We start from the raw sequence: 72,089 nt of genomic DNA, 5'->3' as shown, positions 1-72,089 counted from the left end.
ATCAGTATGAAAACAAAATTGCAGCATGCACCAACTTATGGAGCAGACTAGATCATGTCAATAACCGACAGTTCCTATTATTGTTTGCTATGCAGACGACCACAAGGGGTTGAACATGGAGCATGTCATGTCCACAAGTTTTTATACCGCCATCTGAACCTGACAAGCACTGCCTGTGAGCCCCTCGATGAAATTCTGGAATATTAAGAGACCTTTTTTTTCTGCATCTAGCATTCTACTCTTGCATTGGGCAAGTTGGCAGAAGCTTGAAATCTTCTCCATTTGTTGATGATCTCCTGGACGCTGGAATGATTGATGTCCTTTTCCATTATTTTTTCTAAATGCCCTACCAGCCTCATGGGCATCCATATCCTTTTTTCTGAAGTCTGTGCATCTAGCAATTTAGATTCTATGTATGCTTTATGTATTTGAAAAGTGGGCAAAGTAAATGCAGCACTAATACAACAAAATACATTTGTTAGGACCAACCAATATTCCTATAAACAAAAGTATCTGGCTGAATAAGAGAGATGCACCTAAGTATCACAAGATAAACTAAAAGAAAGATGGTGCTACAATATATTTCACAAATATATCAACTTTATTAAATATAAAATATCATAACAGATTTTGTTAAACAACAGAGTAGCTAAATGGAGGGCTAACAACAAACCTCCCAAGGCTATAAATAGTGTATAAATAGAATGCCCAAATATCTATTGCAATACATTCCCTAATGGAGAACATATATACCAAATAGGAGAGTATGGGATGCAGACTTACGTAGTAATAAAGCGGAGCCCTGTTAGATGTGTAGCCCTTGGGCCCAAAGTGTGTTTCACACAGCTTCATCAGGGGTTTGTTCTATCTCAGTAATGTAACAATCTGTCTTTACTGATTACAAATGTTACCCATTGAGAATTTTGAGAATGAAATATTAGTCCTGAAGGAGAAAGAAGCAGATTTATCTGATTAGATATAGTACAGTTTCTATTTTCATGTGTACTATTGATTTATGAAATAAAAAATAAAACGATGGTTGCTCTTTAATTATTTCTGGCTGGCTCACTGTAAGCGTAGAGAAAATATTCTTCCCGCAGTGGCTAGTTTCCAATAATTGGGGTGGTACGAGGGGCTGATACAGTCACTGCTCAGTACACAGTGAGCACACTGTAATCACTCCTGGGCACATTGATTAATCAGTCAAGGAGCAAGAGGAAGAGGAGTGAGGAGTATGCCCAACAGTGAGTGACCAGGTGGGCACAGGCAGATTGTGCTGCAGCTATAAACAAATTTATTTCTCATCAGTGCTGGATTCACAGCTGCACAGGTCAGTACTATTGTGTAATGCCCTCAATGATTCTACTGCTGTATGTATGGAAGCCATCTCTCTGTATACTATGCATGGAATAAATCATATGAGCTAGTCTCCAACTAGGTCGCAGACAGCTGAAAATTGGAGACAAAGCCTGGAGAGAGGAAAATTGATGAAAAATGCTGGATACAAGTAATATAATGAAGAAAAATTGTGCTAGTGGTCATGTACACACATTACAACTTATTCTGAAAACTTACCTGAAATGACAGGTATGTTTACTTAGATGACATAAGGCTAGGGTCCCATGTACTTCTTGGCATGTCTGTAGAAGGCATCCAAGTTGCAGCTTCTAAGAAGCCACTTTATAAAGAAATTATTATTTATTATAGCGTCATTTATTCCATGGCGCTTTACATGTGAAAAGGGGTATACATAATAAAAACAAGTACAATAATCTTAGACAATAAAAGTTGCTGACTGGTACAGGAAGAAAGAGGACTCTGCCCACGAGGGCTCACAATCTACAAGGGATGGGTGAGGATACAGTATGTGGGGGCAGAGATGGCCGTGCTGTGGTATTTTGGAGCGGTGGTTACTGTAGGTTGTAGACTTGTCTAAATGAATTGCAAACAGCTTGCCTATTCTTAATTAATGACAGCATGATTTTGCAGAAACCTTGCACCTATAATATATAATACAGGAGAAAGCTTCTGTGACTTCTTAAAAGCCACACCTTGGATGTGAGATATACATGTGCCAAATGTCTTGGCTTTACTAATCTGTAAGATAAGACCACCACCTGTGAGATAGAATTAAAGTATTGGTGAGCATGGTTTCTGTATTTCAGAACATCATGATGAAAAACTAAGGCTTTAGCTCCATCCTCAGGCATTTACTAAACATGACTTCAAATTGGTCAGCCTGTACACTGCTCGAATTCTCCTCCAGCAGTTCTGGGCCATCTGTTAGTCACTGTGCTGAGGTGTCAGCTCTGTGGAGCACCCTATATAGGGTATTCTTTACAAAGGATGCAATGTTTATGGGATGCATGCAGGAGTGGGGCTCAGTGGATGAAGGGAATAGAATTTGTTTAGATCTGTGAGGCTGCAGTCTAGAATTTATCCTTCTATCCACAGGGCTGCTACCAGGAATTTCAGGGTCCCATACTGGCAAAAATGTTTTGCCTCCATCCCTCGAACCTTCCACAGTCCCACCAGCCACTCTTTGAAAAACTCCACTTCTGCACCACAACTCCTCACCAATTACACATTAACAGTTTTCCATTGAATCATATCACATGTATAGCCAGCATCTTTTGTTTTGGCCAAAAGATTTTTTAAGCCGCCACTTCGAAAAGGTAGACTCTTCTGGCCGGGCCCTACTCTACTCTATCCTATTAAACATTTCTTAGAATACCCATTACTCTTTTTATATATATTTTTCTTAAAGGGAATGTGTCACATACATTTTTTAAAAATGACCAATAATATCACATACAAGGGACAAATATCATCACACCATGACCTCTGCTCACCATGCCCCATACGCCAGTAAGGGCAGTAATGCCCTGATGGTGGCTCTATCTATCCATCCTTAAAGGGGTTGGTAAATGTTCAGGATTTAAATACAAAAATTACTCAAAGCAGGGAATGCTATAAAATGACTAAACTATTCCTGCAGTCTGGATGGTGTTTGTGAACCATCCTGCAATGATGATGTGTTGACCGTGCGCTAGTGACCACTGCAGCCAATCACTGTCCTTTGTGATCTTGTACAATACATGAATGCAGTAATTAGCTGAAGAGTGTGCATGTCCAGTTCATAAGGACGAGTGGGACCAGCCGGAACAGTTGTGTTGAAGTGTGTTACGCCCGCGCCCGGACTGACTGGCGTGAGCGTGATTAGTGATCCCACTGTACCATGAACCGAGGAGTGCCTGGAGGGGCGGAACTAAGTATCAACCCGATCCGACCAAGGTCGCACGGCGGCTCAGTCGACTCTGTGAACCAAGGAGGAATCGAGCAGAGGGACCAGGTGCTACTCCAGGTCAGACCCCGGTCACAGCTGTTGACCCACACCGGGGAATGCAGGAACAGGCAGGTTAGACTAGCATACAGACAGGTGGGTATTGGCAGGCACGGCTGGTATGCAGACAGGTGGATACTGGTAAGCACGGCTGGTATGCAGACAGGTGGGTACTGGCAAACACGGCTGGTATGCAGACAGGTGGGCACTGGCAAGCACGGTTGGTATGCAGACAGGTGGGCACTGGCAAGCACAGCTGGTATGCAGACAGGTGGGCACTGCAAGCACGGCTGGTATGCAGACAGGGAGGTACTAGCAGGTTGGAGCGTAGGCTGGATAGGGTCCAGTACAGACTGGGAGACAGGAACAGAGCCGCAGATGCGGTAGAGAAGCAGAGTAAAGCGAAACCGCCGGAGCGGAGGACAAGGCAGAGCAGAGAGGAACCGCCGGTGCGGTGAGCAAGCAGAGCAGAGCGAAACCGCAGGTGCGGTGGACAAGGCAGAGCAGAGCGAAACTGCCAGAGCGGTGAACAAGGCAGAGCCGAGAGGAACCGATGGTGCAGTGAGCAAGACAGAGCAGAGGGAAACCACTGACGCGGTGAGCAAGAAGAGCGGAGTGAAACCGCAGGTGCGGAGGACAAGGCAGAGCAGAGAGGAACCGCCGGAGCGGTGGGCAAGACAGAGCAGAGGGAAACCGCTGACGTGGTAAGCAAGCAGAACGGGGCAAAACCGCAGGTGCGGTGGACAAGGCAGAGCAGAACAGGGCTGAAAGTGCAGGCAGAGAGGACAGGGCTCTGTTCACATGGACCAGACTGGAAAATGCAGGAAGATGGCTAGAACACAGGAAGTAGATACGGAGGAAGGGAAAAGGGACAAGCAGAACCAGATACACACAAGGTACTTACTATGAAGTAGCGAGTGGACACAAAACACACAAACAGAAGTACAGAGACGAGTAGGAGTTAGGTGCAGGTTCAGATACCGCAGGAAAAGGGAAGGTACGGACATAGAGACAAACAGGTAGCAGGCTAGGATACAGTTCAGACAGGAACTGCTACTACAACGAGATACAAGAACGAGCTTTGGTATACAGCCCCCAGAGTGGCGGAAACAGACTAGAAGACAGAGATAACAGGCCTGGGTATACAGCCCCCAGAGTGGCGGAAACAGACTTGAAGTCAGAGATAACAGGCCTGGGTATACAGCCCCCAGAGTGGCGGAAACAGACTAGAAGACAGAGATAACAGGCCTGGGTATGCAGCCCCCAGGGTGGCAGAAATGACGCGCCCCTGGGCCTGAGTCGCGCAGCGTTGTGCACGCGGGAGCCTACCCGGAGCCGGATCTGATAGGGGTAGTAGTCTCGTGGCGGTGACCCGGTCCGTGCCCAGGGAGTCAAGCTGAGTGGCAGAGTTTAGCAGAAGATGGTACGGTGTTCGACTACACCACCCGTTGAATGCGGCTATGAGGCCGCCGCTGCAGGGCAGACCGCTGAGGCCGGTGGTACGATTGTGCAGCGTAGATGGTATAACCCCCAACGGGAGGGGTATGGCCTCAGGGCAGCCGACGTGTTTGAAGGGGGTAGCAGAATAGCATGCAGGTAGCAGGAACCACTCAGAGACGGTGCGGTGTAGTTCAGGGTCTTTACTGATGACAAAGGTAGACCCTCCCGGAGTACTGGCTAGCGATCGGGGCCTGGTCAGTCCATGAGCAGATGGGATCTCCCCTAGCCAGGCGGAGTTGTAGGCCTCCCCAACTAATTGTACTCTTCTGGCTACCTTGCTAGAGGCGGGTAAAAGTAGCCCACGTCCCTGAGTGTACCGTGTGGTGCTCACCCGTATGGCCGGTGACTCGGGGCCTTCTGGTAGCTTCCGCTCCACGACGGCGGTGCTGGTCCCTTGCGTGTGACCGTGCCTTCGGGTTTCTTGGCCAGAGGACCTGAAATCCCCTGCCGGTCGGTTTCTGCTGCTGGGTAAGGATTAGTCCCCACAGCCTCGGACTCCGGGTCCGGTGAGAACTCTTCAATCAGGGCGAGCTCTACAGCTTCCAGCCCCTGACTCCTTTTAGCACTGCTCCCACTGAGCTCCTGATCTTTCTTTCCTATAGCTGCTCCTCTCCAGACCAGACTATGTCTCTGTCTGGGACTCTTCTTCTTCTCTTTCTCTCCTCTCTAACCCTGCCTCAGCCCCAGTTTATATAGGGGAAGTTCTTCCCCTCCCAGGACTGGGCAGGAGGTGTGGCATGCTTAGGATTCCTGACCAGGAGACCTCCCACCTGCTCTCAGACGTAATATTGCTATTACTGTGGAAACCAGACCCCTGGGGTGCCACAGAAACATACAAGATAACAGGCCTGGGTATGTGGCCCCCAGGGTGGCAGAAACAGACAAGATACAAGACAAGACCTGGCAACTCAGAGGCAAGTAGCACACTGAAAGATAGTGTTGCTCAGCCACCTCCTTCTGGGTGGAGGGGGTTTAAATATCCAGTGACTCACAGCAATAGGCTGGGGACGCATTAGGAGTGCGCCCACAGCAGCTATAAGAATCAGGAAGTAACCGGGCCGCCACCCTAAGCAGTCAGACAAGAGACATGCACACATCATGAACTGGAGCAAGGTTTCCAGGCTGGACTGACAGGTAAGATTGTGGTCTTGCATAGTGGGAGGTGGTGCACTATGAAAGTACGCTGCCAGGGATGTTGCAAAGTATTAGTGGATTAACCAAGTATGAAGAAATATTAGAAACCCTCTATATCTATAATTCTTTAGAAATGGTGACTGACTGATAACTGCCAGTGGATTGCAAACCTCTAACAATTTAGAAATGTTGCTATCAGTGCACTAGTTTAGTATAGGACTCCTCAAACAGGTTGTCAACCCCTATTTTCCTTCTAACATAGGACCCAGCTGATCATATATAGTAAAAAAAAATACTCTACCAAACCTCCATTACTCTCTGCCAGCCCCCAAACTTCCTCTCCAAGCCATGATGTACATGTGACTGCTGCAGCCAATATCTGGCCACAGTTGTGCGAAACGCTTCCTTGCTGCAGCCAGTGATGAATTGCATTTGTCATAAGACCATAAGAGGATGGACATAGCCTGTCTGCCCAGCCCTGATTTAGAGGGAAAAACAGAGGTGGTTAATTCCTTAAAGGAAATCTGTCAGCAGGTTTTTGCTATGTAATGTGAATGTAGCATGAATTAGGGGCTGAGGCACTGATTTCAGTTATGTGTCATTTATTAGGCTGTGTGCTGTTTTTTCAATACAATGAGTGTTTTTATCAGCAGGAGATTAGCACTGCTTGGACTAGGTCTTGTGTACCTGCTAGAACAACCACATCCCCAGCACTGAATAGCAGCTTTCTCTATACAATGTACATACAGAGGCTGGTGGGGGTGGGCAGCTTTCTGATCTCTGCTACATGCTAAATCTGAAAGCTCTGATTGTATCACAACGGACCCTTTCCAGCTATAATGTCCTGCATTCGGGGCCCTTCCAGTAATAATGTGCTCCGTTCTGCTGCTCTTCTATTGTACATTAAAAAAAATGTTGCGTCCTATTCCATAATAGGCCCAGAGGCCAGCCGTTGACTTCTTTGTGCCCGGCACAGGCACCGCATATCGTCGCCGTCCATGACAGGCACGCTGACTTCAGCTGCTGGCCTCTGATTGGCTGGGGGCATGTATTGCAGTGCAGGGAGACGGTGGGTCTCTGTGCCACAATACATTTCTCTCGGACGTACATCCAGCTGAGATAGGCGCTGGTGTCGGCGGGCCCCCTCCCGCACAGGCCCAGGTGCGGTCACACACCCTGCCCCTGCTTAAAGTACGGTATGTTTACAGAGGCAGAAATGTTCTTACTTTTAGGCTATGTGCCCACGATGCAGATTTGAAGCCGAAATTTCCTGAGCATTTCTGAATCTCCTTGGCAGAAAAAAACGCATGCAGATTTTACATGCGTTTTTTCAGAGTTTTTTCAGCGATTTTACATGCGTTTATGCAAGGGTTTATTCCAAGCGTTTTTCCAAGCGATTTTAAGCATCACTTGGAAAAGGGCTTGAGACAAGTTGGTCACACAATATAAATCCATGCAACTGGCATGGATTTATATTGTGTGACCAAGTTAGAGGAAATTTCCACTAATGCTGCATCTAAAGTAAAAATAAAAGAATTAAAAAGTAAAAAGACATAAAAAACCTTATATTCACCTCTCCGGCGACTCCGGTCTCCTCCCAGCAGTGTCCTCTCTCCTCAGCGGCCCGCCGTGTTCTGGAAGGACCTGCGGTGACGTCATTTAGTTAGCTGATGGTCACGTGACCATCACCTGACCTCTGACGTTAGCAGTTGCATGACCATCAGCTGGCTAAATGACGTCACCGCAGGTCCTGCAAGTACACAGCGGGACGCCGAGGAGAGAGGACGCGGCCGAGAGGAGACCGGGGGCCACCGGAGAGGCGACTATGAATATTTTTTTTTATTTTTACTTTATAATTCTTTTTTAACTTGCAGGTACGATGGTACCCGGGTTGGAGGAGAGTCTCCTCTTCTCCAGACCCGAGTACCATCCGCGCATTGAACACTGCGCGACGCCGAGGAGAAAGGACGCGGCCGAGAGGAGACCGGGGGCCGCCGGAGAGGTGACTATCAATATTTATTTTTATTTTTACTTTATAATTATTTTTTAACTTGCAGGTACGATGGTACCCGGGTTGGAGGAGAGTCTCCTCTTCTCCAGACCCGGGTACCATCCGCGTATTGAACCGCATAACATCCGCATGCATACATGCGTATATTATGCGGTTCAAGGCAAGTCAATGGGCGCGATTTCATTTTCAAATTGGTAGTGCTGCAGATTTTTCCGCAATGATAATCCGCAGCAGAAACTTCCGCAGCATGTGCACAGCACATGCAGATTATCATTGGGATACATCCCAGACCTCTAACCAAGCGATTTTAATGCGTTTCCTTGGCGGAAATGCCGTCGCGGAAACGCATTAAATCCGCATCGTGGCCACACAGCCTAAGGGTACAGTATGATGAAAAGACCAGGGGATTACTGTAGTGGGCGCAATGGTTGCAATTGCACCTGTGTCCTGCAGCCCAGAGGGGCTAAAAGGGTGTTCTTGGCCTATATGGGAAGACTGTGCTTTGTGTACACGTTGAGTATTTGCAACAGATTTTTTTTGCCCCATCAAACGTGAGCGTTTTGATGCGTTTTTACATTTTGGTTCAAATCTGCAAGGAAAAAAATATGCAGCATGTGCATGAGATTTCAGAAGTCTTATTCACTTTGCTGATGCTATAAAGTGTAGCGTTATTTTACAAAAAAAAACCACATTGAAAAAATGTTGAAAATATGCAGAGTGTGAAAAAGCCCTTAGCGACCAGAGTGGAGATTTAGCATTGGGCCATTGTCATTAAAGTACAATATTGAACAAGAGACAATTTTGTTGCAGATATTTCTGCAACTCAATGAAAAATGTGTTCTGTACATATACTGTCATGGCCAAAAGTTTTGAGAATGACACCAAAATTATATTTTCACATGATCTGCTGGCCTCTGGTTTTTATTAGTGTTTGTCTGATGTTTATATCACATACAGAAATATAATTGCAGTCATATTATGAGTACCAACAGGTTATATTGACAGTTAGAATGAGTTAATGCAGCAAGTCAATATTTGCAGTGTTGCCCCTTCTTCTTCAAGACCTCTGTAATTCTCCCTGGCATGCTCTCAATTTTTGGACCAAATCCTGACTGATAGCAGTCCATTCTTGCATAATCAATGCTTGCATTTTGCCAGAATTTGTTGTTTTTTGTTTGTCCACCCGTCTCTTGATGATTGACCACAAGTTCTCATTGGGATTAAGATCTGGGGAGTTTCCAGGCCATGGACCCAAAATCTCTATATTTTGTTCCATGAGCCATTTAGTTATTACCTTTGCTTTATGGCAAGGTGCTCCATCATGCTGGAAAAGGCATTGTTGGGCGCCAAACTGCTCTTGACGGTGGGGAGAAGTTGCTCTTGGAGGACATTCTGGTACCATTCTTTATTCATGGCTGTGTTTTTAGGCAAGACTGTGAGTGAGCCGATTCCCTTGGCTGAGAAGCAACCCCACACATGAATGGTTTCAGGATGCTTTACAGTTGGCATGAGACAAGACTGGTGGTAGTGTAGCACCCTGAGGATTCGGCTGCTACAGGGGTATTGCACCTCAGCCAGAGGTGTGATATTCCACTCCCGGGTAAGGATGGAGTGTGGAACTGAGCTCAGTTAGCTGCATGCACTACACACATCCCATTTCCGAGGAACAGACCGATGGTACTCCCACTAGAGAAATGTGCAGGTACGACAGTGTCTGTTCCTGGCTGGAGTGGGAGGGGGGTGGAACATCCCAGTAGTGTAGGGGCAGATAGGGGGAGCAGTCTGGGTAAAGCTAGGAGCTCATTGGGTGCTGGTCACCTGAGCTCACACATAGAGGGAGTATATAAGGTGGGCACCATCTTAGGACAGGGTCTTTGTAGAGGAAGAGAGCAGAGGAAAAGAGCAGCTCCAAGGCCACGAGAGAGAGAGAGGAGAAAGAAAGACCCAGAGGGGGAGAAAGAAGGAACTCCAAGAGCCCAAATTAGACCAGAGGGTGAAGAGTTGGCAACAGGGTACCGGATCCCAAGCTGGCAGAGGCTACAGCACACCTTAGCCAGGAACCGGAGGTCGTGGGCAGGATCTGCCACGATCACCCACTAAATCCACCCGGAAGGCAGACCACGAATAGGGTCAGGGAACCCAGAGACAAGGGTTTACCACCAAGAGGCCCGAGGGAGCCGGACATAGGTGGATCCCTGGTGGGGAAGGCCAGAGAAGAGGACAGGACAGAAAGGGAGCTCAGGACCACGCTCCAGAATCACCTGGGGGTTGGCCGAGTCCAGGACCTGGTGGACGCAGCACGGCTCGGGTGGTCACTTAAGGCCGGAGTGACCAGAACAACTGCAGTAAGTAAACAAACCCTGAACTGCACAGCCCGACTCTGAGTCTCATTTCCATCCCCGCTGCACCACCACAACCCCCATCCTCTGCAACTGACCCCCTGAGGCTATACCCCTCCCGTTGGGGGTTATACTACCTGAGCTGCACATACATCACCAGCCTCAGTGGACCCTGCTGCAGCGGCGGCCGTATTGACCGCAATTCAACGGGTGGCGTAGTCGACACAAAAGAACATCTAGTAACATCATAAGGACTGCCACACACTGAGCTTGACACCCTGGGCACGGACCGGGTCACAGCCACTCGGAGACTACAACCCCCATCTGATCCGGCTCCGGGTATCCCCAACAACACTGGCCCAGGGGGCGCGTCAACTTTGGCGTAGTCGGCAGGATAACGTGCCCGCAACAACCGGGTACTGCGTGCCTGAAGAAAAGTTCACCGTTACCTTAAAAAGAAGTCTCCTGCCGGTTCCGGAGGGTCCCCGCCATCGGGCCCCATCACAGGTCGTTTCCCGCCGGTTGTCCGCCATTTGCAGCTTTTTCCCGCCATCCATGGAGTTTCCCGCCACTGGGAGACGATTCCCGCCATTTCCGAAGATTTCCCGCCTTGGAAAAGCGGACGCCATTATGGGCGTGCCAGAGGGTGGCAAGAGGCCACCTCCCATCGTGGGCCAGGTCGAAGAATGGCGCCAAAAGCGGAAACCGCACCCACCAACAGAGACTGTGATGCTGGAAGTGTCCATCAGCGTAAGAGAACTGCCCCTGGAACTGACAATCACAAAGTTGCCCCGGGACCACCCTCAATGTGGGCGGAGACAGAAGAAGAGAACAAAGATGGGTGTCGCCTGGAGTAGTCTGGAGAGAGCGCACCCGGAGACGTCTGGAAGAGAGTCCAGAGAGAGCCTACCCGGAGATGGAGGGAGAGCCAGGCAGCACCGACCCAGCGGTCAGGAGCCTGATGCGGGCCGCCACTCCAGGCAGCACCGACCCAGTGGTCAGGAGCCTGTTGCAGGTCGCCACTCCAGAAGGCCTGCTGGAGATCCTAGCACAGCTCCCCCGAGACCGGGAGTGTGCACAGACCGCGCTGGAGGGCCTCGCACAGAGGATGGCCCGGGGACAGCGAGAGACGTTGGCGGAGTGGAGCCGAGAGATGGCCCAGCAGACCGAGACCCGTCAGCGGAGCACGCCACCCGAGACGAGGAGACAGACCGCCTCTGAGGATGGCGCAGGAGGACTGAAGGCCGGAGACGGCGCCGAGAAGGGAGCCGAACGAATGGAGGCAGGTAAAGGGGACGTCACTACCCCGAGCCGGGAAACCGCGTGCCTGCCCCAGCTCCCCGTCGCAGAGCCCGAAGTACCCCCTGCCGTGCCCGTCGCTGCAACGTCACCGCCGCAGACTAGGCCTCAAACGGAAGCCGCGACCCCTGTGACGTCACACGCCTCGACCCCGAGCGTGGCCAAGCAGGAAGTACCATCGGCCTGGTCGCAAGGCCTAGTACCCCCGGGCGCCGCAATTCCAACGGCGCCCCCTACCTCTGCGGAGCCCCCGGCCTGGTCGCAGGGCCGAGTAACCACGGGCGCCGCCGTTCTTACGGTGCCCTTTTCCTTTCGCGTGCCCCAAGCCTGGTCGCAAGGCCTGGTCAACCCGGGCGCCGCTACCACCACGGCGCCCATAACACCTAAAGTACCGCACCTGGGTGAGGACCTGTTCGCCCAGCATACGTGCCCGGATGGGCAGCCCTTCGTATGGCCCCAGGAATACATCCAGCTGGAGCTGCAAAAAGCAAGGGCCATGTGCGAACCCCTGATCCCGGCTCCAAAGCCCATAAAGAGGATCTCGCCCCCGCTAGAAGAGACCCAGTTTGAGTGGGATCCCACCGGAGAAGACCTCATGGGGTTCACCCAGGAGACTCGGGCGGCCGCAGCGGAGCGTGCAGAGTGCTGCCGGCAGCAGCTCGAGGTCTTCGAGAGGGAGCGGAGAGAGAGGCGGGTCCGGGAACAACAAGCCCAAATAAGGAGCGCGGAGCAGAAGAGCCGGACCAGGAGAAACCCCCGTGCAGCGCATGGTCCCCGTACCATCGGGACTGTGATAAAGTTCAATCTGCAGCATGGGTGGGGTTTCATCAGGGATCACCGCACCCCAGGCGACGTCTTCGTGACCAGGAGAGACGTTGAGTCCCACCTACCGGAGGGACACAGAGGTCGTGACCTGTATTTAGGGGACGAGGTCACCTTCACCCGGCACAAGTGTGCCAAAGGACCCTACGCCCTCCATGTGCATCGCCTGACGGAGGAGGAGCTGCGGTGTGAGGAGGAGCAGGAGGACCCGGACGGGTCTGAAACTGAAACCAACCAACAAGAAAGAGCAGGAGGACGCCGTCGTTGAAGTACGGTAGAGAGAGACTGTATAAAGTTGCCCGTCAGGGTATAAGAACTGTTCTAGTTAAAATATAGTCCCCGTTGGGACCAGCCAAGAGTGAACTGTTAATCCCGTGTGTCCCTATTCCCACTGACCGAGGACTGAGAGCGGTCAATCCTCCCTAATACCTGGCCGAGGACTGAGAGCGGCCATATCCCCTTGTATATAGTTGCGCTTCCTAAAGCGCCCCCTACCGGTTTTATAGGAAACTGTTGTTTTTACTACAAGAGACTGTCGCACTTTACCCGGTCACAAGTTGCATCGTGACCGGAGGAACCAGAAACAAGAATGTTTATATGAAAAGTTTATTGCTGCTGATGATGTTTTATATGTTTTATATGTTTATGTTTATGAAAAAATTGTATGTTTGTGGATGTTTATATCTTACAGCCCGAGGACGTGCTGTGATTTACCAGGGGGGAATGTAGCACCCTGAGGATTCGGCTGCTACAGGGGTATTGCACCTCAGCCAGAGGTGTGATATTCCACTCCCGGGTAAGGATGGAGTGTGGAACTGAGCTCAGTTAGCTGCATGCACTACACACATCCCATTTCCGAGGAACAGACCGATGGTACTCCCACTAGAGAAATGTGCAGGTACGACAGTGTCTGTTCCTGGCTGGAGTGGGAGGGGGGTGGAACATCCCAGTAGTGTAGGGGCAGATAGGGGGAGCAGTCTGGGTAAAGCTAGGAGCTCATTGGGTGCTGGTCACCTGAGCTCACACATAGAGGGAGTATATAAGGTGGGCACCATCTTAGGACAGGGTCTTTGTAGAGGAAGAGAGCAGAGGAAAAGAGCAGCTCCAAGGCCACGAGAGAGAGAGAGGAGAAAGAAAGACCCAGAGGGGGAGAAAGAAGGAACTCCAAGAGCCCAAATTAGACCAGAGGGTGAAGAGTTGGCAACAGGGTACCGGATCCCAAGCTGGCAGAGGCTACAGCACACCTTAGCCAGGAACCGGAGGTCGTGGGCAGGATCTGCCACGATCACCCACTAAATCCACCCGGAAGGCAGACCACGAATAGGGTCAGGGAACCCAGAGACAAGGGTTTACCACCAAGAGGCCCGAGGGAGCCGGACATAGGTGGATCCCTGGTGGGGAAGGCCAGAGAAGAGGACAGGACAGAAAGGGAGCTCAGGACCACGCTCCAGAATCACCTGGGGGTTGGCCGAGTCCAGGACCTGGTGGACGCAGCACGGCTCGGGTGGTCACTTAAGGCCGGAGTGACCAGAACAACTGCAGTAAGTAAACAAACCCTGAACTGCACAGCCCGACTCTGAGTCTCATTTCCATCCCCGCTGCACCACCACAACCCCCATCCTCTGCAACTGACCCCCTGAGGCTATACCCCTCCCGTTGGGGGTTATACTACCTGAGCTGCACATACATCACCAGCCTCAGTGGACCCTGCTGCAGCGGTGGCCGTATTGACCGCAATTCAACGGGTGGCGTAGTCGACACAAAAGAACATCTAGTAACATCATAAGGACTGCCACACACTGAGCTTGACACCCTGGGCACGGACCGGGTCACAGCCACTCGGAGACTACAACCCCCATCTGATCCGGCTCCGGGTATCCCCAACAACACTGGCCCAGGGGGCGCGTCAGTAGCGCTCACCTCTTCTTCTCCGAATAAGCTGTTTTCCAGATGTCCCAAACAATCGAAAAGGGGATTCATCAGAGAAAATGACTTTGCCCCAGTCCTCAGCAGTCCACTCCCTGTACCTTTTGCAGAATATCAGTCGGTCCCTGATGTTTTTTCTGGAGAGAAGTGGCTTCTTTGCTGCCCTCCTTGAAACCAGCCCTTGCTCAAAGAGTCTCCGCCTCACAGTGCGTGCAGAAGCACTCACACCAGCCTGCTGCCATTCCTGAGCAAGCTCGGCACTGCTGGTAGTCCGATCCCGCAGCTGAAACAGTTTTAAGATACGGTCCTGGCGCTTGCTGGTCTTTCTTGGGTGCCCTGGAGCCTTTTTGACAACAATGGAAGCTCTCTCCTTGAAGTTCTTGATGACGCGATAGATTGTTGACTGAGGTGCAATCTTTGTAGCTGCGATACTCTTCCCTGTTAGGCCTTTTTTGTGCAGTGCAATGATGGCTGCACGTGTTTCTTTAGAGATAACCATGGTTAACTGAAGAGAAACAATGATACCAAGAACCAGCCTCCTTTTAAAGTGTCCAGTGATGTCATTCTTACTTAATCATGACTGATTGATCGCCAGCCCTGTCCTTATCAACACCCACACCTGTGTTAATGGATCAATCACTAAAACGATGTTAGCTGCTCCTTTTAAGGCAGGACTGCAATGATGTTGAAATGTGTTTTGGGGGTTAAAGTTCATTTTCTGGGCAAATATTGACTTTGCAAGTACAGTAATTGCTGTTAAGCTGATCACTCTTTGACATTCAGGAGTATATGCAAATTGCCATTACAAAAAATGAAGCAGTAAACTTTGGAAAAATTACTATTTGTCTCATTCTCAATACTTTTGGCCATGACTGTAAATGGTAATGTTTCTGCAGCATGTGCATACATTTCTGAAAGCCCCATTAAGATGAATGGCACAGTCACAGCCATAAATCTGCCTCATATAAAAATACTCTTACAGTTTATGTTTATAATCTTTAAATAAGACATATATAGTTCTCTAAACTGTACTGTTAACGTGTCCAGATATTACTTTAATCTCTTCCTAGAGACAAGCTCATTTCACACTGCATGACTATGTCAGCCCACCTAATAGTGGGTGACAGGCAACATCGCCCTTCCAAGAGGATTTGTCTGAATGCATTATTCAATAACCTGCCTTAAGAATTTAATCTGTAGATCAGTGACGCCTCGGCGGCACAGCAGGTGGTCTTCCTCTTTGCTGGTATGTTGGTTTACAGATTAAAAACCAGGCCATTTGCCTGTTCTGCTGTCCATGGTAAAATATTACAAGGAACACCACACTATAATTATTTATCTGAGAGTAGTAATTACCAGTGCAGACTTTTTGATAGAAGCTTGGAAAATCTCCAACAGATTGTTCTGCATATTAGAGAAATGGATGACTGGCGGATGGTAGAAAACGGAAACAAGGACCAAAAACAGAAAAAGGACCAAAAAAAGTTGGATCTAGAACACAGATGAAAAATGGTGCGTTAAAAAACCTTGACATATGAATGAGGGCTTATTAAAGTGAACCAGTCATCACATTCATGCTGTTCGAACCACAGGTAGCATGAATCAGACACCTGGTGCTCGACTACATCCGGGTATGTTTTACTATAAAATTTCAAAAAGCCGGACAGGGTCTATGAGGTTGGTTCATTAAGGTGTTTTCTTCTGAATTCTAGATTAAAACACCTCTATAAGTCGCAATATTTTTGCCCAACTTGAAAGTTGCATTACAATATTGCGATTTTTGATGTTTCACTCCAGTTGCTGCCAGCTATGCCAATATGGGAGTAGCATCAGGGGGAAGAAGCATGCCTACACCTGCCTGTAAAATTCAAGAAAAACTTGCTCCAGAAATGTGTACATTTCTCGAGGCGTACTTCATAGCTTCCAACTGTCTTGAATTTGGCAGGACTTTCCTGCGTCCTGTCACATCACAGCTTTTGTCTCATCTTCTATACTCATCTCTCTGATGCGTCTTCATCGCACCATAGCTCTTCCTCCTTGGGGGTGGGGCCACTTCTCTCTGTTCAGTGCATAAATTCAATTATATATTCACTTTTTCTCCCTCAAGGGATCAGCGCTCCCAGGACTCAAACTCACATCACCGTGTTCCCAAGCTGTTGCTCTACCTATGAGCCACAGCTCACAATGATGTAGATAGGAGAATTTGGTTATCTTCTTGACCTCTATTGCAGGCAATGAACCCAGAAGCAGACTATACATGTCCATAGAGGTACATTATGTATAACAATGTATTTTTATGGTCCTGTATATTGAGGTGCAGAAAAATATTTTTTTGTTCCTATAAAAGTATTAAAAATAATAAGCAATTACAAAAATGTATTCTTTATTTTTTTCTATGAATCTCCCAGTCTCAAACCCACATTAATGTTACAGACAGGCGCTTAAGCTGCTGAGCCACAAAGTCTAGTGATGTCATAGGGAGAATTTTGTGTACTTGATCTGTACTGCAGGATCTGACTACAGGCAGATTATACTGATATAAACACACTGCTGCGTACAATGTATGTATTTGTATTCTAGAGGGAGAATAAGAAATTTTTTCATCCTATAAAATTGCTAAAAAATAAAATAAATAATGAAAAACACTTCCTAATGAAAAAACATTGTAATTTTTAATGCGTTTTTAAAAATAAATAAATAAACATCACAAATCAGCAAATAATACGGGGACATATTTGGTAACAACCCACACAACACAGTGATCAGATGATTTACGGGGATCAGTAAACAACGTAAAAAATGGCATGATTGATATATTTTCTCTATTAAACCCATAAAAATATAATAAAACTGTAATGCTGAGGCCGTGTTCACATGTAGCATAAATGCTGCGTTCTTTCAGCTGCTTTTTTTCTGCCGGTGTCCTCACCACACAATGCAATAACAATCGTCTCTGATTATTGCGTGTTTGCTGCTTTTCTTTTATTTGTTTTCCCGATTATTTGATGCGATTTTGGGGCAGATATGAAGCCAAGTTTTTGTAAAAGTAGTTTTTATTAAATGCTTTTTTACATAAATGGGGTAAAAGAAAAAGGGGGAGACATATTATAAATACACAGTAATATAGAAGCAAACAAAAACAAAATAAAAGCAAAAAAAGCTAAATTTAAAGGGATGAAAGACAGGCAAAATAAAGGGTGGAAAGGGTTAAGGATGAGAAGGGGGAAGGAAAAATATAGTTTATTAAGGAAAATGCAAAAAAAGGAAAAGGAATAATGAAAGGGATAGAAGGAAAATGAAAAAGATTGTTGTGTACAGGATAGGCAAGGGTAAGGGGTAACAATACACATAAAAGATACTTTATCTGTAAAACATTTAAGGGAGAGGAGGGGGAAGAAAAGGGAAGGGAAAGGCAAGGAAAGAAAAGGGAAAGGAAGAACACCTGTAAAAACAGTTGGTGAGACAATCATATAGATAAATATTGACCTTTAAATATTGTAAAATACTGTTTGCTGAGTTCTAATAAAAACGTTATAATAGTCTGCATTGTAGAAAAAGAAGTGGTTAATAAGATGAAGCAGAGTTTTAACGCTTTTTTAATACTACAGAAAAGCTTTGATTCTGCGCTTAAAAATGCAATGGCGTTTTTTTTCATGCGTTTTTTTCAGAAGAAGCCTATAGAGAAAAAATGTACCAAAACAGAGTTCAGCAGGTAGGCAAGCAGGTTCATGTAGCATAAATGCTGCGTTTTTTTCTGCTGCATTTTTGCTCAAAAATCCTGCTGTGTTTAACTGTTCAAACAAAGTGGATATGATTTCATGAAAACTGTGCCCACTGTGTGGCTGAACTGTGCGGTTTTGGTGCTTTTTTTTCTTCTCTACTATGTGGAGCCAAAAAAAATGCATGCAAAAAACTGCAGATACTTTATTAAGTGCAGAATCAAAGCTTTTCTGTACTATAAAAAACACATTAAAAACGCATCTTCACATCTGCACCAAAAACGCATCAAATAAGGGGGATAAGATTGTTATTGTGTAGTTTGGTGAGGACATCTGCAGAAAACAAAAAAAACAGTATTTCTGTGTAGAGAGATGGACAACAGAGACTAAGTAACTGTAAGCAAACATCACCCTCTGCTGGAACAAACTGAAAGTGAAACAAAGAATTGTGTTAGCAGGAACCAAATGTTCTGTAACAGATTTGCAGGGAGTGAGACTTTTGTGTGATGGACCTGATCATGTGACCCAGAGGGTTTCCTGTGTATAAAGGCCCTGTGTGCCAGATTGCAGGGGCTTTTGGCGCCAAGAGAGTGCAGGGTGCGGATGTGCATCAGAGGAGACGCTGCAGCCAGAGATTTGGCGCCAAGCTGCAGAGTGGAACAGACGTGCTCCAGAGGGACAGCAGAGCCCAGAGCGACAGGCCTCAGCTAGAGGGCTGCGCTGCACCAGAGTTGGACATAGCCTGAGAGGCTCCGCACTCCTCACAGAAGCCCCCCTGAGTCATGCGCATGTTGGGCAGAGTAAGGAACTGCGCCCCACAATGAGTAAGTTCCTGGGATCCGTCACCGCCTGTCAAGAGCCGAGGTCGGAATTCCCTTCCCCCAAGCGTGAGAGACTACCGTCGACGGTCAAGCTGAGAAGACCTGAAAGAAGACCGCGACAGGAAAGACGCCCCAGCAACGGCGGAAGAACCGCGCAAGTGAACAGAGCCGTCACTTACAACTCTCACTTACGGTACAGGGGACACTTGGGATTAGAATTTCAGGTTGTGAGGGGGCAGTTTGGTGCGTGGAAGTCTAAACGAGATCTGACAGACTTTATCTAGAAGAGACTTGTGGCCTAGCGGGAAGAACCGGTGACCCCCTCTAGGGCCATACAAAGAGAAAGAATACTCACGTGGTGGCCCCCACGACGGGGTGCATCGCACTGTTGCAAAGGACTGCACTGTTATTCACTGAAATATTTCTCATTGCTATTCCAAGTTGCTGTTTATTACCCTTGCTACTAACCCCTTTTGTAGAATAGTTGTTACACATATAAAGTGGTTATATCAACCCCTGACTGTTCTCGTCTTGTGTCTCTGTGCGTTGCATTGCGGCACCTGTGTTACATCTGCAACGAGTGAACACGGCCTTACATACACAAAAAAGCCACATGTAATAAAGTGAAGCTACATAAAGATGAGAAAGTTCTGGAGGCTCCGACTCTGAATGAAGGAACAAATATAAAGTCCACAGGTCCCAACTAGAGATGAGCAGGACGCACAGATGACATCGGCTAATGAAAAGCCCCGCCGGGGACGCTGGAAGTTTAGAGATTCGCGGCCTCCCATCCAGCCGCCAGGTACCATTGATCTGGATGCTGGACCAGAGACCCCGTGAATCCATCCGCTCATCTCTAGGCCCAAGTGTTCTGAATACAGAGGAGAGTTACGGAATTGGGTCTACGCCCTGTAGTCTCGGGTATCTGCTGAATGTCCCCTCACAGCCAGCGCCCCTCTGACAAATCCTCCTGCCAGGGCAGAAAGAAATGGTAGATGGGCATGTATTGAGGTGTGGCCAAAATTTGCCACGGCAACTTCAATAGTTGGGAGGTATGTGTACACCACTTAAGAGATGTGCCTAATTCATTAAGTAGCATGCACTTAAAGAAGCACTCCTCCTCCTATCAAAGTTTTTATCCTATTAATATATTGCAGTCATCATATTATATTGCACTGTGTACTCACAATTGCTCATTTTGCCTTTCTACCTAGCTAAAATTTCAGTTTTCTCTGCTCTATGTAGAAACAGGAAGTCTCTTCTCCCTGGGTGACTCAACTCCTGACTCAGCTGCCCCCACCCCATATCTGCCAGGGACTTTTGCACTATTAACTCATGACATACAGGGAAAATTGACTTCCTGTTTCTTCATGGAGCTTAGAAGGATTCAGCTAGTAAATTTTAATCAAGTGATGTCATAGACCGCATGGAAAAGAGAAGAATTAACTGGGAAGAAAGGCAAAATGAGCAATTGTAAGTACATGGAACTTTTTAAGCTGTACTAATAAATTGGTGGAGTTTTACACTTTCGTTTGCTTGACGCACCACTCCAGCGTTTTTTTTATTGCACCGCTGGAGTGGTGCTTTAAATGTAATTCCCCTGCCCCTGTCTGATACTCACCTGCTGCTGCCTTCATCCTTTTCCAGCGTCGCTCCAGAAAAAGTGACCTGCAAGCAGCACCAATGTTTCATGGAGCGTGCCGGAGGTCACTTTTCAGTACATCTCTATGAGATCCTGGTTCTGGCTCTTGTGACGTAACTTCTGACTTCTGGCCAGTTCGAAGTTAGCAGTGCCACAGTGTGACATGCAGAAGCAGTGCTGTTGCTTCAAAAGCATCCAGCAACTATTAGAAGTAACACAAGCACAGGAGACAGGAAGTGTTGTGCTCCAGAAGCATCCAGCAACTAGAGGGGGTTAACACAGTCACAGAAGACAGGGAGTGTTTTAGCAAAGCCCCAGTGGGATTGTGGGGAAGTTGTTTACTGCCTGGCTAGAGCCAAAGAGAAAGGTGGTGTATGATCTGGATCTCACAGAATGCAAGGGAACAGAATTCAGGTCAGAAGGGAAGCTAAACACAGGTCAGATAGACTCCCTGAGCTAACAATGTGGAGTATTATTGGGCAGAAAGATAAGGACTGGAAGGAATCCTGTCATAGGGATCATCTCCCTCATCAAACCCTTCCCCCCTCCATCTCCATGCAGGATAAAGAATGCTGTGTACTACTGTATCCTTGTGAAGGAAAAGCCTGTGGTTGTGTATGCATTAAAACTGTGCTGTACTGTGCTACTGGATAGACTGTGTACTACTGTGCTACGAAGGAGATTGTACTGTTGTTACTGGAGCCTGTTGTTCAAAGAGACACTTAAATTGCACTGGCCGTGCCTCATTAAATGTTACTGTTCTACCGTTTCCGAGGACTCTTGTCAAATGTGTTTGGCCAGCAAGTGAATCTATCCTGTGCCTGAGAGAAGCTGCAGCCTATGGTCGTCCTGAGTAACTGTTCCCCCAGGATTCCATCAAATTCATGTAACTGGTCTCACTCCTATCTGAACTTAGGCGGCGTACGTGCAACAACAGGCCTCCATACCATGCAGCATTGATGCAGTAATTGATGCAAAAGGAGCCCCGACCAAGTATTGAGTGCATTTACTGAACATACATTTCAGTAGGCCAACATTTGGGATTTTTAAAACATTTTTCAAGCTGTTGTTATAAAGTATTCTAATTTACTAAGATAATGACTTTTGTGTTTTCACTGGCTGTAAGCCATAATCATCAACATTAACAGAAATAAACACTTGAAATAGATCACTCTGTTTGTAATGACTCTATATAATATAGGAGTTTCACTTTTTGTATTGAAGAACTGAAATAAATCAACTTTTCGATGATATTCTAATTTAGTGAGAAGCACTTGTATGTGCCTGCATTATACTCTATGGGGGCTACATTATACTATATGGGGGCCTGCATTATACTCTATGGGGGCCTGCATTATAATATATGGGGCCCTACATTATACTCTATGGGGGCCTGCATTATACTCTATGGGGGCTGAATTATACTATATGGAGGCCTGCATTATACTCTATGGGGGCTACAATATATTATATGGGGGCTGCATTATACTGTATGGATCTGCATTATACTGTATGGGTCTGCATTATACTATATGGGGGCTACATTATATTATATGGGCCTGCATTATACTATATGGGGGCTACATTATATTATATGGGGGCTGCATTATACTATATGGTGCTTCATTATACTGTACGGGGCTGCATTATACTGTATGGGGGCAGCATTATGCTCTATGGGGGCTGCATTATACGTTCTGTAGATGGCACTATACTCTGTGGGATGGCATTGTACTCAGTGGGGGCGGCATTATACTCTATCAAGGACTATAGGCTGTGTATTATACTATATGTACTATATGGGGGCTGCATTATACTGTATGGAAGACTATGGGGAGTGCATTATACTGTATGGAGGACTATTGGGTGCAATATACTGTGTGGAGTGCATTGTACTATATGGAAGACTATGGGGAGTGTATTATACTATATAGAGGACTATAGGGCACATTATACTATATGGAGGACTATGGAGCATGCATTGTACTGTATGAAGGACTATGGGGGTGCATTATACTATATGGAGGACTTTAGGGCGCATTATACTATATGGAGGACTATGGGGTGTGCATTATACTATATGCAGGACTATGGGAAGTGTATTATACTATATAGAGGACTATAGGGCACATTATACTATATGGAGGACTATGGAGCATGCATTGTACTGTATGGAGGACTATGGGGGTGCATTATACTATATGGAGGACTTTACGGCGCATTATACTATATGGAGGACTATGGGGTGTGCATTATACTATATGCAGGACTATGGGAAGTGCAGTATACTATATGAAGGACTATGGAGAGTGCATTATACTATATGGAGGACTATGGAGAGTGGATTGTACTATATGGAGGACTATGGGGGTGCAGTATACTATATGGAGGACTTTAGGGCGCATTATACTATATGGAGGACTATGGGGTGTGCATTATACTATATGCAGGGATATGGGGTGTGCATTATACTATATGCAGGACTATGGGGGTGCATTATACTATATGGAGAACTATGGGGTGCATTATACTAAACGAGCAAAATGCGTCCTATTCATCGAGTGATTGGATTGTTTATACCGGAACAAAAATCATTGCTCTCAGCAGCACATCGCCGGGTGAAAACTGCAGCTATACTGCTGATAACATGATATATATGGAGACAGATTGATCAACTAGTGATTGTTCTGTGTCCATCGTTCTTCCTCAGGCAGTGTAAAGAAGCAGGAAAACAAGCTCCGAACAACTTCAATATTGTCGATCTTGCTTGTTTAACGGTCTGAACTGTAAATGCAACCAAAATGTTTCTGTGTGATGGTGCAATATGTTAGCATTTGGGGCCCCGCTTTAAAATTTTGCATAGGGTACCACTTTGTCTAAAACTGGCCCTGTGGACTAGTTAGCAAAGATGCTGAGTCCTCAGAAGGCTTTTCCAAGTATGCTTACACTGAGATAATGCAGTGTTTCGTAATAAGACCTACCAGGCTGCAATCATGTAGCCCGTGTCTTATTTATGCTGCCTGTGGTTTGGGCAGCATGAATTTGATGACAGGTTTCCTGTAAAGGGTTTTGATCAACACTAAAGGGAACCTGTCACCAGGTTTTTCCCATATATCCCATGACACCACCTTTCAGCTCCATATGACAGCATTCTATAATGCTGTATATACAACTCCAATTTGCCCTGTTAGCCCAAAAAAATCTTGCCCTACCGGGCAGTCCAGCACGATGGGCGTCGCTGGTCTTCATCCTCCTCTGTTTTTGCGATGCCGTCCTCCTTCTCAACTTCGTGTGGGTGACGCGTCCTACATCATCCACACAGTGTTCCCCTTCTTGCTCCTGTGCAGGCGCACTTCTCTCCGTCTTGACGAGGGAAGCGCAAAGTATTGCAACGCGCAGGCCCGGTGTCAGCACCCAGCGCACCCGGGCAAGTGCCGGGGCCCTGAGCAGGCGGGGGGCCCACTCACCATCAGGCTCCCCGGCGTGCTATGGGACCCGTGAGCGGAGGAGAGCGGTGCCAGCGCCCGCCCCCCTCCCCCGCTTGCTGGGGGCCCCAGCACAATACTTACCTCTCCCTGTGCCTCCGCAGCAGGTCTTGTATCTTCCGCGGCTGCTGCACTGTGACGTCTCAGGTCAGAGGGCGCGATGACATCTTTCCACCGCGCCCTCTCCTGAGCAGTCACAGCACAGAGCGGGAAGACGGTGACGCGGCTGAGGTGTCCGGAGCAGCAGGAGAGGTGAGGTGAGTATTTGCTTTTTTTATGTATGGAGGCATGGGGCATTATATGGGGCACCTACATGGGGCATTATATGGGGGCCCAGGAGGCATGGGGCATTATATGGGGCACCTGCATAGGGCACTATATGGGGCACCTGCATGGGGCATTATATGGGGGCCCAGGAGGCATAAGGCATTAGATGGGGCACCTCCATGGGGCATTAGATGGGGCACCTGCATGGGGCATTATATGGGGCACCTGCATGGGGCATTAGATGGGGCATCAGCATGAGGCATTAGATGGGGGCCCAGCCTGCATGGGGCATTATATGGTGGCCCAGGAGGCATGGGGCATTATATGGGGGCCCAGCGTGCAAAGGGCATTATATGGGGGCCCAGCCTGCATGGGGCATTATATGGGGGCCAGTATTCTGTATGGAGCGTTAGATGGGGACCAGTGTTCTGTATGGAGCGTTAGCTGGGGGCCAGTATCCTGTATGAAGCATTATAAGGGGGCCAGTATTCTGTATGGAGCATTATATACGGGCCAGTAATCTGTATGGAGCATTATATGGGGGCCAGTATTCTGTATGGAGCGTTACAGTGGCATGTAAAAGTTTGGGCACCCCTGGTCAAAATCACTGTTATTGTGAACAGTTAAGCTGTTGAAGATGAAATGATCTCTAAAAGGCATATTGTTAAAGATGACATATTTCAGTTGTATTTTAGGCAAATAAATATATATATATTGTCTTTTTTTTTTCATTTAAAAAAATTACAATAAGGGAAATGGGCCTATGCAAAAGTTTGGGCACCCTTGGAGATTTGTGTGCTTTGATAATTTTGACCAAGGTTTCTGACCTTAATTAGCCTGTTAGGGTTATGGCTTGTTCACGATCATCGTTAGGAAATGCCAGGTGATGAAAATTTCCCAGCTTTATAAAAACCAAGCCTCCTCTAACTTTATGCCAAAAAAACAGCAGCCATGGGTTATTGTAAGCAGCTGCCTAGCACTATGAAAATGAAAATGGTGGAGGCCCATAAAGCAGGAGAAGGCTAAAAGAAGATAGCAAAGTGTTTTCAAGTTGCCCTTTCCTCAGTTTGAAATGTAATTAAGAAATGGCAGTTAACAGGAACAGTGAAGGTCAAGATAAGGTCTGGAAGACCAAGCAAAATTTCAGTGAGAGCTGTTCGTACGATTGCTAGAGAGGCAAATCAGAACCCACCACAAAAGACCTACAGAAAGATTTAGCAGACTCTAGCTTTGTGGTTCATTGTTCTACTGTTCAGAGACACCTGCACAAATATGACCTTCATGGAAGAGTCATCAGAAGAAAACCTCTCCTGCAGCCTCACCATAAAATTCAGCATCAGAAGTATGCAAAAGAACATCTAAACAAGCCTGATACATTTTGGAAACAAGTTCTGTCGACCGAAAAGGTTAAAATAGAAGTCTTTGGCCACAATGATCAAAGGTATGTGTGGAGAAAAAAGGCCACCAAATTTCAGGAAAATAACATCTCGCCAACTATTAAGCATGGGGGTGGATCAATCATGCTTTGGGGTTGTGTTGCAGCCGATGGTACAGGGGACATTTCACGGGTAGAGGGAACAATGGATTCAATGAAATTTCAACAAATTCTTGATGCAAACATAACACCATCTGTTAAAAAGCTGAAGTTGAAAAGAGGATGGCTTCTACAAATGGTTAATGATCCTAAACAAACATCAAAATCCACAATAGGCTACCTCAAAAGGTGCAATCTGAAGGTTTTACAATGGCCCTCACAGTCCCCTCTTCTGAACATCAATGAAAATCTGTGGCTAGACCTCAAAATAGCAGTGCATGCAAGATGACCAAGGAATCTCACAGAACTGGAAGGATTTTCCAAGGAAGAATGGATGAAAATCCCTCAAACAAGAATTGAAAGAATCTTGTCTTGCTACAAAAAGCTTTTACAAGCTGTGATACTTTCAAAAGGGGGTGCTACTAGGTACTAACCATGCAGGATGCCCAAACTTTTGCATTGGTCCATTTTCCTTTTTTGTCTTTTTTAAAATGTAAAAGATTAAAAAATATATATTTTTTGCCTAAAATACAAAGGAAATCTGTTATCTTTAACTTCAGGCCTTTTAGAGATCATTTCATCTTCAACTTGCTTAATTGTTCACAATAACACTAACTTTGACCAGGGGTGCCCAAACTTTTACATGCCACTGTATATGGGGGCCAGTATTCTGTATAGAGCGTTATATGGGGGCCAGTATTCTGTATGGAGTGTTATATGGGGGCCAGTATTCTGCATGGAGCATTTTATGGGGGCCAGTATCCTGTATGGAGCATTATATGGGGGCCAGTATTCTGTATGGAGCGTTCTATGGGGACCAGTATAATGTATGGAGCGTTTGATGGGGTCCATTATTCTGTATGGAGCATTATATGGGGTCCATTATTCTGTATGGAGCAATATATGGGGCTCATAATACTGTATGGAGGACTTAGTGGTGCCCATAATACTGTATGGAGGACTATGTAGTGCCCATAATACTGTATGGAGGACTATGTGGTGCCCATAATACTGTATGGAGGACTATGTGGTGCCCATAATACTGTATGGAAGACTATGTGGTGCCCATAATACTGTATGGAGGACTATATTGTCCGGTCTGTACTGTGCGCTATGAGGATTCGCCGGTTTCTGAGCTTTTGTAGAATTTACAATAGATATCACTCATGTAATGTAAGAAGTGAAATCTTTGGCACTGTACTATATAGATATTTCTCTGCGGTATCTGTGCATCATGAATTGTGGTATGTGTTAAAGAGGCCCACTGAGACTTCTTTGCCCAGGGCCCACGAAAACCTGGAGCTGGCCCTGGCAACGCGCATGCGTTGGCACTCCTTGGCCTTTCCTGCAAATGCGCAGAACAGTACTTCGCAACAGGATGGCATCCCAAGAAGAGAGGAGACACCGGACCAAGACCAGTAATGCCCATTTTAAATGACAGCACCGTAGGTGAGTAATAAAAGGTGTTTTTTTTTTTCTTACAGGGCGAATTGGTGTCATATATACAGAATTATAGAATAGTGTCACATGGGGCTGAAAGGTGTAAGTTATATTAGAAAATCCTGGTGACAGGTTCCCTTTAAACCATTTTAATAAAAACTGACCCAAAAACTTACATCTTTTATTATATTTGTGAAAAAAATCCCTTTGAAGGCGACATAAGGGATAGTACACATGCAGATTATATTCTCAGCAAAAAATCTGCAGCAGCTCAAATCATTGCTGATTTTCTTGTAAAAAGAAGCACATGTTATATTTTGCATTGCAAAGAGTAAAATCCACGGCAAAATCTGCAGCATAAATTGAAAAAGTTCACATTTTCTCTGCAGCGCGTAGATGAGATTTCGTAAAATATAAACACAATGTTGGCTGTATATGACAGAAAATCTGCGTATACAACCTATGTGCACTTATCCTTAGGGCTAATTCACACGACCGTATTTTCGGCTTACTCGGACCAATAGTATTAACCCTGCTGTACTGTTCGGGTTTGTGAAGCTGCAGATTATTTATTATGAGGCTCTGTAAATCGTTGTTAGGCAAGTTGTTTATGGATAAATATTGTTATTATGAGTGTTTTTTTTTTATTTTATCTCTTTCTGTATGAAATAATAATTGTTACACATGTACTGTTCGGGTCAATATGACCCGATAGTGTTTAATACAGATCTCCTGCCATATTTTCAGTCACATAAACGATTTGTAGTATTATTGTGGATTATTTATTGCATCTACTATTGTTTATCAATTTTTCCAGTTCCTGCAGGTCCATGTGCTCGATATATTTACAAATTGCTGCAGAGGCTTTGAGTACAGGTCTGTTTCGCTGTGTTATATATGCTCTTATTGTTACTACACTGGTTAGTGTTTCTTGCGATTTTATTATAATTGGTGTTATTTATTTATATAGTGCTATTTTATTCCACAACACTGATTTATCCCCGAGAAAGTCCATTATTTGGATGGTTGGATAAAAATGTGGCGAAGATGTCCATTGAATGAAACTGAATTGTAGAAGCTTGCCAATGCCTCAGATTCTGTCCTGAAGAAGATCTCCAACTGGAGAAAGTGTCCGAAGATGAGGACCACATAAGTGGCGGGGAAAGTGATTACAATAATTCTGAAGTTGGATCTGATGAGGCAATATACCCAGACAACTAGTCCGATGCAAGCAATGCAGTCTAAAAACAAAAGTGTAATTTTGAACTTGCAGCCTTCTGCCCAGGCAGGAAAATTGTCCTCTGCTAACATCAGATAATTCTCTAATAACTAGCAGCTACTAGAGAAGTTTGGGATAAATGGATAGAGATTCTTCCAAAATTATACAATACTAGTGAAAATGTCACTGTGGATGAACAACTTGTGGCATTCCAAGGTACGTGACTGTTCAGACAATATATACAGAGTAAGCCAGCAAAGTACGGTATGAAGATATGGACACTTTGTGACAGCAGCAGTTTATACGATCTAAATGCTCAGGTATATACAGGAAAAAAGCTTGGAGAAAAACCTGAAAAGAATCAGGGTATACGAGTCGTTTCAGATTTGACGCATGGACTAAGAGGACAAAATGTTCCAACTTTTTATATCGCACCAACTGGGGCAGCTGTTGCTAAAACGAAAACATACAATGGTGTGCACCGTAAGAAAAAGCCAGCCTGAACTGCTACAAGGTATCCTTGGTAAAAGAGATGTTCATAGTTCAACGTTTTACTTTACTGGAGATACGACAGTGGTTTTTTACATTCCCAAAAAAACAAACAAGTTATTCTGATGAGCACAATGCATCATGACAATGCAGTAAGTAGTCGAGATGACAAAAAGCCGCAGATGATATTCGATTATAATGCCACAAAAGGGCCATTTGATACACTAGATCGACTAATAGCTACGTACACAAGCAGACGCAAAACCAATCGGTGGCCAATGATTTTATTTTATAACATTCTTGATGTATATACTTACAATGCGTGAAATAATCCCCGATTGGAACGCCAATAAACTGCAGAAACAAAGACTCTTTCTGGAATAATTAGGAAAGTCACTTGTTTTGCCATTTTAGGAAGAAAAGTAAAACCCCAAAGTGAAGGAGCAGCAGCCTTAGTAAACCGTATCCAGCAGCATGCTCAACAAAGCGAACCCACGGCCTGAAAAAAGCCTAAAATAGAAAAGATTCAACATTTGTCCATCTTCATGTGAGAACAAAACAAATATTGCATGTTCTAGTCGTAGTAAATATTTATATAAAGCACATGTGAGTTATTTCTGTGTAGAATGTAAGAATGCCCAAATATAGCAATAAGTGAACCTGTATAACCCTTTGCTTTATTTTCTGTAGAAAACTGATATTTTGATTTTTATTTTTCATTTGTCTTTGACCAACCATATTCACATACAGTTGAATAATGCAACTGGTATTCAAATAATCCGCTTAAAGTAGCTACATTTCAAAATTAACAGACTTTAATAAGTCGGGTCATATTGACCCGAACAGTATAAGTGTATAGTCAACATGAACAGAACAGCAGGGTTAAATGGGGAAGTGCAGAGGAGCGATTTTTTTTCACTAACCAAATTTGTTTGTGAAAAATATCGCAGCATGCACTAGTTTCTTCTGTAAATTGGATGAGACTCACCCATTCAAGTCTGTGGGTACATGAAAAAAACGGATGCCATACGGAGCCACATCTTAATTTTATGGATACAATGCAATTCTGTAACATAAAAAACTGTAAATGGTCCTGTAAATGACTAACAGCTGCTGCTGTAAAAACAGACTGCACACGAAAGACAAGTGAGCAAAAAAATCATCCCATTTCTCGGCATGAAACGCTGAATTATTTTTTATACACTCGTGTATACCCACAGAATGAGTTTACACAAGATCTGAAAATCTGCTATAGATTTTTCACAAAACGTGAATGGGATTTTTAAGGGTGTGTACAGACAGGGGAAAAAACTCCAAAATTTCCCATCAAGATTTGTAGAAGGAAGTTGCATGAAAATAGATGCCATTTGCTAAAAACACACTACACGACATTTGTATGCATGTATTTTAGGCTAAAAAGGATGCCTTTGGGTTTTATTAAAAATTTGCACCATATGACTTTTAATCCCTTCCCAACATGACTATTCTATTTGGGGGTTTTTGTCTTTTCCTCTTCTTCTTCCAAGAGCCATAACTTTTTTTATTTTTCCATCAACATAGCTGTATGAGGGCTTGTTGTTTGCGGGACGAGTTGTACTTTTGAATGACACTATTTATTTTATCATGTGATGTACTTGAAATAAATTCCAAATGCGACAAAATTGCAAAAAGAGCGCAATTCCACTATTTTTTTTAAAATTTATCATGTTCACTAAACAGTAAAACTGATCTGGCAATATGATTCCTCAGGTCAGTGTCATACAGCCCCCATACAGCATAATGCACCCCCTCAGCCCACCGGTAGCTACACTACTGCCTTAAATATTTCTTTGCATTTTCACTGCATATTTCACCCTTTGCAATACATAAGGTAAAATCTGTAACAAATCCAGGTCAAAATCTGTGATGTTTCTTTAGGGTATGTGCACTCAATTAAGAACATGGCCATTTTTTTCTACAATTTTCCCAAATTTTGGTGTAATCATCAAGATTTTTTTTTCTTAAAGAAGCTGGTTAAAATTTGTGGTAAAAACAATGTTTGTCCAGCGATTTTGGAAAATTGTAACAACAACTGCAACAAAATCACATCGTGTGAACATATCCTTAAGATGAATTTACGTGATGTATATTTTTTATCGCAGAAAGTTTTGTACCTGTCTCGTTTTTTCTGAAATAGTCACACTCCGATAAATAGAACTAATTTTCAGTTGCAGAAATTTCTGCAGCAAAATTGGCAGAGTAAGAATTCAGCCTTAGGGTATGTTCACACGTTGCGTTTTTGCAGTGTTTTCTACAGCGTTTTTTTATGAAAATTTTCAGCTGCGTTTTACCGTACTAGCAAAGTGTATGAGATTTCAGAAATCTCATGCACACACATTGTTTTTTTTTTTACTGACTGTTCTGTCAAAGAGCTGTGTTTTTGGGAAATGCAGCATATGGCTGCGTGCCCATGAAGCATTTTCCAAGCGTTTATGCTGCGGAATTTACGCAGTGTAAACGCTTGGGAAACGCTTGGTAATCCGTGCCCTATGGTCCCCAATGACAAGCCGCAATGTCAATGTCCATGCTGCGGATTTTTCCGCAGAATTTATGTTGCGCTCAAAAATCCGCAGCATGTCCATTAATTTTGTGGACACGCAGCGTAATCGTCGCCATTGACTTGCATTGGACCGCGTGACATCCGCATCACTACATGTGCACAAGCAGATGTCACACGGTTCAATGTGCGGATGGTACCCAGGCCTGGAGGAGAGGAGACTCTGATCCAGACCCGGGTACCATAGAAACTGTAAAAAAAGAATTTAAAATAAAAAATAAAGATTATACTTACCTTCCGATGTCCTCTCGGTGTTTTCTCCCCTTCGTCTGGTCTGCTGTATGGGTCGCGGTGTTGTGAAGGACCTCCCATGATGTCATTGAGTCATGTGACCTGTCACATGAATCAATGACGTCACCACAGGTCCTTCACACCACCGCGAGCAGTGCAAGAGACCGGATGCAGCAGAGAAAACACCGGGAGGACATCAGAAGGTGAGTATAATCTTTTACCATTCTTATTCTTTTTTTTTTAACTAACTTTGTCACACTACTATAAATCCATGCCGGTTGCATGGATTTATATAGTGTGAACAAGTTGTCAAGCACTTTCCAAGTGATGCTAAAATTGCTTGGAAAAGCGCTTGATAACCCGCATACAGAAATGCATGCAAAAACGCTGCTACCTGGCGGGAAAAACGCATGTAAAAACCGCATGCGTTTTTCTTGCCAGGGAGAAGCGGAAAAAATATGCAGCATTTCTGCATCGTGGGCACATAGCCTATCACTTTTTCCAGAGTTTTTGCAGCGTTTTTCACCCAAGAAAACCAATGAACAGTGCAAAAATGCTTCAAAAACGTCAAAACCTCAGGAAGTTGAATCAGGTTATTTTTTTCCTGCATTAAATGTTATCAGTATGCACGAGAGACAAATGAACACTGACAAAACTGTAGTAAAAAATATGCAGCAAAAACTTAGCAAAATCTGCTTTTTTGACGTTCTTTAAAAAAATTTTTGCCTGCGGAAAAAAACGCATCGAAAACACAACGTGTGAACATAGCCTTACTATTTTCACACACTGCTGATTTGTGTGCAGGAAAACACAACATAATAAAAAAAAATTCAACAAATCTCATATACATCTTGTGGAAATTTTCTATGCGGAAAATCTGCAGCACGTTTGCAGTAATCCTTTGGAGGAATTCATTGAGAATTTCATCCCTGATACACCCAGACTGGCATTGTTCACGGTGGTCCTGCTGAAGGAGCGTGTTGGAGGAAGACTTGCCTGAATCATTAAGAGGTGCGTCTCGCCACAATTCTTACTCCAGTCAAATTTGCAACTTTTAGGATACGTTTTTTTTGAGGCTGCGTATTTTTGCTGCATCAAAAAAGCATCTTACAGTTCCAGCAAAATGGCTGGGATTTATAGAAATCTCCTGCCCGCTGTGCTTTTTTAACTCAGCATAAACTGATCTGTGGTGCGTGTTTCAAATCTGAAACATGTCACTTTCTCTTGCAGGTACACTGAGTTTTATGTGTGGAATTTCGCCATAGACTTGTATCAGATGTGGAAAATCCACAAGTAAAAAATGCACATGTTATTAGCGCATTTTCTGCAGCGGAAACTCATCAAAAACGCATGTAATCCGCACCTGAGTATATCAATAAGTTTTGTCAAAGCCAAATACCAGGAACGGTCAAAAACAAACCAGCTTTATTTAAAGCATGACACAACAAACAAGGGATAAAAAACAGCAGCATCAACAACGTGATAAAAATGCATATTAAAAAGCGCACACAAAAACGCAATAAAAAAACGCAAATAACCTAATTTAAATAATAGGTGCAGAAATGGTGCAGTGTTAAAAACTCATCAAAAGCTCAATGTGGGAACGGAGCCTTAGACCATGTTCACATGTGGAGTATTTGGTCTGTATTTTACATCAGTATTTATAAGCCAAAACCAGGAGAGGAACAATCAGAGGAAAACTATAATAGAAACACGTCACCTCTTCTGTATTTATCACCCACTCCTGATTATGGCTTACAAATACTGAGGTAAAAAACTCACCAAATACTGAACGTGTGAACGGAGCCTTAGACGTAAGGCAGGCCACAGCTCGTCATGAATTTGATGAGCGGTGCTGGCCGAAATGCTAAAAAACGCATTTTTTTGCTCAACTACCTGTTGTGCATAAATTTTGCAACTTTTCAATACAGGATAAATATAGATCTTTATACCGTGTTAGACGGTATCAACCACTGAGGACTCTCAAATCATAACTTTTCAAAGTATTTTACGCTCGTCCCCTTTTGCAATAAGACATAGTTTTGGGGCTGATCTCTCTGTATCGCTGTTGCTACTGAACAAAAACAGTTTGGCTATGTTCACACATCATGTTTTTTTAGCGTTTTTTTTATGCTTTTTGCTGCAAATTTTCAGCTGCGTTTCACAGTACCAGCAAAGTGAAATCTCATGCCCACAGCTTTGTTTTTTTTTGGTTCAGGAGGATTTTGTGCTTTGCATGTTTTTTTTTTGGCAAAATAGAGCATGTCATTTCTTTCAGCTTTTTTTTCACCCATTGGAAGTAATGGGTGGTGAAAAAAATGCACCAGAAAACGCAGGTGTCAGGTTTTTCAGTGTTTTATGTGCCAAAACCAGAATGAGATTTTTTTTTTCACTGAACTTTATGTACTTGCATAAAAGAGACAAAAGGACAGTGAAAAAAAAACGCTGAAAAAAACGCACCAAAAAAACAAGCAAGAAAAATCCTGAACAACCTCCTGGCAAGAGACTGGGTTTTGCTGCAGAAAAAAAAAACGCTGAAAAAAACATAATGTGTGAACATAGCCTTAATAAGTGACAGAAATGCCATCACTTAGCAGCAGGGCAGTGTGCTATCCCCAGCTGTAATGATAACTGTCTGACACCAGGTGGCGTCAAAATCTCATTTACCTCCAGAAATTGTGAACTGAGCAGAGAGAAGGAAATATCAGCGACCTCTCCACCGGAAGGGAAGCAGTCATTCAGACATGTGAGATACTATACGGTCTGTATGGGTGAGGAGGGACAGCACGTGTCATGGCATCCTAGTATGACTGCAGTGATACAGCACCGAGCACACTGTGACCTGTCATCACGTGACCTAAGCCTGCTCCCTGCGCCCTTGTGCTGTGACCTGTCATCACGTGACCTAAGCCTGCTCACTGAGCTTTGTGCTGTGACCAGCTGTGGATGTGTTGGTGTAATATGGTGTAGTACATTCTGTTTGGGTTCTCTGTACTTGCTTATATTTAGTACAGTAGACTTTGTGTCATGCGGACAGGGAACTTTTCCCTAAAGCCAAGTTCAGACTTTGCGGCCCAGACTGCGGACATGCCTGGCTGTGCGCTGCGCCGTCTGCTTGTCTATGTACCAGACGTGCAGGACCTGCCTGTTATTTACCTGCACTAGTCTGGTGTGTAAATTGAGCCGCACTAGTGCATGCCATGTGGTTTTTCTCGTGCAGACCTGAGGAAATTCGCCCATGCCCATAAGCTAAAGTCGGTCTGTGTTCAGTCCACTGACGGAAAATATACTCGTGTGAACTTAGCCTAAGGCCACGTTCAATTTTCAGTAGTATGTTACCTCAGTATTTGGTGAGGGTTTTTTTTTCCCTTCAGTATTTGTAATCCAAAACTAGGAGTGTGTGATAGAAATACGTCACCACTTCTGTATTTATTATACTTTTCCTCTGACTGTTCCACTCCTGGTTATGGCTTACAAATACTGATATGAAATACTGAACGTGGGCTAAGAAATCCAGAAAAATCACAAATTCCTCCAAATAGTACACACATTTATCATGTAATTCTAGTATGTCATAGGTCAGTGATGGCGAACCTTTTAGAGACCAAGTGCCCAACCTGCCACCCCCCCAAACCCACTTATTTATTGCAAGGTGCCAACACTGCAATTTAACCTGAATACTGAGGTTTTAGTTTAGAACAAACAATTTATACAGAACAGGAAGGGGCAACAGAGCAGGCAGGGGCAATTAAGTGCAGCCAGACAGGAGCAGGGGTACCAGACTGCAGGTATAAACAGCAGTAAAGTGAAGGCAGAGGAGAGACAGTAGTAAATTGCAGAATTGAGAAAGAACAGAGATAGCAGAAAGCAAGGTAGAGCGTGGTGGAGAGGAAATAGAGAGCGGAGGTGGAGAAGAGCAGAGGGGTAATAGGCAGAACCCAGTGCCAGGCAGGGAGAGGGGCTGTAGTGGGATCCCCAGTGCTGAACAGGTCCGGTTGCTGCCAGGCAGTTGACTCTGTGCGTGCTGCAGAATATACAGTGGGTACAGAAAGTATTCAGACCCCTTTTAAATTTTTTACTCTTTGTTTCATTGCAGCCATTTGTTAAATTCTAAAAAGTTCATTTTTTTTTTTTTTCTCATTAACCCTTTCACAACCCTGGGATTTTCCGTTTTTACATTTTCATTTTTTGCTCCCCTTGTTCCCAGAGCCATAGCGTTTTTATTTTTTGGTCAGTATGGCCGTGTGAGGGCTTATTTTTTGCGGGATGAGTTGTACTTTTCAACGCCATTACTAGTTTTACCATATCGTGTACGGGGAAAAAATTCCAAGTGCAGTGGAATAGCAAAAAAAGTACAATACCACAGATGTTTTTTTTTTTTTTACCACGTTCACTGAATGCTAAATCTGACCTGCCATTATTATTCTCCAGGTCATTACGAGTTCGTAGACACCAAACATGTATACAGTGCCTACAAGTAGTATTCAACCCCCTGCAGATTTAGCTGCTTTGATAAGATGCAAATAAGTTAGAGCCTTCAAACTGCAAACGAGAGTAGGTTTTATGAACAGAAGCATAAATCTTACAAACCAAAAAGTTATGTTGCTCAGTTGAATTTTATTAAATTTTAAACATAAGAGTGTGGGTCAATTATTATACAACCCCTATGTTTAATATTTTGTGGAATAACCCTTGTTTGCAATTACAGCTAATAATCGTCTTTTATAAGACCTGATCAGGCCGGCACAGGTCTGTGGAGTTATCTTGGCCCACTCCTCCATGCAGATCTTCTCCAAGTTATCTAGGTTCTTTGGGTGTCTCATGTGGACTTTATTCTTGAGCTCCTTCCACAAGTTTTCAATTGGGTTAAGGTCAGGAGACTGACTAGGCCACTCCAACACCTTGACTTTTTCCCTCTTGAACCAGGCCTTGGTTTTCTTGGCTGTGTGCTTTGGGTCGTTGTCTTGTTGGAAGATGAAATTACGACCCATCTTAAGATCCTTGATGGAGGAGCGGAGGTTCTTGGCCAAAATCTCCAGGTAGGCCGTGCTATCCATCTTCCCATGGATGCGGACCAGATGGCCAGGCCCCTTGGCTGAGAAACAGCCCCACAGCATGATGCTGCCACCACCATGCTTGACTGTAGGGATGGTATTCTTGGGGTCGTATGCAGTGCCATCCAGTCTCCAAACGTCACTTGTGTGGTTGGCACCAAAGATCTCGATCTTGGTCTCATCAGACCATAGAACCTTGAACCAGTCTGTCTCAGAGTCCTCCAAGTGATCATCAGCAAACTGTAGACGAGCCTTGACATGACACTTTGAAAGTAAAGGTACCTTACGGGCTCGTCTGGAACGGTGACCATTGCGGTGGAGTACGTTACTTATGGTATTGACTGAAACCAATGTCCCCACTGCCATGAGATCTTCCCGGAGCTCCTTCCTTGTTGTCCTTGGGTTAGCCTTGACTCTTCGGACAAGCCTGGCCTCGGCACGGGAGGACACTTTCAAAGGCTGTCCAGGCCGTGGAAGGCTAACAGTAGTTCCATAAGCCTTCCACTTACGGATGATGCTCCCAACAGTGGAGACAGGTTGGCCCAACTCCTTGGAAAGGGTTTTGTACCCCTTGCCAGCCTTGTGACCCTCCACGATCTTGTCTCTGATGGCCTTGGAATGCTCCTTTGTCTTTCCCATGTTGACCATGTCTGAGTGCTGTTCACAAGTTTGGGGAGGGTCTGAAATAGTCAGAAAAGGCTGGCAAAAGAGATCTTTAATCCACACATGTGAAGCTCATTATTCTTGGTGCCTGAACTACTTCTTAATACTTTAGGGGGACCAAACAGAATTCTTGTGGTTTGAGGGGTTGAATAATAAATGACACTCTGAATTAACTTTTAACGTTTTAAAAAATAAAAAATAAATAAATAAACAAAAAAAAAATTTGCTGCAGTGCATTTCCCACTTCCAGGCTGATCTACAGTACAAATGTCACAATGCCAAGTTAATGCTAAGTTCCGCATGTGTCAACCAGCTAAATCTGCAGGGGGTTGAATACTACTTGTAGGCATTGTAGGTTCTTTTTTATTTAAGTGGTGAAAAAAAATTCCGAAGTTTGCTTTAAAGAAAAAAACGCCATTTTTCGGTATCTGGGGCCGGGTGAGGGCTTATTTTTTGTGCGCCGAGCTGAAGTTTTTATTGATACCATTTTGGGGTAGATCCGATGTTTTGATCGCCTGTTATTGCATTTTATTGCAATGTTGCGGCGACCAAAAAACGTAATTCTGCCGTTTAGAATTTTTTTCTCGTTACGCCGTTTACCAATCGGATTAATTCTTCTTTTATATTGATAGATTGGGCGATTCTGAACACGGCGATACCAAATATGTGTATGTGGTTTTTTTTTTTTGTTTTTTTTTATTATTTTATTTTGAATGGGGCGAAAGGGGGTGATTTAAACTTTTACATTTTTTTTTAATTTTTCTTAATATTTTTAAAAACATTCTTTGTTTTTCACTTTTTGCTTGCTTCTATAGTCTCCATAGGAGACTAGAAGCTGCACTTGTCTGATCGCCTCTGCTACATAGAGATGATCAGCAGATCCACCTCTATGCAGCAGAAATGGTCCTGTGCTATGAGCGCCGACCACTAGGTGGCGCTCATAGCGACCAGCTCATGACAACCACTGGAGTCTGCTGCAGACCCAGGGTTGTCATGCCAACCCGTTGGTGACCCGCGATCATGTGAAGGGGTCAACGATGGGCGGGGTAAGTGACGCGCTTCCGGCGCGGCGCTGTTAAATGCCGCTGTCAGAGATTGACAGCGGCATTTAACATGTTAATACCTGCAGGTGGATCGCGATTACGCCCACGGCTGTTGCGGGCACATGTCAGCTGTAATAATCAGATGACGTGTCCGGTTCAGTGCGGGCTCACCGCCGGAGCCCTCACTGACCCGGGGGTTACGGCCTTGTGCGTACAAATACGGCACAGGCTGTAAAGGGGTTAAAGTACACTCTGCATCCCATCTTGACTGAAAAAAAACAGAAATGTAGAAATTTTTGCAAATTTATTTAAAAAAAAAATATATATATATATATATCACATGATCATAAGTATTCAGACCCTTTGCTCAGTATTGAGTAGAAGCACCCTTTTGAGCTAGTACAGCCATGAGTCTTCTTGGGAATGATGCAACAAGTTTTTCACACCTGGATTTGGGGATCCTCTGTCATTCTTCCTTGCAGAAACTCTCCAGCACCGTCAGGTTGGATGGTGAACGTTGGTGGACAGCCTTTTTCAGGTCTCTCCAGAGATGCTCAATTGGGTTTAGGCCAGGGCTCTGGCTGGGCCAGTCAAGAATGGTCACAGAGTTGTTCTGAAGCCACTCCTTTGTTATTTTAGCTGTGTGCTTACGGTCATTGTCTTGTTGGAAGGTGAACCTTCAGCCAAGTCTGAGGTCCAGAGCACTCTGGAAGAGGTTTTCATCCAGGATATCTCTGTACTTGGCCGCATTCATGTTTCCTTCAATTGCAACCAGTTGTCCTGCCCCTGCAGCTGAAAAACACCCCCATAGCATGATTCTGCCACCACCATGTTTCACTGTTGGGATTGTATTGGGCAGGTGATGAGCAGTGCCTGGTTTTCTCCACACATACCGCTTAGAATTATCACCAAAAAGTTCTCTCTTTGTCTCATCAGACCAGAGAATCTTATTTCTCATAGTCTGGGAGTCCTTCATGTGTTTCTGAGCAAACTCTATACGGGCTTTCATATGTCTTGCACTGAGGAGAGGCTTCCGTCTGGCCACTCTGCCATAAAGGTCCGACTGGTGAAGGGCTGCAGTGATAGTTGACTTTGTGGACCTTTCTCCCATCTCTCTACTGCATCTCTGGAGATCAGCCACAGAGATCTTGGGGTTCTTTTTTACCTCTCTCACCAAGTCTCTTCTCCCACGATTGCTCAGTTTGGCTGGACAACCAGGTCTAGGAAGACTTCTGGTGGTTCCAGACTTCTTCCATTTAAGGATTATGGAGGCCACTGTGGTCTTAGGAACCTTGAGTAATGCAGAAATTATTTTATAACCTTAGGGTATGTGCCCACACTGCGGAAATGAAGCAGAAATTTTCTGCTTCATTTCTGCATGTCCTCTCCCGGATAAACGCATGCGGAATTCCGCACGCGTTTATCGTGTGTTTATCGCGCTATTTCCACATGCGGAATTGCCTTGCGTTTTTTATTGCATTGCAAAGGCAATTCCGCTTGCGGAAACGCAAAATTAAATTACATGCTCCGGATTTTTTCACACATCAAAAGCGCTGCGGAAAAATCCGCAGCATGGGCATTGAACTTGCGGAATCCCCTTGGGGACTATGGGGGGCGGATTACATAGCGTTTCACAAGCGTTTACGCTGCGGAAATCCCGCAGCATATACGCTTGAAAAAACGTTACGTGGGCACATACCCTTAGCCAGATTTGTGCCTTGCCACAATTCTGTCTCTGAGCTCCTTGGGCAGTTCCTTTTGAGCTCATGATTCTCATTTGGTCTGACATGCTGTATGAGCTGTGAGGTCTTGTATAGACAGGTGTGTGCCTTTCCAAATCAAGTCCTATCAGTTTAATTAAACACAGATGGACTCCAATGAAGGAGTAGAAACATCTCAAGGAGAATCACAAGGAAATGGACAGTGTCTGAGCAAAGGGTCTGAATACTTATGATCATGTGATATTTCACTTTTTCTTTTTTAATAAATTTGCAAAAATTTCTACATTTGTTTTTTTTTCACTCAAGATGGGGTGCAGAGTGTACATTAATGAGAAAAAAATGAACTTTTTAGAATTTACCAAATGGCTGCAATGAAACAAAGAGTGAAAAATTTAAAGGCGTGTGAATACTTTCCGTACCCACTGTATCTCCCCGAGCACTTGCTGCTCTTCCTGTCCTCTGAGGTCCTGTCCAACTGCCCGCAGTGCACCCCGGAGCACCTGGGCGCCTGCACCGCAGCCTCCTCCCGCCCCGCCTGTGTGGAGCTGGTGCAGGCTCCGGCTCCATGTGCTCCCGACTGGAGGGAAAATCGTGTGGATTGTACACTGCACGCTGCACCGCCGAACTGCGCTGCTACCCAAACCCCGGCGCTGAGGCGATGGCACGTGTGCCCAAAGGGAGGGCTCTGTGTCCCCCAGCTTCGCCACCACTGCCATAGGTATTTGAAAAGGAAATAACCTTTCCATTTTTATTGTGGCCCTTTGGAGTGGTCTTATATGACAGTGTGGTTCTCAGAACAGAAATGGTTGTGCACCGCTCATGTAAATGGATCTTGCCGGGTTAGTCCCACTTTAGCAAGTTATCATTTATGTATGGGATAGGGATTATACTTACTATTATTATTAGCATATTTTACTGCTGGAGGTTCTACTACTGGACCCCCCACTGAGTCTGAGTTCACACGAGCGTATTTCATGGTCCAGACATGAGGCTGTAAGTTCAGACTGGGAGACCTGAGACCAGACCAGGCATTGCAGTCGGTATATGGACTGTCAAATATGCTCGTATGAACCTGGACCAAGGGCTCGTGCAGACAAGTGTATTTTCGGTCCGAGTTCGATCCGACAAAACATAAGATTGTACTTGGACAAATGCATGCCGGAGTTTGATCCGCTATTCAGATCGTACTCGGCCATGCCAGTCAGTGAGTCTGTGGAAAACATCAGATTGCACTCAGATGGCATCTAAGTGCACTCCAATTTTCATGGACTGCAGAATGGAAAAGATTCATTTTTTTTTTTTTTTTTTTTTTTTTTTCTCCATCTTCCCTTCATCCAAGAAAATCACACTATGATCAGAGTGTGATTTGCATAACTGACCAGATTCTCTCAGATGAAAGAATATACATTGGTGTGACCCTACGCTAATCCTGAGAATAGGGCTCTGAAGAGCCTGGTATGAATGGTGCCGTGTATGTGCACCACTCTATTCATTGTTTCTAGGACTTATGGAGATAATCCATTTGAGCGTGGCACTTCACAGCTTCCCTTTGGGAATTAATGTTTAAATAGTTACCACCCTTCTCGCCCCAAAATACCAGCCAGGCTTTAGGTATATCTACTTGTGGCAGTTATCTATTTCTATACTATACTTACCTGTGTTGTACTGCTCCTTCCTCCTTAGCCCTATGGACAGCACTTTGCTAAATGCTCTGCTATTCTGTAAGGATCTTTTTACATAACATTTAGGTATATCATTTTACCAGCATTAAAAAGTATACACACCCCTGATTTTGTCACGTAAAAAAAAATCATACCTAGAAGAATAATTTAAAAAATGTTTCCACCTTTTATTTGACCTAGAATCTTTTGATAGAAAAGCAAACTGAAATAATTTCAGGTAGAAAAATATGCAAATTGCCTCTTCGGAGAAAAAGAGGATTTGTACTCTATAGCGCCACCTATTGGAAGTAACGATCCTACAAGTCACAATCAACCCTTTAACGAGTTGTGCAAAATGACTTAGGATAAAAGCCAAATCAGAATATCAATTTGCAGACACTGTGTTTCGGGCTGTTGGCCCTCGTCAGTGCAAAGTATGAGAACTGATTTGGCTAGGTGAGAGGCTCTGGACTGAGGTCTAAGGGGTAGCGTTTCTCCTTATGGAGAGTGCTTCACACAAAAAAAGAAAACCAAATGTTCTCAGTTGTAGGCATGTTCTTCACATGAACTGATGCAAACCCACGAAAAAAAAAAACCCTGAAATTCCAGGTTGTCAGGTAGCAAAACACAAAAAATGCCACTTTACCAGTGCACTGCTATGTAAAGCACAAAAGATCAGACGATTGCCGATTCAAGTCCCCTAAGGGGACAAGTACAGTGGGAAGTGAGAAATTTTTATTTTTAAAAAACACATCACCCCCTTTGCCACATTAAAAAATACACATATTTGGTATTGCTGCATTTGTAAAAGTCTGATCTATCAAAATATAAAGTAAATGAATCCGTGAATTAATTAAACGGCGTGACAAGAAAAAAGATCAAAACGACAAAATTACGGTATGTTTTTTTATTTTTGTGCGCTGCAGCATTGCAATAAAATGCAATCAAATCTATCCCAAAATGCTATCAGTAAAAACATCAGCTCAAGGCGCAAAAAATAAGCCCTCAAACAGACCTATTTCCCAAAAATTTGAAGCGTTACGATTGTCGGAAAATGGCGACACATTTATTTATTTTTTTACAAATTACCAATATTTTTTTTTTTTTTTATTTTTTTTTTTTAAAACTCTTATACATTTTTGGTATTTAGTGTGTGGTGTTTTTAGATAGATAGATATGTCTATATATCTATCTATCTCTGCATACTTTCAATACATTTGGAATTTTTTTTTTTTACGGTTTTCGAGAATACTCTGTGGTAGAATGAATGGTGTCATTCAAAGGTACAACTCGTCCTGCAAAAACACAAGCCCTCATAATGCTATATTGACTGAAAAATAAAAAAAAGTTGTGGCTCTTAGAATTGGGGAGGGAAAAACGAACATGAAAAAAACAGAAACTCGCCATGTCATGAAAGGGGTTGAAGTATATTTTTCTCCAAAACTCCGCAGCATAACCATACATAGCTGAAATTATACAGACAGTGCCTGATGCATGCTGCCACTGGTTTAGGCCATTTGTATCCACTGTCAGATTCCCTTTAATGGTTGTCTAAAAAATCTACTGCCATTCGGAATAAACTTGGACACGCAAATCATCAAAATCCGCTGATGGCAACTGTCAACCAATTACATCTCAGATGTGCTTAATAGGAGACAACTCCAGAAACTGCAGGCCATGGTAGCACATTTGGGCCACCTATGCTGCTCACAGTAGAAGGAATACAATCAGCCTGGTGTTCTTATGTTGAAAAAATGGCTGCTGGGACACTATGGAGAAATGGCCCTACAACTGGCTCCACTATAGCTCCATATAGTACTACAAGTTAAATTGGACATCACTTGCCAAGCTTAAGGTATCAAACAGTGTCTATTCAAACCTTCAGAAAGCATTTGCATGACATTGGGCTACGAGGAAGACGTTCAGCTATAGGTGCTCCATTGATCTCACAGAGCAATTCTTAAAGACTGTTAGTGCAGAGGAAGATGGCAATGGAGGATTGAATGAAGGTCTATCCTATTTAGTGATGAGTTATGCTTTTTACTTTGATGAAGTGGTAGTTGGAGATTGGTCTGAAGACCACATGGGCAACACTATGAAGCAACCTTCATGAGGGAACGTCACATCAGTTCTACTCTGGGGATTATGGTGTGGAGTGGCATATTGTACGGTTGCCGGACATCTCTATGCTTCATTACCGGTGCACTAACAGCTCTGCATTACATTGATTTGTTTATGGAACCAGTGGTACAGCCATTTCTCCAAAGTGTCTTAGGTGCCATTTTTCAACATGACCGCACCAGACTGTATGGCTCGTGCTTCTGTGAGCAGCTTTCAGGTTTAGAAGTCCATTTAGAATGCTTGTTCCCAATTACTGCCCCATGCAAACATGCCGGCAATTACCCAATAAACAAGCAAAACTCTTGCTTTTTGGGTAATTGGTGTGTTAATTCTGGCATAAAACTAATCTTTAGCAGATTATCACCCTGTGTGAAAAGCATATATACTGCCAATAACATGATTCTGTAAACAAGGACAAAACAGTGGCCTAAATGTGCTACGTTGACCTGCAGTGTCTCCGGACTCGTCTCCCCACTACGCACATCTGGGACTTCATTGGTCGACAATTGCAAAAGGAGCTGCCAGAAGCAGATCTTGATGATTTGCCCAAGTGCATTCAGTGTGGCAGAACATTTCTCAGACAACCATTAATAACTTCATTGATAACATGCCAAGGATTGTAAGTTCATGAATTTCTGTGTGATAATGAATAAATTGAGTTGTTTTCAAAAGTTTCTTTCCATTTTTTTTTCATCATTTACGTATTGTCATGATCCATGAGTGTTTGTTCTTGGTTTTGCAATTTCAATGTTGTGGAGTGTATTTTAATGTATTCATCCACCATCCTCTTTACTGCTCTCATTATTCTGTTTTTGGATGTGATTGTTATAGATGTGTCATTGTTTTACATTTTACAGCTCCAGGTACTTACAGCAGATAATGGTACCTTTACCCGGTGCAGAATTGGTACATAAACCTTTACAGCTGTATCGATATCTTCTTCGTTGCTGCAAGCAACTTCCAAATGAGAATCTTCAACATTATTATAAGCATGCCATACGACAGGTGAGTTGGGTTGGACAATTATGAGAACTGGATTTTTTTTCCTAAATTATTAGGCATATAAACCTGGCATTTTGATGTGCATTTGTGTGTGTACATGTATATAAATATATATTATAGGTCAGCCTGGTTCATCAGATTTGTTTTCAAGGTTTCTTAATGTATTCTATCATCACTTTCATGGCTCTTGTGAGTGCAGGGCATTATACTGGGATCAAAAGGACCCTTTGATCCTAGTGCTTTGGATAGAAGAGCCCAATGTTTTGTTTTTTTTCTCCACTTGCTTGGGCACATGCTCCATCTTCTTGTTGATTAAGAATGCAGTTCCTCAGGAGATTCCTGCAAAGATTCTGCAATGGAAATGCACAAACTATGGCTAGGTCCTTTCTTTTCAGAGGCCTCAGCAGTTGAATGGTCCCCCTTTATGGCAGGTACACGTCTTGTCACATATGTGTCCAGCTATATTCGTCTATAATGGTGTGTTTTTTTTCAAAGAGCTTTCGGGTTCACGCTGATGAAGATGACTCGGAGAGGATTCAACAGATTGTTAAAAGGGCCATAGAAGATGCTGACTGGGTGATGAATAAGGCAAGTATGACAAAAAAGAAAATTCACTTTTAGCGTTTACTTGATAGCTTCTCTAGATAAGTCAATATTTTTTTTATTCAGTAATTAATTATGGAAAGTTTTTTTTTATTTTTTCTGATATTTAATGTTGGGAACATTTAGGGGGTGCACCTTACCAGTGTTTTTTAACTTCTGAATTGCATGATTGAATAAACAACTATATGACACTGAAAAACAATCTCTCCTACAAAGATTCTATGTAGAAGAAGTTTTTCTTGATTGTCAAAGCAACTTGACCGCCCACTTGCTTTTCGTGTCACCCCTAGTGATGAGCGCAAGTGCTCGTTACTGGAGTTTGTCTAGGGTGCTCTGGTTTGCACAGAGTATCGCAGGCGCTCGAGTGACCTGTTCGAGTCCCCGCGCCCACATGTTTCGTGGATGTTACAGAGCCACAAAACATGCGGTGATTGTGTATGTCAGCAATCCCCGAATGTTTTGTGGCTGTCCAACAGCAGTGAAACGTGGGCACAGGGTCTCGAACATGTCACTCAAACACCCACGATACTCTGTGCAAACCAGAGCACCCTAGACAAACTCCAGTAATGAGCACTTGCGCTCATTACCAGCTATCACTTATACATTTTTGTGGGGGGCACAGTCGGCATCATCATTGTATCCTTAAATCACAGACTAGGCACATGGAGATGTAATTTTGCCATTAGTTTAGTTTATTTCTAACAACATTAGTAATATTATTATTATTTAACCAATGACTTAAGCCAATAGTTTATATTTAATCTAAGATAGCTCAAGTGTATTTCCTTAATCATTATGTTCTTTTGCTTATGTACATATAGTGACTCATTAGCTGGGAAGATGCTGAAATTTAATAAACACATTCTGTAGTTTTAATGTTACAGTTAATATTTCATAAACCAGGAAATTCCCACAGGTTCATGATCACAGTTATGTTGATGATGGTATTTTTCCCATTGCCACATATTGTATGTTCTTCTTCCTTCTGACGATTGGAATCAACAAAAATTGTCTCACCAATGATCTAAGTATATGGATGCCTGGTATACTTTCAAATAGTTGGGATACATTGATGCTTGAAAGGAAAATAATGCTTGTTTGTTTCCATCATAGGGATGGTTGCGTGAGTGGGTGTACATTAAATTCCCATCTCAAGTTCCAGCAGCAATAAATGTGTAACTCCCCAATTTGCTTTTCCGCTGCAGTCGTCGCCTCCAGTACTTAAAGGGATTGTGTTTTGGGGGCATTTTTTTTCTTAAATGCATGTATTTGTGGCTAAAAATCATTTTTGAAATTGGGTGTCATTAAAAAAAATTAATTTTGCACCATTATTTATTTTACAGGCTCTTTGTTTACCTGCACATTAAACTGTGGTGTGCTCTGTGGAGGAGCTCAGAAAAGAGTTGCAAACAAAACTCCTTGTCATGTCACCATAGCAGGCTCTACGTTAACTCATTCTGCAGCCAGCAAAAATTGTAATAAAACTCAATTGCAAGAATACTTTTTAGCCCCAATTACATACATTAAAGTTAAAAAAAATGTCCAAAAAGTGAACAACCCCTTTAAAGGTCCATTTAGAATGCTCTCTCCCAATTATTTGTGTGCAAACATGCTGGCGATTACCAATGAATGAGCAAAATGCTTGGGTGATTGTTTGTTTATTCTTGATTAAAAGTCATTATTTGCAGCTCATCACCCTTTTTTTTTTTTTTTTTTAAAAAGTACTGCCGATAACAGGATACTGTAAATGGTCGACAAAACAATTGTATTGACAATTCTGTTAACGTCAGTTGCTGCGTCCTGTGTAAATAGGCCAGTTACATGAAAGCTTGTATTTGTATGTCCAATGGAGTGAAAAAGTGTTCTCCCCTTCCTGATTTCTTATTCTTTTGAATGTTTGTCACACTTGTTTCAATGTCACACTTTCACACAATGTTTCAGACCACAAAACAAATTTAAATATTAGACAAAGATAACAAGTAAACACAAAATGCAGTTTTTAAATGAAGATCTTTATTAAGGGAAAAATAAATCCAAACCTACAGGGCCCTGTGTGAAAAAGTGATTGCCCACTAAACCAAATAACTGTTTGGGCCACCCTTAGCAGCAACAACTGTAATCAAGCGTTTGCGATAACTGGCAATGAGTCTTTTACAACGCTCTGGAGAAATTTTGGCCCACTTATCTTTCCAAATTTTCGTAATTCAGAAGGGTTTCCAAGCATGAACCACATTTTTAAGGTCATGCCAACAGCATCTAAATCAGATTAAGGTCAGGACTTTGACTAGGCCACTCCAAAGTCTTAAATTTAGTTTTTCTTTAGCCATTAAGAGGGAGAGAGAGACTTCTTAGTGTGTTTTGGATCATTGTCCTGCTGCATAACCCAAGTGCGCTTCAGCTTGAGGTTGAACAGATGGCCAGACATTCTCCTTCAGGATTTTTTGGTAGACCGCAGAATTCATGGTTCCATTTACCACAGCAAGTCTTCCAGGTCTTGAAGCAGCAAAACAGCCCCTATACACAGGGCCCTATAGGTTTGGTTTTCTTTTTCCCTTAATAATAAAGACCTTCATTTAAAAACTGCATTTTCTGTTTACATCATAGAATGTTAGATTTGGAGGGGACATCCAGGGTCATTGTGTCCAACCCCCTGCTCAATGCAGGATTCACTAAACCATCTCAGACAGATGTCTGTCCAGCCTCTGTTTGAAGACTTCCATTGAAGGAGAACTCGCCACCTCTCGTGGCAGCCTGTTCCACTCGTTAATCACCCTCTCTGTCTAAACGTTTGTAATCTGTATCTTCTTCTATTCAGTTTCATCCCATTTCTTCTAGTCTTTCCTTGTGCAAATGAGAATAAGGATGATCCTTCTACAATGTGACAGCCCATGAGATATTTGTAGACAGCTATTAAGTCTACTTTCAGTTTTCTCTTTTTCAAGCTAAGAATTCCCAAATCCTCTAACTGTTCCTCATAGGACATTGTTTGCAGACCGGTCCCCATTTTGGTCGCTCTTCTCTGAACTCGCTCCAGTTTTTCAATGTCTTTTTTAAGATGTGGTGCCCAGAACTGGACATAGTATTCTAGATGAGGTCTGAACAAAGAGGAGTAGAGGGGGATAATTACTTCACGTGATCTAGACTTTGTCTAATATTTAAATTTGTTTTGTGATCTGAAACATTTAATTGTGACAAACATGCAAAAGAATAAGAAATCAGGAAGGGGGCAAACACTTTTTCACACCACTGTATTTGATCGGCACTCGATAACAGGCTAATATTGGCCCGCAATAAAACAAAGGAAAAAAGAATCCGAGATCAGGTCATACCAATGTATAAAATGTAAATTTTATTATGAAACAAGTATTGACAACAGTGGATATGAAAGCAAAACTAAAAGAGGCGCATATCCTGTAACATAAAAATAGATGAATGCAATGAAGAGATTGGCAACACAGTAATGAGAAAAAATGTGAGAGAACGATGGGAGAAGACCTGCTGTTGAGTGGTATATCTGTGTATCAAGTTAGTATTACAGGACTATTATATATGTAACTCAAAGGGTGGTATATTTGTGTAACAGGTTGATATGCATGTGACTCATATGGTATACCTGTGTATAAGGTTGGTATAACAGGGCTACTCTGCATACGAGTCCATAGGAAAATAAATTAATAAGTAGATATATACGAGTTCCCAATTAAAGATCAGTGCAAAAAGTCACATATAAGTTTCTATGTCCACATATAATCATAGCACATTATTATATATACCAAAGTGCAAATATCAGATAAAGTACAAGGAAGTACCATGTAATTTAGTCTTCATGTCCACATCTAACATATATTTTAAATGTACCAAAGTGCAAATGTAAATAGATTGCGATGCATTGTGCAACAATAACCCCTATATGGGAAAGCACTAATCTGATCAGGCAATAACAACAATCTGATGAAACACATTAATCCCATATAAATACAAAGAGACTAGTAAGAAATGATAGATATTAGAGTTCTGCCCACATATTATCATGACATATATGTAGTAAACTGTAAGTGCCAATGAATCATGAATGATATATTCTGTGTGTGTATATATATATATATATATATATATGTATCTCAAAAAAATAAAGGGAACACTCAAATAACACATCCTAGATCTGAATGAATGAAATATTCTCATTGAATATTTTGTTCTGTACAAAGTTGAATGTGCTGACAACAAAATCACACAAAAATCATCAATGGAAATCAAATTTATTAACCAATGGAGGCCTGGATTTGGAGTCACCCCCAAAATTAAAGTGGAAAAACACACTAAAGGCTGATCCAACTTTGATGTAATGTCCTTAAAACAAGTCAAAATGAGGCTCAATATTGTGTGGCCTCCACGTGCCGGTATGAAATCCCTACAACGCCTGGGCATGCTCCTGATGAGGTTGCTGATGGTCTCCTGTGGGATCTCTTCTCAGACCTGGACGCAAGCTTTCGTCAACTCCTGGACAGTCTATGGTGTTGGTGGATGGAGCGAGACATGTCCTAGATGTGCTCAATCGGATTCAGGTCTGAGGAACGGACAGGCCAGTCCATAGCTGCAATGCCTTCATTTTGCAGGAACTGCTGACACTCCAGCCATGTGAGGTCTGGAATTGTCCTGCATTAGGAGGAACCCAGGGCCAAAATCACCAGCATATGGTCTCACAAGGGGTCTGAGGATCTCATCTCGGTACCTAATGGCAGTCAGGCTAATGGACTCGGTTTCTAAACGTTTGTGCAGACACATGCACATTTGTGGCCTGCTGGAGGTCATTTTCAGGGCTCTGGCAGTGCTCCTCCTGTTCCTCCTTGCACAAAGGCGGAGATAGCGGTCCTGCTGCTGGGTTGTTGCGTTCCTATGGCCCCCTCCACTGCTCCTGGTGTCCTGGCCTGTCTCCTGGTAGCGCCGCCAGCCTCTGGACACTACGCTGACAGAGACAGCAAGCCTTCTTGCCACAGCTCGCATTGATGTGCCATCCTGGATGACTTGCACTACCTGAGCAACTTCTGTGGGTTGTAGAGTCCGTCTTATGCTACCACGAGTGTAAAAGCGCAACCACCATTCAAAAGTGACCAAAACATCAGCCAGAAAGCATTGGTACTGAGATATGGTCTGTGGTCCCCACCTGCAGAACCACTCCTTTATTGAGGGTGTCTTGATAATTGCCAATAATTTCCATCTATTGTCTATTCCATTTGCACAACAGCATGTGAAATTGATTGTTTGTTTGATAGATAGATATATATATATATATATATATATATATATATATATATATATATATATATATATATATATATATATATATATATATATATATATATATATATATATATATATCTAAGGGTGGTATGAGGGCCCGACGTCCAGAGATGGGGGTTGTGCTCACAGCCCAACACCGTACAGGACGCTTGCCATTTGCCACAGAACACCAGGATTGGCAAAGTTGCCACTGGCGCCCTGTGCTCTTCACAGATGAAAGCAGGTTCACACTGAGCACATGTGACAGACGTGACAGAGTCTGGAGACGCTGTGGAGAGCGATCTGCTGCCTGCAACATCCTTCAGCATGACCGGTTTGGCAGTGGGTCAGTAATGGTGTGGGGTGGCATTTCTTTGGAGGGCCGCACAGCCCTCCATGTACTCACCAGAGGTAGCCTGACTGCCATTAGGTACCGAGATGAGATCGTCAGACCCCTTGTGAGACCATATGCTGGTGTGGTTGGCCCTAGGTTCCTCCTAATGCAGGACAATGCCAAACCTCATGTGGCTGGAGTGTGTCAGCAGTTCCTGCAAGATGAAGGCATTGAAGCTATGGACTGCCCCCCCCCCCCCCCCCCCCCGTTCTCCAGACCTGAATCCGATTGAGCACATCTGGGACATCATGTCTCGCTCCATCCACCAATGTCACGTTGCACCACAGACTGTCCAGGAGTTGGCGGATGCTTTAGTCCAGGTCTGGGAGGAGATCTCACAGGAGACCATCCGCAACCTCATCAGGAGCATGCCCAGGCATTGTAGGGAGGTCATACAGGCACGTGGAGGCCACACACAATACTGAGCCTCATTTTGACTTGTTTTAAGGACATTACATCAAAGTTGGATCAGCCTGTAGTGTGTTTTTCCACTTTAATTTTGGGGGTGACTCCAAATCCAGGCCTCCATTGATTAACAAATTTGATTTCCATTGATGATTTTTTGTGTGATTTTGTTGTCAGCACATTCAACTTTGTACAGAACAAAGTATTCAATGAGAATGTCATTCATTCAGATCTAGGATGCGTTATTTGAGTGTTCCCTTTATTTTTTGAGCTGTGTGTGTGTGTGATTATTTTAATTTACTGAGATAATGACTTTTGTGTTTTCATTGGCTGCAAGCCATAATCATCAACATTAAGGCTATGTGCCCACGATGCAGAAATGAAGCGGAAAATTTCCGCTTCATTTCTGCATGTGCTTGCCCGGAAAAAACGCGTGCGGAATTTGACACGCGTTTTTGAAGCGTTTTGCACATGCGGAATTGCCTTGCGTTTTTTAATGCATTGAGAAGGCAATTCCGCATGCGTAAACGCACAAATAATGAACATGCTGCGGATTTTTCCACACATCAAAAACGCTGCGGAAAAATCCGCAGCATGGGCATTGAAATTGCGGATTGTCATTGAGGACCATGGGGGATGGATTACCAAGCGTTTTACGCTGCGCAAATTCCGCAGCAAAAACGCTTGAAAATGCATCGTGGGCACGCAGCCTCACAGAAATAAACACTTGAAATAGATCACTCTGTTTGTAATGACTCTATTTAATATGAGTTTCACTTTTTCTATTGAAGAACTGAAATAAATTAACTTTTTGATGATATTCTAATTTAGTGAGATGCACGTGTGTGTGTGTGTGTGTGTGTGTGTGTGTGTACGTGTAATAATATATTATTGTGGTAGATCGGCTGGCTTGGTTACACATAGAGGTACACAGGAACACTGTCTCTTTAAATCTTCTGCTGAGTTTATTAAGAGCACTCCATAAACTACAGCAATGTTAGCAAAAACAAACACTGCCTTCCTGGCCTAACAGGAAAAACAAAACATAACCGTAACGTATGGCACAGTCCTTGTTGTTACGGGTAACCGCCCGCTTCAGGAACAAACAATCCCAGGTTTGTCTTTCCTTCATATGACCAAAACAGCTCTGAGCTTTCACGTCCAGGTCCTCCCCACACCAAATGCTCTCAAAGGCTGTGAATTTATCCTCTGAGTTCCTCCCTCTCTACAGGTGTTCAATCATTCCAGCATCAAAGATAGCTGTTTAACTCATGGCTGGAACTTTTTTCATATGTACTGGAACCTTTTTCATATGTTCTATTACTGCAGCTATTTAATCTCCATGCTACATATCTCCCCTCCAGTACTTTGCCAGTGACTTTGTCACGTATTCCCCCGTCTGCCCAAAGCCATAGGTTTTGGCACCTTCAGTCACCAAATAGGGGAGTTTAAACTGGCATCTGCGTTACTGTGCAGCTTCCCAGGCCTGTGTTCACATGAAAGTTGAAGTCCTGTAGCCCTGAGTTTCAACACTTAAAACGCCATCTCTGCTTTAAAAGACCATTTGACTATTGACCTCTTCCTGCCCTTAAGAAGGTTGGTCAGTGGTGCAGCTATCATGGCGATTTTCGGGTTACCCCCTGATAGTATCCCACCATTCCCAGAAATTCCTGAAGCTGTTCCTTGGAGACCGGTTTCAGCCAACTTTGGACTGCCTCCACCTTATTCACTTGCGGCTTTACTTTGCTTCTTCCAGCGATGTAGCCCAGGTATTTTCCCTTCTTTTTCCCGATGGCACACTTCTTTTGGGATTATGGTAAACCCTCCTTTCCTCAGCACATCCAGCACGGCCTGGACCTTCTGCAGATGACTTCTCCAATCCGGGCTGAATATCACAATCTCGTCGAGGTAAGCTATGGCGTAATTTTTGTGAGGGGCTAAGATCCGGTCTATGGCCTTCCAGACGGTAGCTGGGTCTCTTTGCAGGCCCAATGGGCCTCTGGTATACTGGAAGCAACCATCAGGTGAAAAGAGGTAGTCTTCTTCTTGGCACTTTGAGAGAAGAGGATTTGCCAGTAACCTTTCGTTAGGTCCAGGGAGGTGATGTATCTGGCTGACCCTAGCATTGTTATGAGTTCATCGCAAGGTATCGGATATACGTAATTTTTAGCCCCTTCCTTTGAAATCGCCTTGCGGCGGACTTCGGGATATAATGCGGCTTTTGGTTCCCCTGCACATGTGGTTCCGTCAGGATTCCTTGTTCATCAACCTGCGTACGTCTTGGTAACTCCGAAAACAGGTCCTTGTTCCGCTGAAAAAGTTCTCTGCACTGTTGTTTCTGGGCTGGTGACAGTGTCTCTGCCACAGGGACACCCTTAGTGTCACCTTCTGGTCTGCCCAGCCCACATGGAGTTTCAACTTGGTTTCTCTGTTGCCCAGCCTTGACGGATAGTGGCATGAGAGGATTTTGGAATAGAGAGGTGGTAGCGGTTAGCTGGCAGGTGGGACAGGACTTGCAATATTTTAGTATTTCACGGTGACATCTGGGCCAATAGTACATCTGCATGACATTGTTGTGTTTTGTCCACCCCCAGATGGCCACCCAAGACATGTGAATGGGCCCTGTCCAACACCCTTTGTCTATAAGGTCCTGGAACCAATAATTGCTCCACTATCACCTTAGTGACCCGGTACAATAAGTCCCCACTCAACATGAAATGGGGAAACCTGGTGTCAGCCCCCGACTCCTGTGCTATGCTGTTTGACTGTTACCTTATTGAATGCCTATTTTGGAGTTGGGTCCCTATGTTGACTGAACCTAAAATTTTCTCTGGTCACCCCTATCACAGGAATGTCTGCCTCAGGGGATACTACTTTATCCTCTTCACCCATTACACAGCAGGGAAACTCATCAGACTCTGGAGTTGGTGAGACTTTGTTTTAGGGCCAACCCGCTTCTTACGCGAGTGATCCTGGTCTCCACCCCTCCCCCACAAGTCCCAAAACAACACAAAGTACCGGCCTATGATGATTGGATGCAACAAATCCGGGACCACACCGACCTCATGAGACTCAGTACCTCAGGCCGTCTCAATAACCACTCTGGCCATCGGATAGTTTTTAGCATCCCCGTGAATACAGCGGACACCAACCTTTTTCCCAGGACATGCAGTCTGCCCACACTTGCTTCCTGGGGATCTTGCCCAAACGTCTAACTCCAACTGTGGTAGATTGCCTTGCTTGGTTGCACATAGAGGAACACTGTCTCTTTAAATCTTCTGCTGAGTTTATTAAGAGCACTCCATTAACTGCAGCAATGTTAGCAAAAACAAACACGGCCTTCCTGGCTTAACAGGACAAACAAAACATAACCATAACGTATGGTACAGTCCTTGTTGCTACGGTTACCTCCCTGCTTCAGGAACAAACAATCCCAGGTTTGTCTTTCCTTCATATGACCACAACAGCTCCGAGCATGGTGGGGGAAACATCATACTTTGGGGGTGTTTTTCTGGAAAGGACAGGACGACTGCACTGTATTTAAGGGAGGATGGATGAGGTCATGCATCTCTAGATTTTAGCTAACAATCTCCTTCACTCAATAAGAGCTTTGAAGGTGGGTCGTGGCTGGGTCTTCCAGCATGACAATGAGCCAAAACACACAGCCAGGGCAACTAAGGAGTGGCTACATAAGAAGCATTTCAAGGTCCAGGAGTGGCATAGCCAGTCTCCAGACCTGAACCCAATAGAAAATCTTTGGAGGGAGCTGAAACTCAGTTATGCCCAGCGACAGCCCCGAAACCTGAATGATCTGGAGAAGATCTGTATGGAGGAGTGGGTCAAAATTCCTGCTGCAGTGTGTGCAAACTTGATCAAGAACTACAGGAAGCGTCTGACCTCTGTAATTGCAAACAAAGTTTCTGTAGCAAATGTTAAATTCTGTTTTTCTATTGTATCAAATACTTATTTCATGCAATAAAATGCAAATTAATTATGTAAAAAACATTCAATGTGATTTTAGTTTTTTTTTTTAAGATTGTCTCTCCTTGGTAAAGTGTACCTACGATAAAAATTACACACCTCTCCATTCTTTGTAGGTGGGAAAACCTGCAAAAATCAGCAGTGTATCAAGTACTTATTTTCCCGTGTATATGTATATATACAGTATGCATGTATATATGTATGTATGCATGTATGTATATATATATATATATATATATATATATATATATATATATATATATAAATATGCAATTATTCATTTACCAGCATATTATTGTATACAGTTGTATATGTGTATACAATTTTTTTGTGCTTAGATGCCCATTCTTAACTTAATCCATTTACGACCCATGACATATAGGCACGTCATAGGTCGCCTGCCCCTGTTTGATGCAGGCTCCGGCAATGAACCCGCATCTTTTTCAGCATATGACAGCTGACATGTGCCCCTAACAGCCGCTGGTGGAATCGCATTCCACCCGCGGCTGTGAACAATATGTTAAATGCCGCTGTCAAACTCCGACAGCGGTATTTAACATGGCCACGATGGGTTGGCATGATGACTCGGAGTCTGCAGGAGACCCCTGTGGTTTCCCTTGCCCAGCCCCAGATCCCAAAAAATAGAGACGCTACAGGTCTTGGAAAATGACGCCATTTTTTAATTTTTTTTTCCAAAATTAGATTTTTTTTGTCACCACTTAAATTAAAAAGAACCTATAAATGTTTGGTATCTATGAACTCGAAATTACCTAGAGAATCATAATGGCAGGTAAGGTTTAGCATTTAGTGAACATGGTAAAAAAAAAAAAAAAATGTGGAATTGCACTTTTTTTTGCAATTTCACCGCACTTAGAATTTTTTCCCCATTTTCCAGTACACTATATGGTAAAATCAATGGTGTCTTCAAAAGTACAACTTGTCCCACAAAAAACAAGCCCTCACATGGCCATATTGATGGAAAAAGAAAAGTTATAGCTCTGGGAAGAAGGGAAGCAGAGGTTAAAGGGGTTAATATCGGCCCGCCTAGATGAAATGTTACATGAGCAGCCTACATGCCGCCATTACCATGTAACTTCCTTTTCCTTTGCCAGCGCAGATGGCGCAATTCCTGCCAGTATTGATGGTTAAATATAGAGGAGTACATGTCACCCATTCTGAAAATAATGGTATTCTACAGTATAGTGAATGTAGTCGCTGTGTATGATCTTCTGGAAACCCAGCAACATTGAATGCATTTACTTAGATGTTAGAATGCTAGATTTTGATAAACCATATTCTGGATTATTGGATTTTCTGTATCAAGGTGTCTGATGTTCCTTAATATTCATCCTTGTGGCTGTCTTCTGGTTTTGTTGATGCCATGCTACAGGAATCTTCAGACTTACTCCAATGAATTAGGACTACACAAGGAATAAGAGAGACTCAGTTGTTAGAACTCACGCTTTCCTGGATTGTTTGAAAATCTGCTGCCGTTTTTATATAATATTGGCCCTATACTAATCAGTATGTGTTTGTGCAACATGAAGACCCCCATACACATTAGATGGCTGTTGCCGGAATGATGCTTCGGCTGATCTTTCACCTGACAGCCGTCTTGCCCATACAAGGTAGCACTCATTCGGCCAAGCACTCCTCTGTTTTCTGTGAGAAAGCGCCAACAAACAACTCTGGAGGCTTATTTCCTGGAGAACACAGCTGTTGGCAGTCGGAAATCATACCTGCTCAATCAACATCTACCCCTAAAATCAGTTGCCCATTGTTCTCATACAAATTTCACTGTCGGTTGAAGCCGAAATTAGTCTAATGTACATGGTGTCTTTATTCTGTATGTTCTTCTGTAAATAAATGCATTCTCAGTATAGTATCATGAAATAAAATTATTTACCAACCTTTACATAATGGAACATCTAAGGCTTTTCTTATAAATTATAAATCATTACCTATCTGTAAGATAGACAAGTGTCTTATCCATTGGGGATCCCTCTGCTAGGCACCACAAAAGCAGGGGGTCCTGTGTCAGTTGAATGGAGTGGCGGTCTAGCTTGCCCACATCTGCTCGTTTCAATTGTATGGGACTGATGGAGTTAGCTGAGTGCTGTATGTGGCTTTCTTTGACAGTCCTGTATACAGAAGCTCCAATTATCATGCTAGGTCCTACTAGTAGGACTGCCATCTATCGCCTGTCCTGTGATCAGTGGTAATTTTTGATTACGAGAAAAACCCTTTTAGTGATTTGGATCAGTTATTATGCTGTTGATCTCTAAGGGAAAACTCTTAAGAGTTAAATCAGATATCTGTTTTTCACATGTCCTGTGTTTATGTTCAGAATTTTTTATTTAATAATGTCTATTTTTGATCTGCGTCACAGATTAAAAGTATTCTATGGGTCCGTGAAAATCGCAAAAAAGCACACGGATATATTCTGTGTGCTGTCAATTTTTAATTTTAGCATACATACTGTACAATAGCCTTATAAATACATGCCTGAGAGCAAACATAGCTGTTAAACCATAAATTCTAGGTCAGCATGAACTCTACTCCACAAACATTTTTAAACCACGGAGAAAACATGGAGTAATTTAGTTAGAAAAATTAATCTTTATTAATTACATCAAAACGACATAATCAAATCACAGCATTTAAAAATAGGGATACACGGGGTCAAGGGATAGCAGCACAGAGCGGCTTATGAGCCCCCCCCACCCACACCATAATATATTAATTTGGGCGGTGGGGACTCCTAAGGTAAGGTGAATTCCAAATGAAAAAGAATGGTCTGGGAGTGAGCAATCATTGCTTATACCCAGGACTAAGAACTGTCCATAATCATATGTAACACCCACAGTCCAATAATTGTAAAAGAAGCCTTACCAAAGGATGGGACACAAAGCTAAAGTGCTGAATGCATTAGACCCATGGAAAAACCACCTCAACTCGCGTTTCGCCTGACACGATGTGGCTTTCTCAAGAGGCTGAAGTAGCACCATGTGCAAGGACCTTAAATATGTAAATTCTGTGGTCATGTGATGCACCACATGACCAACCAAGCTACAGTGACTTCCGCACGGCGGCGCATGCACCGTAGGTATCCTGTCATGCGTGCGCGACCAAGCCATCAAGCCCCCTGCGCGTGCGCACCACGCACTGAGCAGGAGACAGCAGACAACGGGGCACGCGCGCGTGAGGGAAGCCGACGGCGCGCATGCGCACAGCGTTAGTCAACGTGATGGTAATGAGATAGGCAGAAGAAAAGTGGGACTCACATTTTTAAACATTTGAGGTAAACATCCAAATTTTTTTAACAAGTCATAAATAACGCAGCATATAATGACAAATCATATACCTCTCACAATAATACCACATTTCACAATTCCACTTTTAAGTAACACTGCTCCATATCACATAAATATTATCACATTCTAAGCTGAGAATTTCCATCACAGCAGCTGAGGATGAGATGTCGAAACAGACACGACCACAGAAAGGCTCAACATAAAGGTATACAGCACATCATCACTAAAATAGGAGTAGAAAAAATGAAAAAAATAAAAAACAAGCCATAAAGGACAATAAAGGTAAAAACATAATAAAATAAATCACATGGGATTACATAACAGAGAGAGCAGGAGAGTAGAGCCTGAAACCTTTCTAAATTATAGAAACGCAGCAAAACTTAGTCTCATTTAGTCCACGTGGGCTAACGGTGTCCAGATTCACCATCCATCTCGCCTCCCTTTGGGCAAGACGCTGTTTGATGTTGCCACCCCGAGAGCCAAGACGCACCACTTCTATACCACATATCTGTAATGTTTTAGGATCACAGTCGTGTACAGCCTTAAAGTGTCGTGGTAGCGTCTTCTGCTCCCGGGGATCGGTCACCGTCCTGGCCGCGCCAATGTCCCGCATGGGCTTACGCACCCTGACACGAAGCTCCCATGATGTCACACCTATATAGATTAAGTTACACCCACAAGTCACATAGTATATAACATTATTGGTGTTACACAAAATATATTGCAAGATTTTAAATTCACGGGAGCCGTCAGAGGACGTGAAAGAAGCACTGTGCAGGACATTGGCGCAGGCAAGACAGCGGCCGCCTGGGAAACATCCTACAGTGGGGCCACGGGACCCGAATGGGTTGGATGCAGGGGGAATGTAATGACTGGAGACTAACAAATCTCTCAAATTCTTCCCCCGACGGGCCGTCATTGGCGGAAAGGGCTCAAGTTGATCACGTAATGCAGGTTCTGTGCCCAAAACCGCCCAATGGCGATTAAGAACCCATCGCATCGTCTCCCATTCGTGGTTAAAAGATGAGATCTATCTAATCTTTCCACTCTAGTCTTTCCCCCGTTTAGCCTGATCGGAGTATAGAAGACCACTGCGGGAGGTGTCCTGCGCCCTCTCATAGCCACGTCTGATGCTTCGTTTACTGTAAACCATCTAGTTAGATCAGCAGCCTGGGCCTCGAACCTGGAATTTGTTGAGCAGATCCTCCTCACCCTCAGGAACTGTCCAATTAATGTAATTGGCAAGAAAAGATTTAATTTTAAAAGCATTCACATAGACCAAACACTGATGAAAATTTGATCCAGCGCATTGATAGGAATCCTTTTTTTTTTTTTCTCGTGCAAATGAGAATCCTAAGAGGCCTTAATCAGATGTGTTGGGTTTAACATAACTATCGCTTTTAAATGGGATATTTATGTTAGACCTGATTTTATGATCCTCATATACCTTAATTCTTGAATCAACACTTAATCAGATGTGCCATAAATGTTTTTAACATTTTAAGGCATTTTGATAAGGAACAAATAAATGAAGAGAGCCGTACATATGCAGCCACCTCTTGAGGAAGATGTGACCCAGCAATAGAATCCGCAATAAGTAGGAACTTATAACATATCCTATTGATGACGCCGTTAATGTCCCAGATAGGACAACCCCTTTTATCATGATTTTTTTGTTTGGAGCTACTATAAGACATGGTACTATGACATTTAAAAATTCCAAATGTTTCTGGTTATTGTAGCAAAACGTCTTTGTATGTTACCATTCATTTTTTTATTTATGTTTTTTATAGTATAAAAAACAAGACTAAAAATTATATAAAGCCAAGATTTCGTCAGAAGAGAGATTCATGGACAACATGTTGCATAATTTGACTGCAGCCACAGATCTTATATCCATCCAATGGCAAGAAACCTCTTCTGGATCATGTGCTTTGCTTCATACTAGGAATATTCCTTGTCTACTGTGACTTCAGCACAAACATTATGGTTTATCTGAATTGATGCTTCACCGAAAAATATCAGGCGTTTCCTTCTGAGTTTTAGTAATTGTTTCATATGTAAATATTAAAGTGTGGGCTTTGCTTCCCTTTTTTGTATAAGAATCATTTCATGAAAGAAAATTGAATTCCATAAAAGGTCTACAGCCGGTCAGTGAATACAGTCAGTACTTACGTACTGACTGGTAATAATTTCATGAAACCCCAGTGAAAAAATAGAGGACTTACTTTTAAAATACTGTCACATCTTTGAAATTACAACACCAAGTAGGAAAAGTCATGGAATTATGGAAATCACAGGATGGATAAACATGTAAATGATATGCAAATTATGAAAAATGGAAACAAAATTTTCAAATCATCTCGCTTTATTTAGCATTATATATGATAGCCACATGCAGAAATGCGCACCCTTACACCCCTGGGTATGCTACAGTGGCATATAAAAGTTTGGACACCCCTGTCCAAAATTACTGTTATTGTGATCAGTTAAGTAAGTTGGAGATGAAATTATCTCTAAAAGGCCTAAAGTTAAAGCTGACACATTTCCTTTTGCATTTTAGGCAAAATATATATATTTTCAACTTTTACATTTTAAAAATTACAAAAAGGAAAATGGGCCGATACAAAAGTTTGGGCACCCTGCATGGTTAATACCTAGTAACACCCCACACATACCTTGGATCATTGTGGCTAAAGAGTCCTATTTTAACCTCATCGATCCGCAGGACTTGTTTCTAAAATTCATCAGGCTTGTTTAGATGATGTTTTCCCTACTTCTGACGCTGAATTTTATGGTGAGGACGCAGGAGAGGTTTTCTTCTGATGTCTTTTCTATGAAGGCCATATTAATGTAGATGTCTCTGAACAGTAGAACAATGTACCACAACTCCAGAGCCTGCTAAATCTTTCTGAAGGTCTTTTACAGTCAAGCTGGGGTTATGACTTGCCTCTCTATTAATCCTATGAGCAGCTCTCTTTGAAATTCTTGCTTGGTCTTCCAGACCTTATCTTCTCCGCCACTGTTCCTATTAACTGCCTTTTCTTAAGTACATCTCGAAGTGAGGAAACGACAACTTGAGAACACTTTTTCTATCTTCTTATAGCCTTCTGCTGCTTTGTGGGCCTCTGCCATTTTCATTTTCAGATTGCTAGGCAGTTGCTTAGAGAAACCCATGGCTGATGGGTTTTTTTTGGCGTAAGGTTAAAGGAGGCTAGGTGTCACGGGTTTTCCGTGACAGAGAGGAGCCAGAAGACCCCAGCGTCTGAGTTCACGTACTCCTGCATTGAATAGAAGCACTTCTCCCTCTTATTATATGGTGCTGGTTTCTTTCAGCAGTGCAGGAGTTAAACTGCTCAGCTTTGAATCTCTGTAGCTTCCTTCTTGGAAGTTCTCAGCTGTGCAGCATCAGCCACTCCCATCTCCTATATAGTCTCTGCTCTGGCAATCTGGATTGCCGGCGTAATGTCTTGTACTGCCTGGTGAGGGGTGGAGGATTCTGTGTTCGGTAGAGGCGCTTAAGAAAAGTTGTTCTGTGACTGTTGCTTGGTGTTTTTGGCTGTGTGCATAGTCCCTTCCTCTTCTATTTTTGTTTACCTTACTAATCCCTTCGGTGTTTTCCCTCTGTGCATATTTTGTATGTTTGATATTTTAATTTTTTCCTGCAAGTCCTTTTCTTGTTTGTCTGGTTTGAGTATTTAGATATACTATTCCTCCCCACTTCCCTGGGTTGGGGAGGGGTACAGATAAGGGCTGATTCAGGAGGACAGCCAAGTATGTGGCCCCAGCATCTTCACCATCAGAAGTAACCTGGGGAGCATTGTTAGCTAGGGTGCCCCTAGCATTAGGGACCGGATAGAAGCCCCTGGGCCCAGGTTATCAGACAACAGTATCATGACACTGGGTTTTTATAAATCTAGGAGATTTGCATCACCAGGCCTTTCCTAATGATGACAGTGAACAAGCCATAACCCAAGCAGGCTTATTAACTTTGACTAAGGTTTCACATCATATTATCTGAGCAAACAAATCTCCAAGGGTACCCAAACCTTTGCATCAGCCCATTTTTCTTTTTGTAATTTTTTAACCCCTTCAGGACCCAGCCTATTTTGACCCTAAAGACCTTGGCATTTTTGTCAATTCTGACCAGTGTCCCTTTACGAAGTAAAAACTCTGGAACACTTCAACGGATCCTAGCGATTCTGAGATTGTTTTTTCGTGACATATTGGGCTTCATGTTAGTATTAAATTTAGGTCGATAATATTTGCGTTTATTTGTGAAAAAATCAAAAATATGGGAAAAAAATTGAAAATTTTGCAATTTTCAAATTTTGAATTTTTATTCTACTAAACCAGAGAGTGATGTGACACAAAATAGTTAATAAATAACATTTCCCACATGTCTACTTTACATCAGCACAATTTTGGAAAAAAAAAAAATTTTGGTAGGAAGTTTGAAGGGTTCAAAGTTCATCAGCAATTTATCTTTTTTCCAGCAAAATTTACAAAACCATTTTTTTAGTGACCACATCACATTTGAAGTCCCTTTGAGGGGTGACACCATTCCAAAAACTGCACCCCTCAAGCTACTCAAAACTACATTCAAGAAGATTATTAACCTTTCAGGTGCATCACAGGAACTAAAGCCACATGGAAGAAAAAAATGAACATTTTTATTTTTCTAACAAAAATTTTCTTTTAGCCTAAATTTTTTAATTTTCACATGGGTAACAGGATAAAATGCATCCTAAAATTTGTTGGTCAATTTCTCCTTAGTACACTGATACCTCATATGTGGTCATAAACCACTGTTTGGGCACACGGCAGGGCTCAGAAGGGAAGGAGCGCCATTTTACTTTTTGAATGGAAAATTAGCTCCAAAAGTCAAATTGTACTCAGGAGAAATTGACCAATACATTTTAGGATGCATTTTATCCTGTTACCCATGTGAAAATTAAAAAATTTAGGCTAAAAGAAAATTTTTGTGAAAAAAAAAGTACTTTTTTGTTTTCACAGATCATTTTGTGAAGCACCTGGGGGTTCCAAGTGCTCACTATGCATCTAGATAGGTGCCTTGGGGGGTCTAGTTTCCAAAATGGGGTCACTTGTGGGGGAGCTCCACTGTTTAGGCACATTAGGGGCTCTCCAAACGCAACATGGTGTCCGCTAACAATTTGAGCCGATTTTCCATTCAATTTGTTAGCGGACACCATGTCGCGTTTGGTGTCTTCTAACAATTTGAGCCGACAATTTGAAAGCGGACACCATGTTGCTTTTGGAGAGCCGCTGTGTGCCCAAACATTGGAACTCCCACACAAGTGACCCCATTTTGGAAACTAGACCCCCCAAGGCAGCTATCTAGATGCATAGTGAGCACTTGGAACCCCCAGGTCCTTCACAAATTAATCCGTAAAAATAAAAAAGTGTTTTTTTTCCCACTTTTTCATTTTTATGAATCAATTTGTGAAGCACCTGGGGGTTCCAAGTGCTCACTATGCATCTAGATAGGTGCCTTGGGGGGTCTAGTTTCCAAAATGGGGTCACTTGTGGGGGAGTTCCAATGTTTGGGCACACAGCGGCTCTCCAAAAGCAACATGGTGTCCATTGTGTAGTGTATGTCAGGTTGGTGTGCGGTGTGGTATATTGTAGTGTATACACCACACACACACACTACAACACACACACCAACCTGACATAGCCTCCTAAGCTTAGTACGCCCTAGACTGGGATGAGTGGGACGGGCGAGACATTTTGTGTGCTGTGTGCGTGTGTAAAAAAAAAAATCGAAACTTTATTATAGTGTGAGTGTACGTGTGTGTGTGTGCTTGGTGTAACCTTCTGCAGTCACGTGTGGGGGCTGTCAGGCGTAGGGGGCTGTCAGGCGTAGGGGGGGGGCTGAAGAGATGGAGGAGCCAGCAGCTGCAGCAAGGGGGGTGATCACTGGGGCAGGAGCCGGCAGCAGCAAGGGGGGTGATCACTGGGGCAGGAGCCGGCAGCAGCAAGGGGGGTAGGAGGCCGGCAGCATCAGGGAGGTGATTACTGGGGCAGAAAGGGGAGCAGGAGCCAGCAGCAGGGGGGATGATCACTGGGATGGGGGGGTGCACACTGGGGATGGGGAGTGAACACTGGGGACAGGTGGGGGTGAACACTGGGGACAGGTGGGGGTGAACACTGGGGACGGGGGGGTGAACACTGGGGGGAGGGGTGATTATTGGGAGGTGGGGGGTGATATCACTGGGACTGGGGGATGGTGGGTTTGATCACAGGAGCAGGGCATTTACACTGAGCCTGCTGCTGCTGTGATCACAGACCACCGGCTGTCAGAAGGAGAGCAGCAGCCGGTGGATGAAGACGTGGGAGAGGGAGCAGAGGGAGCGGAGGTCGGGGTGCAGGTATGAAAGTGCAGGGGGGGTCGGGGGTGGAGGGGGGGTCAGGGTGGAGTGGAGGGGGGGGAGTGGGGGCAATACTACCTGATGCAGATCAGCGGCGGCAGCAGGCGATCAGCGGCGGCGGCAGCAGAGGGTCCACGGGGGGGGCAGCAGCAGAGGGTCCACGGGGGGCAGCAGCAGAGGGTCCACAATGGCCGGCACACGATCCATGGACGGGTAGGAGCTGGGCAGTTGCGGCCATCATGAAAAACTCCCTCCACATCTGATTGGGGCTAGTATCCATGTGACGCTAGCCCCCCAATCAGATCTGGGGGGAGGGGGGGACAGAGGTGACACTCCCCCCAGCCAATGGCTGATGCTGTAAGCATCAGGCCATGCCCAGATTTAAATATTACACCAATTTTCATTGGTGAAATATTTAATTCATACCGATTGGCAGTTTCACTAAAAGTGAAAATGAAACAGCCAATCGGAGGGGTCCCAGGCACGGGGGGGTTAATCCACCCCCCGGGGGGTCGACTTCAGGATGTCCAGTTGCAGTAGCAACTGTGAAACATGAGCGACCCCGCTCGCAGGCGCTCTTTCCCTCCATGTCACAGACGCTGTGACATGGGTCGGGAACGAACTGTTTTCCATGTCACAAACGGTGTGACACGGGTCGGGAAGGGGTTAAAATGTAAAAAAAGAAGAAAAAAAAAGAAAATAAATTTTGTGTATGTAGTGCATACAAGAAAATGGAAAACAAAGTCCAATAAAGAATTAGAGGTAATATAGCAATCATAACATGATGAAATCCATAGTCAGTGGATGGCTGGATGGCAAGGCAAAAGATAATTAACCTGATGAGGACCCCAATGCATGTTTCACGTAGGCTTCTTCCAAGGGGTATGCAACATACTGTAAGATCTGGCGTTGTCATGTTCAAACACAGCTGCTGGACCACTTTGTAGAAATGAATGTTCCAAAGGTTCTATGGAAAAATGAATGCAATGCCAAACTGTTAGATGAACACTTCAGTCTTCATTCCAAGTACACTATCATATGTTATGCCATTCCAGACCCTAATCCCAGGAGTAGGTTGGGAGTGACATTCCCTCATGAAGGCCTCTTTATAGAACTGCCCTTGTGGTGTCCAGGCCAATCTCTGGCTCTCATTGCTTCCAAGACAAAAAGTGGAACTCCTTGCTGAAGAGGATAGACCTCCATTCCAGCCTCCATCGCTGTCTTGCTTTGCACCGTGATAACTTTTGAGAACGGTAGAGTGAGGTCAATGGTACACCTGTACACCTGTAGCTGGATGTGTGGCTCGTAGCCTAATGTTGTGTAAATGCCTTCTGATGGTTTGTGTAGACACTGTTTAATGCCTTAGCCTTGGTATGATATGTCTAGTTTCTCTTGCAGCACAGAATGCATTAATCATGGAACCAGGGATACACCCATTTCTTCAAAGTGTCCCAAGAGCCGTTTTCAACATGACATTGCCAGGCTGCATGTTGCTACTTTGAGCAGTTTCCGAGCTTAAACTTGCTGCCATGGCCTGCAGCTTCTCTGGACATGTCTTCCATTGAGCACATCTGGTAAGTCATTGGTCGGAAATTTTAAAGGATGCTGCCAACAGAGGATCTTGATGATTTCCGTACCCAAGTGCATTCACCATTGCAGGACATTCCTCAGACAAACATTAATAATCTCATTCAAAGCAGCTAAGGTCTGTTTACATTAATTGCTGCAACTTGGAGGGTCTTTTAAAGTGACTCTTCTTGGTTTTTCTATTTAATAGATCTGATCTGTTCTGTGTATTGCAGATGGTGTGACAATAGAAAATCTACAAATAGAGCATACACTGCTTCCTAAAAACAATGATCCTTGGCATGAAACTGCCAGTAATGTAGAAATATATGAATCCCGTTTGAGCTGTACGATATATGTTGTGCAGGGATGTACATAGAAATCATGGGACCCCATAGCAGAAGCTCTAATTGGACTACCCCATGAAAAAAAAAAAATAAATAAAAAATAAATATGCTCTTCTGTGACTTTGACAAATATATCTTTCCTGCCTTTACATTGTAATTTTCCTCCTGCTGAAGTCCTAGATCCCTCTTTTATTGCCTCCATAATGTATGATGCCAATAAAAGTTCCCCCCAAACACAGTATGATGACCCCATGGTGAATTCCTCAACATTAGCCTCCACATGCACAGTATGATTATCCTATTGTACCTCACCCCTCAACTCCCAAAGCAAAGTTTGGTGACCCCCACATAGTATGATCCCCCAACTGTGACCCCACACAGCTCTCCATGCAGTTTAATGGGCCTACATACAATATAATGGCCCCCACACAAACCTTCACACTGTATAATTGCTTGCATACAGTATAGTGGCCCACACATAGCCCTCCAGATATTATAATGCACTCCCCATGGTCCTCCACAGAGTAGAATGCACTCTCTATGGTCCTCCACACAGTATAATGCACTCCCCATGGTCCTCCACACAATATAATGCACTCCCCATGGTCCTCCAAACAATATAGTTCAGCCCCCATAGGGTAAAATGCACCCCCCAGTCCTCCAGTATTATAGGCACCACGTACTCACTGATTTTAAAAATAAATACGTTACATACTTACCGCTCCTCGTTCTCCCACTGCTTCAATCTCTGCAGTGCGTCTCCTCACCTCCACTGTCTGACACAGCGTGGCGCGATGAAGTGGAGGAGGGAGCGTCCTCTTCCTCCATCATTGCTTTCAACTGTATTGGCATCTGCCGTTGAATACAGTTGAATGCGGGGCGATGGGTAGCGCCGCCTGATGTGGGCGCCAACACCAGGTTCCTCCGGCTCATGTGCCCCATAGCAGTGGCGTGGCCTGCCGCCATTGGCGGTACGCCACTGTTGTTTTACATTTAGGGATTATGTTAGACAGTTTTGAAAAATAAGGTTGTCACTATTCCACCAAGGGACACGCTGTAAATAAATGACTGCTCTGCTGCCATCCTCTGGGATCAAGGGCTGGCTGAGCTGTCAGGATTGTGAGTGACCAATCTACTGCCCAATCTGAGGCAGAGGTGTTACTATTGTGATTGACAGCTCAGCCATCCTATCTGGCTGGGCCTGTGGGATCTCCTGCAAGTGTCATCTTTTATGGATGATTATAGGGCTATTTAGCACTCTGTTAATTGTCAGACCTTGCCCATTGTAGCTTTGCTCAAGTGGTGTGTGTTTGATCTTTGTTCTGAGTTGTTTTCTGATCTCCGTTGCCGACCTGGAATTTACCTTTTCGACCATCCATCTGACTTACCCCTTTGTCTTGATCCTGATTCTCTGACCTCGGACTGTTACCTGACTAAGCTTTTTTTTTTTCCCTTTTGTCTATTACGAGCCCTCTTGGTACTGAGCCTGGACCTCTTGACTGTCCTGCCTCACGGTAAGTCTGTGAGTACTGACTAGTGTCACAAAAGTGCACTAGATTAGAAAAAAGATACAGTATAAAGAGGGAAAATAAAATACTAAAAAAAACAATAAATAAACAAAGAGTGAGGCAAACAAGACAACTAAGGATAAACATTTTATTCTTAAAGGAAATCTGTCACCAGGTTTTTGCTATGTGATCTGAGAGCAGCATAATATAGGGGCAGAGACCCTGATTCCAGAGATGTGTCACTTACTGGTCTGCATGTTGTAATTTTTATAAAATCCCTGTTTTCTCTGCTGAAAATCTAGCAGTGCTCAAATGCTGAGCCCTGTTTAACCCCACCCACACCACTGATTGGCTGCATTCTGTGGAAACTGTGCATAGGTAGAAATCTGCTGATTAGACATGGGGGCGGGGTTACACAAAGCAAGAGAACTACATGGCAGGAGACAACTAATCCTCTAGTGATAATCTCCTGCTGATAAAAGACTGATTTTTTTGAAAGTATAACAAGCAGCCAAGTAAGTGACACATCACTGGAATCAGTGTGTCTGCCCCTATATCACGCTGCTCTTAGATTAAATAGCAAGAACATGCTAACAGATTCCCTTTAAAACAGATAAGCAACATTTTCATAACAATGTTACATAAAAAGCTATGAAATCTCCATTTAAAAATTTGCAAAAATAATTTGAATGCTCTAAACCCCCCTCCATAAAAGTTATATATATATTACATATGTGTACATTTACTTGTTGACCAACAGATGGCATTACGCACATTTTCCATCTCTACACCGCTTTCCTAATTATTATGCAAATGCTGTTTTTCTCCAATTTTCCTAACTGGTCGATGCAAAAAAGTCAGTATAATGTTGAAATCATCAAAACTTAAGTTTCAAAACTTAAAAAGCTCAAAATACTCTGTTCCAAATTATTATGCACAGAAGAGTTTCCAGACATTTTTATAGGTTGTAAAGAACTGAAAATGTAATTTGTTGAATTTGTTGAAATACCCCCTTAGTGACCAGGCCAAATTTTTCAAATCTCACATGTCACTTTGTTGCAATTGACGCGCCCCTGGGCCTGTGTCGCGCTGCGTTGCGCACGCGGGAGCCTACCCGGAGCCGGATCAGTGGAGGGTTGTAGTCTCGTGGCGGTGACCCGGTCCGTGCCCAGGGAGTCAAACTAGACGGCAGTCTATTAGTAGTAAATAGTTGATGACTACGCCACCCGTTGAGTGCAGCCAGGAAGCTGCTGCTGCAGGGCAGACCGCTGAGGCCGGTGGTAGGATTGTGCAGCGTGATAGTATAACCCCCAACGGGAGGCGTATGGCCTCAGGGCAGCCGACGTGGATGATGGGGGTAGCAGGAACCACTCAGAGACGGTACGGTGTAGTTCAGGGTCTTTACTGGTAACAACGACAGACCCTCCCGGAGTACTTGCTAGCAAACGGGGCCTGGTCAGTCCTTGAGCAGATGGGATCTCCCCTGGCCAGGCGTAGTTGTAGACCTCCCAAACTGACTGTACTCTTCTGGCTACCTTGCTAGAAGCTGATGTAAGTAGCCCACGTCCCTGAGTGTACCGTGTGGTGCTCACCCGTATGGCCGGTGACTCGGGGCCTTCTAATGGCTTCCGCTCCACGATGGCGGTGCTGGTCCCACGCGTGTGACCGTGCCTTCGGGCTTCTGGGCCAGAGGACCTGAAATCCCCTGCCTGACGGATTCTGCTGCTGGGTAGGAGTTAGTCCCCACAGCCTCGGACTCCGGGTCCGGTAAAGAATCTTCTTAGTCAGGGCGAGCTCTGTAGCTGCCAGCCCCTGACTCCTTGTAACTCTGCTGTTTCCTATGCTGCTTCTCTTCTCCACTCTCCTTGTCTGACTCTCCCTGCCTCAGCCCCGGGTTTATACAGGGGAAATTCTTCCCCTCCCAAGACTGGGCAGGAGGTGTGGCATGCACAGGATCCCTGACCAAAGGACCTCCCACCTGCTCTCAGACATAACATTACATTACTGTGGGAAACCAGACCCCTGGGGTGCCACATTCCCCCCTAGTGAAATTTAGTACTCCGGGACTAAACACATTTAGAAAAACATATCAAGGCAAAAACATTAATAATACAATAAGAAAACATATAAAGATGGTTACGGCGTGTCCGCAACCGGGTGCAGTCTCTGAAGGAAGCAAGGTGTCCATTTCACCAACACAGGGAGACGTAACCAGGTAGGGGTCTGTCCTACCCCGAGTCCTTAACAGTCTCTAGTCCATCCTGGGTTACGCTCCAACTATATACAAGGATTCCCGGTAAATCCACCAAGGTTTCCTAAAAATAACTAGAAACACAAAATTATACACAAGCAACAAGACACAGAAAAACATAAATAAAACAATTTATACACTTTAAATTCTCCAGCGTGCGGGTAACTGGCCTCTAGTGGCCCGAGTGGACCTACGGAGCTGACTGTCTGGCCCTGAACTACAGGGTGTAGGAGCTGTCAAGGGTAAACTGGGCAGCTGTCTACCGGCTCTTTGTCTCACTAGGGGTACGGCAGGCTCACTATAAGCAGAGGGTTGATTCTCCTGTTCTGCTTGTGTGGAGTCTTCTGCCTCCTGGACCGGCTGTTCTTCCAGCTCTACCCGTTGCTCCGTAGGTTCTTGGGATGATGGTTGGAGGAAGGTGAGTACGGGTACCACAACTGCACCATTGACTTGAGTCCAAGACTGAGGAAAGTCCCCGAGCACGGTACTAACCATATCTTCCCTTTCTTCCACGGGTCGATGGTCTTCTTGTTCCTCTTCAGGGTTCCTCAGTTGTTCGGGACACTTCTTCAGGTGGTCCCGGGATACAATGGCTGTGGTTTTCCCTCCGTCTTTACTGATGGTACAGACCTTCGGGTTCTCGTGGCTTGAGGGCAGTACGGTGTACGGGTCCTTCTCCCACTGGTCGTCCAACTTGTGGAGCCGTCTCTTCCTCTTCAAGACCTGCTCTCCGGGTACCAGGGGACCAGCGGGAGCATACTGGTTGTAAGTTTTCTCTTGTCTTTCCCTAGCCTGACAGAGACTTCGCTCCACGCTCTCCTGTACTCTCCGGTACTGCTGCTGCCTCTCTGTGTCCCAGTCTGTTTCTGGTAAAGTGTCCTCGGGGGTCAGGACTCCCATTTCCAGGTCAACAGGTAACTTACCAGGTCTTGCCCTTATTAGGTAAGCCGGGGTACAGTTGGTGGA

At 44.0% G+C, this 72,089-nt stretch overlaps 1 protein-coding gene across 3 annotated transcripts; it reads left to right on the top strand.

Moving 5' to 3' along the window:
* The first annotated feature begins 34,464 nt into the window (after nucleotides 1–34,464).
* On the top strand, nucleotides 34,465–61,145 carry LYRM9 (LYR motif containing 9). 3 transcript variants are annotated; one of them, XM_073670768.1, is made up of 4 exons: nucleotides 34,465–34,578; nucleotides 44,938–45,085; nucleotides 45,578–45,670; nucleotides 60,853–61,145. In XM_073670768.1, exons 2-4 carry the CDS (start codon nucleotides 44,960–44,962, stop codon nucleotides 60,868–60,870), a joined length of 237 nt encoding a protein of 78 aa, XP_073526869.1. In that variant the 5' UTR covers nucleotides 34,465–34,578; nucleotides 44,938–44,959; the 3' UTR covers nucleotides 60,871–61,145. The 3 variants fall into 3 exon arrangements, with proteins under 3 accessions (XP_073526869.1, XP_073526868.1, XP_073526870.1); XM_073670767.1 differs by having other exon boundaries at nucleotides 34,476–34,563; XM_073670769.1 differs by having other exon boundaries at nucleotides 34,491–34,571; nucleotides 44,936–45,085.
* Nucleotides 61,146–72,089: the final 10,944 nt, after the last annotated feature.

The sequence above is a fragment of the Phyllobates terribilis genome, unplaced genomic scaffold, assembly GCF_046119375.1.
Source record: "Phyllobates terribilis strain yellow unplaced genomic scaffold, ASM4611937v1 Scaffold_2__4_contigs__length_985480577, whole genome shotgun sequence".
NCBI classification, from domain to species: domain Eukaryota; kingdom Metazoa; phylum Chordata; class Amphibia; order Anura; family Dendrobatidae; genus Phyllobates; species Phyllobates terribilis.
This window is presented reverse-complemented; position numbering and strand designations above follow the sequence as displayed.

Bases quoted from the DNA above. Each gene is read 5' to 3' on its own strand.
- LYRM9 (XM_073670768.1), top strand. From the start codon at position 44,960: ATGGTACCTTTACCCGGTGCAGAATTGGTACATAAACCTTTACAGCTG. The intron at 45,086-45,577 runs GTGAGTTGGGTT...TTTTTTTCAAAG, and splicing joins ATAAGCATGCCATACGACAG to AGCTTTCGGGTTCACGCTGA.